Source organism: Narcine bancroftii, unplaced genomic scaffold, assembly GCF_036971445.1.
Source record: "Narcine bancroftii isolate sNarBan1 unplaced genomic scaffold, sNarBan1.hap1 Scaffold_117, whole genome shotgun sequence".
NCBI lineage: Eukaryota > Metazoa > Chordata > Chondrichthyes > Torpediniformes > Narcinidae > Narcine > Narcine bancroftii.
In genome coordinates, this window is record NW_027211852.1 from 847,622 (window position 1) to 919,710 (window position 72,089).

Below are 72,089 nucleotides of genomic sequence, written 5' to 3' on the forward strand. Positions count from 1 at the left end.
AAGGAAACTCCTCAGGCTGTGAGCTGCTGACGAGTGCAGTTGAGGGATTCACGGGACTGCAGGAGACTGGCTCAAGACTGGCCGAAGGGGATCCAGGGATCTGAAGCAGGATGAGAGAGGGGGCCGAGGTCCCTGAAGGGTTCCTCATCATGATGGGGGCTCAGATCTGGAGCTCAAGCTGCTGATGGTTTGGACTAGATTCTGTGTGGTAACAGGGGCTATGGGAGGGTTGGAGCCAAATTGACGGACGCTCAGTGACTCTGGGAAGGTCTCATTTGCTTCTCTTTCTCTGACTGTAAAGAGGTGCTTCAAGCAATTTCTGCCAATGTCAAATCTGTCTGCCCTACAGCAGACGAAAAACAAATTTTGTGTTATGTTGCACTGTCTTTATTACATGGCAATAAATTGAATCTTAACTCTTGGAAATGTGAGAGAGATCTGACTCTTTCGTTTGTCCACACAGAGAGTGGTGCTGCCTGGAATGCATTGCCGAGGGTGGTGATCGAGGCTGGGACAACCGGGATATTGAAGACTCATTGACAGGCAGATGGATGTAAGGATAATAAAGGGTGATGGGTGTAAGGTGGGGAGGGGTTAGATTGTTAAGGAGTAGGTTTACGTCGGTCAGCACAACATCGTGGACTGAACGGCTGGTCTGTGCTGGAATGTTCTGTGTTCAATGCTGTTGAGCAAATAAGGAGGGTTCCAACAGTCCCAATCAGGATGGTGATAAAGATGGGGATAGATGTGGCTTTGGTGAGGGCCCCTGCTTCAGCTCCAACTCTTCCCAACAAAGCCTGTGCACCGTGTACATGGCTCAATGTCCGTGGGACCTTCTCTCGTGGTCTTGTATTTCCTTGTGACAGGAAAGGAGGGGACTTGAGCTCTGCTTCCCTGTTCTCTCCCAACAACTGATCCTAATTCTCCTCATATTTTTGCTGAATCATTACAATTAAACCCAGTTTGAATTTCCAGACTTTACTGTGGCATTCCCTGAAAAAAATTATTTCCCGCCACTCAGATCTTTTCACAGAGTCATAAAGTTTCCCAGCGTAGAAACAGGCCCTTTGGGCCAACTACAGATTGACTGTCAGAGTTCAGTGCATGACGTCACATTCAACCCTGAGATTCTTGTTCCTGTAGGCGAGGCAGAGTTACCACTTCTTGGTCATGCCAAAAAGAACCAACTCAACCTACGCAGGGAAACAAATAAAGAACAATTGGGAACAAATGGTGCCATATAGATTCCGATTTATTGACAAGTACACACATATAAAACTCAGAGATTCATTTTTCCTCTGGACAGACACAATTACAACTGATTGGCGGTCTAAAAAACTGTACACAACATATACATGTAAACACATGAAGAACTGTAAACAAAGTGTACAATACATTGGAAAACAATCGCTAAAGTCTAAACATAAGAGTCCTTAAATGAGTCCCAAGCCAACTACCCAGAGCCGACGTAACCCCACTACCCAGAGCCACCTTAACCCCCACTACCCAGAGCCACCGTAAGCCCACTACCCAGAGGCGCCGTAACCCCACTACCCAGAGCCAGCGTAACCCCACTGCCCAGAGCCACCGTAAAACAACTACCCAGAGCCACAATAATCCCACTACCCAGAGCTACCGTAACCCCCACGACCCAGAGCCACCGAAACTCCACTACCAAGTGCCACCGTTACCCCACGACCCAGAGCCACCGTAAACCCACTACCCAGACCCTCCGTAACCCCACTACACAGAGCAGCCGTGACCCCACTAATCACAGCCGCCGTAGCCCCACCACCCAGAGGTGCCGTAACACCACCACCCAGAGGCACCTTAACCCCACGACCCAGAGCCGCCGCAACCCCACCACCCAGAGCCGCCGTAACCCCACTAACCACAGCAGCCATAACCCCACTACCTAGAGCCGCCGTAACTCCACTAATCAGAGCCGCCGTAACCCCACTACCCAGAGCCACCATAACCCCACCACCCAGAGCCGCGGTTACCCCACGACCCAGAGACACCGTAACCGCACGTCCATGAGCCGCAGTAACCCCACTATACAGAGTCGCCGTAACTCCACTACACAGAGCCGCGGTTACCCCACCACCCAGAGCCGCCGTAATCCCACTGTCCAGAGCCACCGTAACACCACTATCCAGAGACGCCGTAACCCCACCATCCAGAGCCGCAGTAACACCACGACCCAGAGCCACCTTAACCCCATGACCAAGTGCCACTGTAACCCCACTATCCAAAGCTACCATAACCCAACTACCCAGAGCCGCCGTAACCCCACTACCCAGAGCCTCCGTAAACCCACAATCGATAGCCACAGTAACCTCACCACCCAGAGCCACCGTAACCCCACTACCCATAGCCACCCTAAACCCCACTACCCAGGGCCAATGTAACACCACTACCCAGAGCCACCGTAACCCCCACTACTCAGAGCCACCATAACCCAACTACCCAGAGTCACCATAACCTGACTACCCAGAGCCATCATAAGTACAGTACCCAGAGCAACCTTAATCCCACTACCCAGAGCCACTGTAAACCCATGACCCAGAGCCACCATAATCCAACGACTCAGAGCCACCGTAACACCCACGACCCAGAGCCACCGTAACTACACTACCGAATGCCACCGTAACCCCATGACCCAGAACAACCGTAACCCCACCACCTCTTTCTTTCTTTGGCTTGGCTTCGCGGACGAAGATTTATGGAGGGGGTAAAAAGTCCACGTCAGCTGCAGGCTCGTTTGTGGCTGACCAGTCCGATGCGGGACAGGCAGACACGATTGCAGCGGTTGCAAGGGAAAATTGGTTGGTTGGGGTTGGGTGTTGGGTTTTTCCTCCTTTGCCTTTTGTCAGTGAGGTGGGCTCTGCGGTCTTCTTCAAAGGAGGCTGCTGCCCGCCAAACTGTGAGGCGCCAAGATGCACGGTTTGAGGCGTTATCAGCCCACTGGCGGTGGTCAATGTGGCAGGCACCAAGAGATTTCTTTAGGCAGTCCTTGTACCTTTTCTTTGGTGCACCTCTGTCACGGTGGCCAGTGGAGAGCTCGCCATATAATACGATCTTGGGAAGGCGATGGTCCTCCATTCTGGAGACGTGACCCATCCAGCGCAGCTGGATCTTCAGCAGCGTGGACTCGATGCTGTCGACCTCTGCCATCTCGAGTACCTCGACGTTAGGGGTGTGAGCGCTCCAATGGATGTTGAGGATGGAGCGGAGACAACGCTGGTGGAAGCGTTCTAGGAGCCGTAGGTGGTGCCGGTAGAGGACCCATGATTCGGAGCCGAACAGGAGTGTGGGTATGACAACGGCTCTGTATACGCTTATCTTTGTGAGGTTTTTCAGTTGGTTGTTTTTCCAGACTCTTTTGTGTAGTCTTCCAAAGGCGCTATTTGCCTTGGCGAGTCTGTTGTCTATCTCATTGTCGATCCTTGCATCTGATGAAATGGTGCAGCCGAGATAGGTAAACTGGTTGACCGTTTTGAGTTTTGTGTGCCCGATGGAGATGTGGGGGGGCTGGTAGTCATGGTGGGGAGCTGGCTGATGGAGGACCTCAGTTTTCTTCAGGCTGACTTCCAGGCCAAACATTTTGGCAGTTTCCGCAAAGCAGGACGTCAAGCGCTGAAGAGCTGGCTCTGAATGGGCAACTAAAGCGGCATCATCTGCAAAGAGTAGTTCACGGACAAGTTTCTCTTGTGTCTTGGTGTGAGCTTGCAGGCGCCTCAGATTGAAGAGACTGCCATCCGTGCGGTACCGGATGTAAACAGCGTCTTCATTGTTGGGGTCTTTCATGGCTTGGTTCAGCATCATGCTGAAGAAGATTGAAAAGAGGGTTGGTGCGAGAACACAGCCTTGCTTCACGCCATTGTTAATGGAGAAGGGTTCAGAGAGCTCATTGCTGTATCTGACCCGACCTTGTTGGTTTTCGTGCAGTTGGATAATCATGTTGAGGAACTTTGGGGGACCATAACCCCACTAGCCAGAGCTGCCGTAACCCCACCGCCCAGAGGCGCAGTAACGCCACCACCCTGAGGCGCTGTAACCCCACCACAAAGAAATGCCGTAACCCCACCATCCAGAGCCGCCGTAGGCCCACCACCAAGAGCTGCCGTAACCCCACGACGCAGAGCCTCCGTAACCGCATGAGCCAGAGCTGCCGTAACCCCACTATCCAGAACCGACGTAACACCACTACCAAGAGACGCCGTAACCCCACTACCCAGAAACGCCCTAACCACACCACGCAGAGTCACCGTAACCCCTACTTCCCAGAGTGACCGTAATCGCACTACCCAGAGCCACCGTAACCCCACTACCCAGAATCACCATATCCCCATTACCCAGAATCACCATAACCCCACTACACAGTGCCACCGTAACCCCCACTATCAAGAGCCACCGTAACACCACTACCCAGAGCCACCGTAACTCCACTACCTAGAGCCACCGTTACCCCACTAACCAGACCCACTGTAACACCACTACCCAGAGCCACCATAAACCCACCCAGAGCCACCATAATCCCACTACCCAGAGCTACTGTAACCCCCACGACCCAGAGCCACCGTAACTCAACTACCGAGTGCCACCGTTATCCCACGACCCACAGCCACGGTAAACCCACTACCCAGACGCTCCGTAACCCCACGACACTGAGCCGCCGTGACCCCACTAATCACAGCCGCCGTAGCCCCACCACCCAGAGGTGCCGTAACACCACCACCCAGAGGCGCCGTTACCCCACGAGCGAGCCGCCGCAACCCCACCACCCAGAGCCGCCTTAACCCCACTAACCAGAGCAGCCGTAACCCCACTACCTAGAGCCGCCGTAACCCCACTAATCAGAGCTGCCGTAGCCCCACTACCCAGAGCCGCCATTACCCCACGACCCAGAGACACTGTAACCCCATGACACAGAGCCGCCGTGACCCCACTAATCACAGCCGCCGTAGCCCCACCACCCAGAGGTGCCGTAACACCACCACCCAGAGGCGCCATAACCCCATCACACAGAGGCGCCGTAACCTCACCACCAAGAGCCGCGGTAAACCCACCATCCAGAGCCGCCGTAGCCCCAACACCAAGAGCTGCCGTAACCCCACGACGCAGAGCCTCCGTAACCGCATGACCCAGATCTGCCGTAACTGCACTATCCAGAACCGCCTAACTCCACTACTAAGAAATGCTGTAACCCCACTACCCAAACCAACGTAACCCCACTACCCAGAGCCGCCGTAACCCAACCAGCCAGAGGCACCGTAACACCACTACCTAAAGCCACCGTAATCCCCACTACCCAGAACCAGTGTAACCCCACTACCCAGAATCACCGTAACCCCACGAACCTGAGCCACCGTAACCTCACTACCCAGAGACAACATAACCCCACTAACCAAAGTCACCGTAAAACCACTACCCAGAGCTGCTATAACTCGGTAAACCCAGTAGCCAGAGCCGCCGTAAACCCACTAGCCAGAGCTGGCGTAACCACTCTACCCAGAGCCGCCGTAACCCCACGACCCAGAGCCACCGTAACCCCCAAACCCAGAGTCACCGTAACCCCAGTACCCAGAGCCACTGTAACTCCACGACACAGAGCCACCATAATCCCACGACCCAGAAACACTGTAACCCCCACGAACTAGAGCCACTGTAACCCCACTACCGAGTCCCACCGTATGGCGCCTCTGGGTCGTGGGTTTATGGTGGCTCTGGGTAGTGGGAGTTACGGTTACTCTGGGTTGTGTGGTTACGGTGGTTCAGGGTAGTGGAGTTACGGTAGTTTTGGGTAGTGGGGTTACGGTGGCTCTGGGCAGTGGGGTTATGGTGGCTATGGGTAGTGGGGTGAAGGCGGAACTGGGTAGTGGAGTTACGGCGGCTCTGGGTAGTGGGGTTAAGGCGGCTCTGGGTAGTGGGGTTACAGCGGCTCTGGGTAGTTGGGTTACGGCGGCTCTGTTTCATGGGGTTTCGGTGGCTCTGGTTAGTGGGGTTACGGTGGCTCTGGGTAGTGGGGTTACGGCGGCGCTGGGTAGTGGCTTTACGCGGCTCTGGGTAGTGGGGTTACAGCGGATGTGGGTAGTGGGTTTACGCTGGCTCTGGGTAGTGTGGTTACGGCGGCACTGGCTAGTGGGGTTACGGCGGCTCTGGATAGTGGGGTTACGGTGGCTCTGAGTAGTGAGGTTACAGCGGATGTGGGTAGTGTGTTTACGCTAGCTCTGGGTAGTGGGTTTACGGTGGCTCTGGTTTGTGGGGTTACAGCGGCTCTGGGTAGTGGGGTTACGGCGGCTTTGGGTAGTGGGGTACGGCAGCACTGGCTATTGGGGTAACGGCGGCTCTGGGTAGTGGTGTCACGGTGGCTCTGGGTAGTGGGGTTACAGCGGATGTGGGTAGTGGGTTTACGCTGGCTCTGGGTAGTGGGGTTACGGCGGCACTGGCTAGTGGGTGTACGGTGGCTCTGGGTCGTGGGTTTACGGCGGTTCTGGTTTGAGGGGTTATGGCGGCTCTGGGTTGAGGAATTATGGCAGCGTGGGGTCGTGGGGTTATGGTGGCTCTGGGTAGTGGGGCTTACGGTGACTCTGGGTAGTGGGCGTTACAGTCGCTCTGGGAAGTGGGGTTACGGCGGCTCTGGGTCGTGGGCCACCGAAAACCCACTACCCATGCCAACGTAACCCCACTACCCAGAATCACCATAACCCCGCTACCCAGAGCTGTCGTAACACCACTACCCAGAGCCGCCGTAACCCCACGACCCTGAGCCACCGTAACCTCACTACCCAGAGCCAACATAACCCCACTACCCAGAGCCACCGTAAAACCACTACCCAGAGCCGCTGTAACTCCGTAAAGTCACGAGCCAGAGCCGCCGTAAATCCACTATCCAGAGCTGCCGTAACCTCTCTACCCAGAGCCACCGTAACCCCACTACCCAGAGCCGCCATAACCCCACTACCTAGAGCCGCCGTAACTCCACTACCCAGAGCCGTCGTAACCCCACTACCCAGAGATGCCTTAACCTCACTACCCAGAGCCACCGTAACCCCACTACCCAGAGCGTACGTAACCCCACTACCTAGAGCCGCCATAATCCCAATACCCAGAGCCACCGTAACCCCACTACCCAGAGCCACCGTAACCCCACTACCCAGAGCCGCCATAACCCCAATACCCAGAGCTGCCGTAACCCCAATACCCAGAGCCGACGTACCCCACTACCCAGAGCCGCCTTATCCCCACTACCCAGAGCCACCGTAACTCCATTACACAGAGCCATCGTAACCCCTACTTCCCAGAGCCACAGTAATCCCACTACCCAGAGCCACCGTAACCCCACTACCCAAAGCCTCCGTAACCCCCACTACCCAGAGCCAACGTAACCCCACTACTCAGAGCCACTTTATCCCGATTACCCAGAATCACAGTAATCCCACTACCCAGAGCCACCATAACCCCGACTTCCCAGAGCCACTGTAACCCCTACTTCCCAGAGCCACCGTAATCCCACTACCCAGAGCCACCGTTACCCCACTACCCAGAGCCGCCGTAACCACACTACCAAGAGCCGCCATAACCCAACTACCCAGAGTCACCGTAACCCCACTACCCAGAGCCGCCGTAACCACACTACCCAGTGCCGCCGTAACCCCACTACCCAGTGCCGCGTAACCGCACGATCCAGACCTGCCATAACCCCAGGACCCTGAGCCGTCTTAACCCCACGAACCAGAGCCGCCATAACACCACTACCCAGAGCCGCCGAAACCCCACCTCCCAGATTCGCCATAACCCCACTGCCCAGAGCTGCCGTAACCCCACTAACCAGAGCCGACGTACCCCACTACCCAGAGCCGCCTTATCCACACTACCCAGAGCCACCGTGACTCTACTACCCAGAGCCACCGTAACTCCATTACACAGAGACGCCGTAACCCCACTACCCAGAGCCACCGAATCCCCACTACCCAGAGCCATCGTAACCCCTACTTCCCAGAGCCACAGTAATCCCACTACCCAGAGCCACGGTAACACCACTACCCAGAGCCACCGTAACCCCACTACCCAAAGCCTCCGTAACCCCCACTACCCAGAGCCACCGTAACCCCACTACTCAGAGCCACTGTATCCCGATTACCCAGAATCACAGTAATCCCACTACACAGAGCCACTGTAACGCCACGACTCAGAGCCGCCGTAACCCCACGACCCAGAGCCACGGTAACCGCCACTACCCAGAGCCACCGTAACCCCCACTACCCAGACCCACCATAACCCAACTACGCAGGGTCAGCGTAACCTGACTACCCATATCCACCGTAACTACACTACCCAGTGCTGCCGTAACCGCACGATCCAGACCTGCCATAACCCCAGAACCCTGAGTCGCCGTAACCCCACGAACCAGAGCCGCCGTACCACCACGAGCCAGAGCTGCCGAAACCCCACCTTCCAGATTCGCTGTAACCCCACTACCCAGAGCTGCCGTAACCCCACTACCCAGAGCCGCCATAACCGCATTAATCAGAGCCGCCGTAACCCCACTACCCACAGGCACTTTAACCACACAATCCAGAGCCGCCGTAACCCCACGACCCAAAGCCGCCGTAACCCCACTACCCAGAGACACCATAACCCCACTACCCAGAGCCACCATAACCCCACCATCCAGAGCCGCCGTAACCGCTGTAAAAAGACCACCCACTCACCGTATCCCCACTACCCAGAATCACCGTAACCCCACTAACCAGAGCCATCGTAACAACACTACCCAGAGCCACCGTAACCCCCACTACCCAGATCCACCGTAACCCCACCATCCAGAGCTGCCGTAACACCACCACCCAGAGCCACCGTAACCCCACTACCCAGAGCCACCGTAACCCCCACTACCCAGACCCACCATAACCCAACTACGCAGGGTCAGCGTAACCCGACTACCCAGATCCACCGTAACCCCCACTACCCAGATCCACCGTAACGGCACCACCCAGATCCACTGTAATCCCACAACCCAGAACCACCGTAACCCCCACGACCCAGAGCCATCATAACTCCCACTACCCAGAGTCACCGTAACCCCACTACCCAGATCCACCGTAACTCCCACTACCCAGAGTCACTGTAACCCCACTACATAGAGCCACCGTAAACACAGAACCCAGAACCACCGTTACGCCACGACCTTCAGCCACCATAACCCCAACTACACAGAACCAGCGTAACCCCACTACCTAGAATCACCGTAACCCCACGACCCTGAGCCACCGTAACCTCACTACCCAGAGCCAACATAACCCCACTACTCAGAACCACCGTAAAAGCACTACCCAGAGCCGCTATCACTCCGTAAACCCACTACACAGAGCCGCCGTAACCCCACGAACCAGAGACGCCGTAAATCCACTAGCCTGAGCTGCCGTAACCTCTCTACACAGAGACTCCGTAACCCCACTACCTAGAGCCGCCAGAACCCCACTACCCAGACCCGCCTTAACCCCACTACCCAGAGACGCCGTAACCCCACTACCCAGAGCCGCCATAACCCCACGACCCAAAGCCGCCGTAACCCCACGACCCAGAGTCGCCGTAAACGCACTATCCAGAGCTGCCGTAACCCCACTACCCAGAGACACCGTACCCCCACTACCCAGAGCCACCGTAACTCCACTACCCAGAGCCGTCGTAAACCCACTACCCAGAGATGCCTTAACCTCACTACCAAGAGCCAACATACCCCACATCCAGAGCCACCGTAAAACAACTACCCAGGGCCGCTGTAACTCCGTAAACCCACAAGCCAGAGCCGCCGTAAATCCACTAGCCAGAGCTGCAGTAACCTCTCTACCCAGAGACGCCATAACCCCACTACACAGAGCCAACGTATCCCCACTACCTAGAGCCGCCATAACCGCACTACCCAGAGCCGCCTTAACCCCACTACCCAGACCCGCCGTAACCCCAAAACCCAGAGCCGCCATAACCCCACTACCCAGAGCCGCCATAACCCCAATACCCTGAGCTTGCATAACCCCAATACCCAGAGCCGACATACCCCACTACCCAGAGCCGCCTTAACCCCACTACCCAGAGCCACTGTGACTCTACTACCCAGAGCCACCGTAACTCCACTACACAGAGACGCCGTAACCCCTACTTCCCAGAGCCACAGTAATCCCACTACCCAGAGCCACCATAACCCCACTACCCAGAACCATTTGATCCCCATTACTCAGAATCACCGTAACCCCACTACCCAGAGCCAACGTAACCCCACTACCCAGAGCCACTGTATCCCGATTACCCAGAATCACAGTAATCCCACTACATAGAGCCACTATAACCCCACAACCCAGAGCCGCCGTAACCCCAAAACCCAGAGCCGCCATAAACCCACTACCCAAAGCCGCCATAACCCCAATACCCTGAGCTGGCGTAACCCCAATACCCAGAGCCGACATACCCCACTACCCAGAGACGCCTTAACCCCACTACCCAGAGCCACTGTGACTCTACCACCCAGAGCCACCGTAACTCCACTACACAGAGACGCCGTAACCCCACTACCCAGAGCCAACGAACCCCCACTACCCAGAGCCACTTGATCCCCATTACCCAGAATCACCGTAACCCCACTACCCAGAGCCACGGTAAGACTACTACCCAGTGCCACCGTAACCCCACTACCCAAAGCCTCCGTAACCCCCACTACCCAGAGCCACCGTAACCCCACTACCCAGAGCCACTGTATCCCGATTACCCAGAATCACAGTAATCCCACTACTCAGAGCCACTGTAACCCCACAACCCAGAGCCGCCGTAACCCCAAGACCCAGAGCCGCCGTAACCCCAAGACCCAGAGCCGCCGTAACACCACGACCCAGAGCCACGGTAACCACCACGACCCACAGCCACCGTAACCCCCACTTCCCAGAGCTACCGTAACCCCTACTTCCCAGAGCCACCGTAATTCCACCAGCCAGAGCCACCGTAACCCCACTACCCAGAGCCGCCATAACCCCACGAACCAGAGCCGCCATAACCCCACTACCCACAGACACTTTAACCACAAAATCCAGAGCCGCCGTAACCCCACAACCCAGAGCCGCCATAACCCCATGAACCAGAGCCGCCGTAACCCCACGACCCAGAGCCGCGGTAACCCCACGACCCAGAGACGCCGTAATGCACTATCGTGAGCCACCGTAACCCCACTACCCAGACACACCGTAACCCCACTATCCAGAGCCACCGTAACACCACTACCCAGAGCCACCGTTAACCTCACCAGAGTCGCCGTATCACCACCATCCAGAGCCGCCATAACCGCCGTATCCTGACTACCCAGTAGCCGTATCCCCACTATCCAGAATCACCTTAACCCCACTACCCAGAGCCACCGTAACATCACTACCCAGAGCCACAGTAACCCCCACTACCCCGAGCCACCGTAACGCCACCAATCAGAGCCACTGTAACCCCACCAGCCAGAGGCGCCGAAAAAACCCACCATCCAGAGCTGCCGTAACACCACCACCCAGAGCCACCGTAACTCCACAACCAAGAGCCGCCGTAACCCCACGACCGAGAGCCTCCGTAACCCCACTACCCAGAGCCACTGTAACCCCACTACCCAGAATCACCGTAACCACCTAACCAGAGCCACCGTAACGCCACTACCCAGAGCCACCGTAACCCCCAATACCCAGAGACACCGTAACCCCACTACCCAGAGCCGACGTAACCTAACTACCCAGGGTCAGCGTAACCTGACTACCCAGAGCCACTGTAACCACACGACCCAGAGCCACCATAATCCCTCAACCCAGAACCACCGTAACCCCCATGAACCAGAGCCACCGTAAAAGCACGAGCCAGAGCGGATGTAACCCCACCACCCAGAGCCACCGTAACTCCCACTACCCAGAGTCTCCGTAACCCCACTACCCAGAGGAACCACAACCCCACTACACATTGCCACCATATCTCTCACTACCCAGAGCTGCCGTAACCCCACTACCCAGAGCCACCGTAACCCCACTACCCAGAGCCGCCGTAACCCCACTACCCAGAGCCGTCTTAACCCCACTACCCAGAGCCACCGTAACCCCACTACCCAGTGCTGCCGTAACCGCACAATCCAGACCTGCCATAACCCCCACATCCTGAGCCGCCGTAACCACACGAACAAGAGCCGCTGTACCACCACGAGCCAGAGCTGCCGAAACCCCACCTCCCAGAGTCGCCGTAACCCCACTACCCAGAGGAGCCGTAACCCCACTACCCAGAGCCACCATAACCGCATTAATCAGAGCCGCCGTAACCCCACTACCCACAGGCACTTTAACCACACAATCCAGAGCCGCCGTAACCCACGACCCAGAGTCGCCATAACCGCACTATCCAGAGCTGCCGTAACCCCACTACCCAGATACACCGTAACCCCACTACCCAGAGCCACCGTAACCCCACCACCCAGAGTCGCCGTAACACCACCACTCAGAGCCGCCGTAACCGCCGTAAAAAGACCACCCAGTCGCCGTAACCCCACTACCCAGAATCACCGTAACCCCACTACCCAGATCCACCGTAACGCCACCACCCAGAGCTACCGTAACCCCACCACCCAGAGGCGCCGTAACCCCACCATCCAGAGCTGCCGTAACACCACCACCCAGAGCCACCGTAACCCCACTACCCAGAGCCACCGTAAACCCCACTACCCAGAGCCACCGTCAGCCCACTACCCAGACCCACCATAACCCAACTACGCAGGGTCAGCGTAATCCGACTACCCAGACCCACCGTAACCCCACTACCCAGAGCCACCGTAACCCCACTACCCATTCCCACCGTAACCCCACTACCCAGAGCCACCGTAAACCTACTACCCAGATCCACCATAACCACACTATACAGAGCTACCGTAACCCCACTACATAGAGCCACCATAACCCCCACTACCCAGAGCCACCATAAACACAAAACCCAGAGCCACCGTTACGCTACGACCTTCAGCCACCGTAAACCCCACTACACAGAACCAGTGTAAACCCACTACCCAGAGCCACCGTAACCCCACTACCCAGAATCACCGTTATTCCACTACCCAGAGCCACCGTAACATCACTACCCAGAGCCACTGTAACCCCCACTACCCAGAGCCGCCGTAACGCCACTACCCAAAGCCTCCGTAACCCACACTACGCAGAGCCACCGTAACCCCACTGCCCAGAGCCACAGTAATCCCACTACCCAGAGCCACGGTAACACCACTACCCAGAGCCACCGTAACCCCACTACCCAAAGCCTCCGTAACCCACACTACGCAGAGCCACCGCAACCCCACTACCCAGAGCCACTGTATCCCGATTACCAGGAATCACAGTAATCCCACTACACAGAGCTACTGTAACCCCACGACCCAGAGCCGCCGCAACCCCACGACCCAGAGCCACGTTAACCGCCACTACCCACAGCCACCGTAACGCCTACATCCCAGAGCCAACGTAACCCCTACTTCCCAGAGCCACCATAATCCCACTACCCAGAGCCACCGTTACCCCACTACCCAGAGCCACCGTAACCTCACTACCCAGAGACAACATAACCCCACTAACCAGATCCGACATAAACCCACTAGCCAGAGCTGCCGTAACCACTCTACCCAGAGCCGCCGTAACCCCACGACCCAGAGCCAGCGTAACCCCCAAACCCAGAGTCACCGTAACCCCACTACCCAGAGCCACCGTAACCCCACTACCGAGTCCCACCGTATGGCGCCTCTGGGTCGTGGGTTTATGGTGGCTCTGGGTAGTGCAGTTACGGTGGTTTTGGGTACTGGGGTTACGGTGGCTCTGGGTAGTGGGGTTATGGTGGCTCTGGGTGGTGGGGTAAAGGCGGAACTGGGTAGTGGAGTTACGGCGGCTCTGGGTACTGAGGTTACGGCGGCTCTGGGTAGTGGGGTTACGGCAGCTCTGGGTAGTTGGTTTACGCCGGCTCTGGGTAGTGGGGTTATGGGGGCTCTGGGTAGTGGGATTACGGCGGCTCTGGGTCGTGGGGTTATGGCAGATCTGGGCCGTGTGGTTATGGCGGCTCTGTTTCATGGGGTTACGGTGGCTCTGGTTAGTGGGGTTACGGTGGCTCTGGGTAGTGGGGTTACGGCGGCTCTGGGTAGTGTGGTTACGGCGGCTCTGGGTAGTGGGGTTACGGCGGCTCTGGGTAGTGGGGTTACGGCGGCGCTGGGTAGGTGGTTTACGGCGGCTCTGGTTAGTGGGGTTACGATGGTTCTGGGTAGTGGGGTTACGGCGACTCTGAGTAGTGGGGTTACGGCAGCTCTGGGTAGTGGGGTTACGGCGGCTCTGGGTAGTGGGGTTACGGTGGCTCTGGGTAGTGGGGTTACGGCGGCTCTGGGTAGTGGGGTTACGGCGGCGCTGGGTAGTGGGGTTACGGCGGCTCTGGGTAGTGGGGTTACGGCGGCGCTGGGTAGTGGGGTTACGGCGGCTCTGGGTAGTGGGGTTATGGCGGCTCTGGGTTGTGGGGTTACGGCGGCTCTGGGTAGTGGGGTTACGGCGGCTCTGGGAAGTGGGGTTACGGTGGCTCTGGGTAGTGAGGTTACAGCGGATGTGGGTAGTGTGTTTACGTTGGCTCTGGGTAGTGGGAATACGGCGGCTCTGGGAAGTGGGGTTACGGCTGCACCGGCTAGTGGGGTAACGGCGGCTCTGGGTAGTGGCGTTACGGTGGCTCTGGGAAGTGGGGTTACAGCGGATGTGGGTAGTGGGTTTACGCTGGCTCTGGGTAGTGGGGTTACGGCGGCACTGGCTAGTGGGTGTACGGCGGCTCTGGGTCGTGGGTTTACAGCGGCTCTGGTTCGAGGGGTTATGGCGGCTCTGGGTCGAGGTGTTACGGCAGCATGGGGTCGTGGGGTTATGGTGGCTCTGGGTACTGGGGTTATGGCGGCTCTGGCTCGTGGGGTTATGGCGGATCTGGTCCGTGTGTTTACAGCAGCTCTGTTTCATGGGGTTACGGTGGCTCTGGTTAGTGGGGTTACGGCGGCTCTGGGTAGTGGGGTTACAGCGGTTCTGGGTAGTGGGGTTACGGTGGCTCTGGGTAGTAGAGTCACGGTGGCTCTGGGTAGTGGGGTTAATGCGGCTCAGGGTAGTGGGGTACGTCGGCTCTGGGTATTGGGGTTACGGCAGCTCAAGATGCTGGGGTTATGGCGGCTCTGGGTAGTGGGGTATGCGGCTCTGGGTCGTGGGTTTATGGTGGCTCTGGGTAGTGCAGTTACGGTGGTTTTGGGTACTGGGGTTACGGTGGCTCTGGGTAGTGGGGTTATGGTGGCTCTGGGTGGTGGGGTAAAGGCGGAACTGGGTAGTGGAGTTACGGCGGCTCTGGGTACTGAGGTTACGGCGGCTCTGGGTAGTGGGGTTACGGCAGCTCTGGGTAGTTGGTTTACGCCGGCTCTGGGTAGTGGGGTTATGGGGGCTCTGGGTAGTGGGATTACGGCGGCTCTGGGTCGTGGGGTTATGGCAGATCTGGGCCGTGTGGTTATGGCGGCTCTGTTTCATGGGGTTACGGTGGCTCTGGTTAGTGGGGTTACGGTGGCTCTGGGTAGTGGGGTTACGGCGGCTCTGGGTAGTGTGGTTACGGCGGCTCTGGGTAGTGGGGTTACGGCGGCTCTGGGTAGTGGGGTTACGGCGGCGCTGGGTAGGTGGTTTACGGCGGCTCTGGTTAGTGGGGTTACGATGGTTCTGGGTAGTGGGGTTACGGCGACTCTGAGTAGTGGGGTTACGGCAGCTCTGGGTAGTGGGGTTACGGCGGCTCTGGGTAGTGGGGTTACGGTGGCTCTGGGTAGTGGGGTTACGGCGGCTCTGGGTAGTGGGGTTACGGAGGCGCTGGGTAGTGGGGTTACGGCGGCTCTGGGTAGTGGGGTTACGGCGGCGCTGGGTAGTGGGGTTACGGCGGCTCTGGGTAGTGGGGTTACGGCGGCTCTGGGTTGTGGGGTTACGGCGGCTCTGGGTAGTGGGGTTACGGCGGCTCTGGGAAGTGGGGTTACGGTGGCTCTGGGTAGTGAGGTTACAGCGGATGTGGGTAGTGTGTTTACGTTGGCTCTGGGTAGTGGGAATACGGCGGCTCTGGGAAGTGGGGTTACGGCTGCACCGGCTAGTGGGGTAACGGCGGCTCTGGGTAGTGGCGTTACGGTGGCTCTGGGAAGTGGGGTTACAGCGGATGTGGGTAGTGGGTTTACGCTGGCTCTGGGTAGTGGGGTTACGGCGGCACTGGCTAGTGGGTGTACGGCGGCTCTGGGTCGTGGGTTTACAGCGGCTCTGGTTCGAGGGGTTATGGCGGCTCTGGGTCGAGGTATTACGGCAGCATGGGGTCGTGGGGTTATGGTGGCTCTGGGTACTGGGGTTATGGCGGCTCTGGCTCGTGGGGTTATGGCGGATCTGGTCCGTGTGTTTACAGCAGCTCTGTTTCATGGGGTTACGGTGGCTCTGGTTAGTGGGGTTACGGCGGCTCTGGGTAGTGGGGTTACAGCGGTTCTGGGTAGTGGGGTTACGGTGGCTCTGGGTAGTAGAGTCACGGTGGCTCTGGGTAGTGGGGTTAATGCGGCTCAGGGTAGTGGGGTACGTCGGCTCTGGGTATTGGGGTTACGGCAGCTCAAGATGCTGGGGTTATGGCGGCTCTGGGTAGTGGGGTTATGCGGCTCTGGGTAGTGGGGTTACGGTGGCTCTGGGTAGTAGTCACGGTGGCTCTGGGTAGTGGGGTTATGGCGGCTCTAGGTAGTGGGGTTACGTTGGCTCTGGGTAGTGGGGTTACGGTGGCTCTGGGTAGTGAGGTTTAGGCATCTCTGGGTAGTGGAGTTACGACGGCTCTGGCTAGTGGAGTTACGGCGGCTCTGGATAGTGGGGTTACGGCGTCTCTGGGTAGAGAGTTTACGGCAGCTCTGGCTAGTGGGTTTACGGCGGCTCAGGCTTGTGGGTTTACGGAGTTACAGCGGCCCTGGGTAGTGGTTTTACGGTGGCTCTGGATGTGGGGTTACGGCAGCTCTGGATAGTGCCGTTACGGCGACTCTGGGTCGTGGGTTACTGCGGCTTTGGGTCGTGGGGTTACGGCGGCTCTGGATTGTGTTGTTAAAGTGCCTGTGGGTAGTGGGGTTACGGCGGGTCTGATTAATGCGGTTATGGCGGCTCTGGGTAGTGAGGTTACGGCAGCTCTGGGTAGTGGGGTTACGGCGACACTGGGAGGTGGGGTTTCAGCAGCTCTGGCTCGTGGTGGTACGGCGGCTCTGGTTCGTGGGGTTACGGCGGCTCTGGGTAGTGGGGTTACGGTGGCTCTGGGTCGTGGGATTAAGGTAGCTGTGGGAAGTAGGGGTTACGGTGGCTGTGGGAAGTAGGGGTTATGGTGGCTATGGTTAGTGGTGGTTACCGTGGCTCTGGGTCGTGGGGTTACAGGAGCTCTGTGTAGTGGGATTACTGTGATTCTGGGTAATCGGGATACAGTGGTTCTGGGTAGTGGGGTTACGGTGGCTCTGGGTAGTGGGGGTTACGGAGGTTTTGGGTAGTGGGGTTACGGTGGCTCTGGGTAGTAGTTTTACCGTGGCTCTGGGTAGTGTGGTTACGGTGATTCTGGGTAATGGGGATCAAGTGGCTCTGGGAAGTAGGGGTTACGGTGGCTCTGGGTAGTGGAGTTACGGTGGCTCTGGGTAGTAGAGTCAGGGTGGCTCTGGGTAGTGGGGTTAAGGCGGCTCTGGGTATTGGGGTTATGGCGTCACTGGGTAGTGTGGTTACGGCGGCTCTGGGTAGTGGGGTTACGGTGACTCTGGGTAGTTGTGTTATGGCGGCTCTTGGTAGTGTGGTTGCGGCGGCTCTGTGTAGTGTGGTTACGGTGGCTCTGGGTAGTGGAATTACGGTGGCTCTGGGAAGTAGGGGTTACGGTGGCTCTGGGTAGAGAGGTTACGGCAGTTCTGGCAAGTGGATTTACGGCGGCTCTGGCTAGTGACGTTATGGAGTTACAGCGGCTCTGGGTAGTGGTTTTACGGTGGCTCTGGGTTGTGGGGTTATGTTGGCTCTGGGTAGTGAGGTTACGGTGGCTCAGTGTCGTGGGGTTACGGCGGCTCTGGGTATGGCGTTACGGCAGCTCTGGGTAGTGGGGTTATGGTGATTCTGGGTAGTGGGGTTACGCTTGCATGGGTAGTAGGGTTTCGGTGGCCCACGACCCAGAGCCGCCGTAACCCCATTTCCCAGAGCGACCGTAACCCCCACTACCCAGAGCCACCGTAAGCCTCACTACCCAGAGCGACCATAACCCCACGACCCCACGCTGCCGTAACACATCGACCCAGAGCCGCCATAACCCCTCGAAGCAGATCCGCCGTAACACCTCGACCCAGAGCCGCCGTAACTCCACTACCCAGAGCCACCGTAACTCCATTACACAGAGACGCCGTAACCCCACTACCCAGAGCCGCCATAACTCCACTACCCAGAGCCGTCGTAACCCCACTACCCAGAGATGCCTTAACCTCACTACCCAGAGCGAACGTAACCCCACTACCTAGAGCCGCCATAATCCCAATACCCAGAGCCACCTTAACCCCACTACCCAGAGCCGCCGTAACCCCACTACCCAGAGCCGCCATAACCCCACTACCCAGAGCCGCCATAACCCCACTACCCAGACCTGCCTTAACCCCAATACCCAGAGCCGACGTACCCCACTACACAGAGCCGCCTTAACCCCACTACCCAGAGCCACCGTGACTCTACTACCCAGAGCCACCGTAACTCCATTACACAGAGACGCCGTAACCCCACTACCCAGAGCCACCGAACCCCCACTACCCAGAGCCACCGTAACCCCTACTTCCCAGAGCCACAGTAATCCCACTACCCAGAGCCACGGTAACACCACTACCCAGAGCCACCGTAACACCACTACCCAAAGCCTCCGTAGACCCCACTACGCAGAGCCACCGTAACCCCACTACCCAGAGCCACTGTATCCCGATTACCCAGAATCACAGTAATCCCACTACACAGAGCCACTGTAACCCCACGACCCAGAGCCGCCGTAACCCCACGACCCAGAGCCACGTTAACCGCCACTACCCACAGACACCGTAACCCCTACATCCCAGAGCCAACGTAACCCCTACTTCCCAGAGCCACCGTAATTCCACTACCCAGAGCCACCGTTACCCCACTACCCAGAGCCGCCGTAACCACACTACCAAGAGCCGCCATAACCCAACTACCCAGAGTCACCGTAACCCCACTACCCAGAGCCGCCGTAACCACACTACCCAGTGCCGCCGTAAACCCCACTACCCAGAGCCGCGTAACCGCACGATCCAGACCTGACATAACCCCAGCACCCTGAGCCGTCGTAAACCCACGAACCAGAGCCGCCATAACACCACTACCCAGTGCCGCCGAAACCCCACCTCCCAGATTCGCCATAACCCCACTGCCCAGAGCTGCCGTAACACCACTACCCAGAGCCGCCGTAACCCCACGACCCTGAGCCACCGTAACCTCACTACCCAGAGCCAACATAACCCCACTACACAGAGCCACCGTAAAACCACTACCCAGAGCCGCTGTAATCCCACTACCTAGAGCCGCTGTAACTCCACTACCCAGAGCCACCGTAACTCCATTACACAGAGACGCCGTAACCCCACTACCCAGAGCCGCCGTAACTCCACTACCCAGAGCCGTCGTAACCCCACTACCCAGAGATGCCTTAACCTCACTACCCAGAGCTGCCGTAACCCCACTACCCAGAGCCGCCATAACCCCACTACCCAGAGCCGCCATAACCCCACTACCCAGACCTGCCTTAACCCCAATACCCAGAGCCGACATACCTCACTACACAGTGCCGCCTTAACCCCACTACCCAGAGCCACCGTGACTCTACTACCCAGAGCCACCGTAACTCCATTACACAGAGACGCCGTAACCCCACTACCCAGAGCCACCGAACCCCCACTACGCAGAGCCACTGTATCCCGATTACCCAGAATCACAGTAATCCCACTACACAGAGCCACTGTAACCCCACGACCCAGAGCCGCCGTAACCCCACAACCCAGAGCCACGTTAACCGCCACTACTCACAGACACCGTAACCCCTACATCCCAGAGCCACCGTAATTCCACTAACCAGAGCCACCGTTACCCCACTACCCAGAGCCGCCGTAACCACACTACCAAGTGCAGCCATAACCCAACTACCCAGAGTCACCGTAACCCCACTACCCTGAGCCGTCGTAACCCCACTACCCAGAGCCACTGTATCCCGATTACCCAGAATCACAGTAATCCCACTACACAGAGCCACTGTAACCCCACGACCCAGAGCCGCCGTAACCCCACGACCCAGAGCCACGTTAACCGCCACTACCCACAGACACCGTAACCCCTACATCCCAGAGCCACCGTAATTCCACTACCCAGAGCCACCGTTACCCCACTACCCAGAGCCGCCGTAACCACACTACCAAGTGCAGCCATAACCCATCTACCCAGAGTCACCGTAACCACACTACCCTGAGCCGTCGTAAACCCACGAACCAGAGCCGCCATAACACCACTACCCAGTGCCGCCGAAACCCCACCTCCCAGATTCGCCATAACCCCACTGCCCAGAGCTGCCGTAACACCACTACCCAGAGCCGCTGTAACCGCATTAATCAGAGCCACCGTAACCCCACTACACACAGGCACTTTAACCACAAAATACAGAGCCGTCGTAACCCTACGCCCCAGAGCCGCTGTAACCCCACGACCCAGAGTCGCCGTAACCGTACTATCCAGAGCCGCCGTAACCCCACTACCCAGACACACCGTAACCCCACTACCCAGAGCCACCGTTAACCTCACCACCCAGAGTCGCCGTAACACCACCATCCAGAGCCGCCATAACCGCCGTATCATGACCACCCAGTCGCCGTATCCCCACTACCCAGAATCACCGTAACCCCACTACCCAGAACCACCGTAACATCACTACCCAGAGCCACTGTAACCCCCACTTCCCAGAGCCACCGTAACCCCACCACCCAGAGGCGCCGAAAAAACCCACGATCCAGAGCTGCCGTAACACCACCGCCCAGAGCCGCCGTAACTCCACAACCAGCAGCCGCCGTAACCCCAAGACCGAGAGACTCCGTAACCCCACTAACCAGAGCCACGATAACCCCACTACCCAGAATCACCGTAACCACCTAACCAGAGCCACCGTAACCACCTAAAGAGAGCCACCGTAACCCCACTACCCAGAGCCACCGTAACCCCCACTACCCAGAGACACCGTAAACCCACTACCCAGAGCCACCGTAACCTAACTACCCAGGGTCAGCGTAACCCGACTACCCAGATCAACCGTAACCCCACTACCCAAAGCCACCATAACCCCACTACGCAGAGCCACTGTAACCCCATGACCCAGAGCCACCATAATCCCCACGAACCAGAGCCACCGTAAATGCACTTGCCAGAGCGGATGTAACCCCACCACCCAGAGCCACCGTAACTCCCACTACCCAGAGTCTCTGTAATCCCACTACCCAGAGCCACCATAACCCCTCTACCCATTGCCACCATATCTCTCACTACCCAGATCTGCAGTAACCCCACTACCCATGAGCCACCGTAACCACACTACCCAGAGCAACCGTAACACGACTAACCAGAGCCACCGTGAACCCCACCACCCAGAGTCACCGTAACACCACTACCCAGAGCCGACATAACCCCACTACCCAGAGCCGCCATAACCCCAATACCCAGAGCTGCCGTAATCCCAATACTCAGAGCCGCCATAACCCCACTACCCAGAGCCGTCTTAACACCACTACCCAGAGCCACTGTAACCCCACCACCCAGTGCTGCCGTAACCACATGATCCAGACCTGCCATAACCCCAGCACCCTGAGCCGCCGTAACCCTACGAACCAGAGCCGCATTACCACCACGAGCCAGAGCTGCCGAAACCCCACCTCCCAGAGTCGCCGTAACCCCACTACCCAGAGCTGCCACAACCCCACTACCCAGAGCCGCCATAACCGCATTAATCCAGAGCCGCCGTAAACCCACGACCTAAAGCCGCCGTAAACCCACGACCCAGAGTCGCCGTAACTGCACTATCCAGAGCTGCCGTAGCCCCACTACCCAGAGACACCGTACCCCAACTACCCAGAGCCACCGTAACTCCACTACCCAGAGCCGTCGTAAACCCACTACCCAGAGATGCCTTAAACTCACTACCCAGAGCCAACATACCCCACATCCAGAGCCACCGTAAAACAACAACCCAGGGCAGCTGTAACTCTGTAAACCCACAAGCCAGAGCCGCCGTAAATCCACTAGCCAGAGCTGCAGTAACCCCACTACCCAGAGACGACGTAACCCCACTACCCAGAGCCGCCGTAACTCCACTACCCAGAGCCGTCGTAACCCCACTACCCAGAGCCACCGTAACTCCACTACCAAGAGCCAACTTAACCCCACTACCTAGAGCCGCCATAACCCCACTACCCAGAGCCGCCTTAACCCCACTACCCAGACCCGCCGTAACCCCACAAACCAGAGCCGCCATAACCCCACTACACAGAGCCGCCATAACCCCAATACCCTGAGCTGGCGTAACCCCAATACCCAGAGCCGACATACCCCACTACCCAGAGCCGACTTAACCCCACTACCCAGAGCCACTGTGACTCTACTACCCAGAGCCACCGTAACTCCACTACACAGAGACGCCGTAAACCCACTACCCAGAGCCTCCAAACCCCCACTACCCAGAGCCACCGTAACCCCTACTTCCCAGAGCCACCATAACCCCACTACCCAGAACCACTTGATCCCCAGTACCCAGAATCAACGTAACCCCACTACCCAGAGCCATGGTAACACCACTACCCAGAGCCACCGTAACCCCACTACCCAGAGCCACTGTATCCCGATTACCCAGAATCACAGTAATCCCACTACACAGAGCCGCCGTAACCCCACGACCCAGAGCCACGATAACCACCACGACCCACAGCCACCGTAACCCCCACTTCCCAGAGCCACCGTAAACCCTACTTCCCAGAGCCACTGTAATTCCACCAGCCAGAGCGACCGTAACCCCACAACCCAGAGCCGCCATAACCCCACGAACCAGAGCCGCCGTAACCCCACGACCCAGAGACGCCGTAACGGCACTATCCTGAGCCGCCGTAACCCCACTACCCAGACACACCGTAACCCCACTATACAGAGCCACCGTAACAACACTACCCAGAGCCACCGTTAACCTCACCAACCAGAGTCGCCGTAACACCACCATCCAGAGCCGCCATAACCGCCGTATCCTGACAACCCAGTCGCCGTATCCCCACTATCCAGAATCACCTTACCCCACTACCCAGAGCCACCGTAACATCACTAGCCAGAGCCACGGTAACCCCCACTACCCAGAGCCGCCGTAACGCCACCAATCAGAGCCACTGTAAACCCACCACCCAGAGGCGCCGAAAAAACCCACCATCCAGAGCTGCCGTAACACCACCACCAAGAGCTGCCGTAACCCCACGACCGAGAGCCTCCGTAACCCCACTACCCAGAGCCACCGTAACCCCACTACCCAGAATCACCGTAACCACGTAACCAGAGCCACCGTAACCCCACTACCCAGAGCCACCGTAACCCCCACTACCCAGAGACACCGTAACCCCACTACCCAGAGCCAACGTAACCTAACTACCCAGGGTCAGCGTAACCTGACTACCCAGATCCACCGTAACCCCACTACCCAGACCCGCCTTAACCCCACTACCCAGAGACGCCGTAACCCCACTACACAGAGCCGCCATAACCCCACTACCCAGAGCCGCCGTAAACCCAATACCCAGAGCTGCCGTAACCCCACTACCCAGAGCCTCCGTACCCCACTACACAGAGCCGCCAAACCCCACTACCCAGAGCCAACTTAACCCCACTACCTAGTGCCGCCATAACCCCACTACCCAGAGCCGCCTTAACCCCACTACCCAGACCCGCCGTAACCCCACAAACCAGAGCCGCCATAACCCCACTACACAGAGCCGCCATAACCCCAATACCCTGAGCTGGCGTAACCCCAATACCCAGAGCCGACATACCCCACTACCCAGAGCCGACTTAACCCCACTACCCAGAGCCACTGTGACTCTACTACCCAGAGCCACCGTAACTCCACTACACAGAGACGCCGTAAACCCACTACCCAGAGCCACCAAACCCCCACTACTCAGAGCCACCGTAACCACTACTTCCCAGAGCCACCATAACCCCACTACCCAGAACCACTTGATCCCCAGTACCCAGAATCAACGTAACCCCACTACCCAGAGCCATGGTAACACCACTACCCAGAGCCACCGTAACCCCACTACCCAGAGCCACTGTATCCCGATTACCCAGAATCACAGTAATCCCACTACACAGAGCCACTGTAACCCCACGACCCAGATCCGCCGTAACCCCAAGACCCAGAGCCGCCATAACCCCACGAACCAGAGCCGCCATAACCCCACTACCCACAGGCACTTTAACCACAAAATCCAGAGCCGCCGTAACCCCACAACCCAGAGCCGCCATAACCCCACGAACCAGAGCCGCCATAACACCACTACCCAGAGCCGCCATAACCGCATTAATCAGAGCCACCGTAAACCCACTACACACAGGCACTTTAACCACAAAATCCAGAGCCGCCGTAACCCCACGACCCAGAGACGCCGTAACGGCACTATCCTGAGCCGCCGTAACCCCACTACCCAGACACACCGTAACCCCACTATACAGAGCCACCGTTAACCTCACCAACCAGAGTCGCCGTAACACCACCATCCAGAGCCGCCATAACCGCCGTATCCTGACCACCCAGTCGCCGTATCCCCACTATCCAGAATCACCTTACCCCACTACCCAGAGCCACCGTAACATCACTACCCAGAGCCACGGTAACCCCCACTACCCAGAGCCGCCGTAACGCCACCAATCAGAGCCACTGTAACCCCACCACCCAGAGGCGCCGAAAAAACCCACCATCCAGAGCTGCCGTAACACCACCACCCAGAGCCACCGTAACTCCACAACCAAGAGCTGCCGTAACCCCACGACCGAGAGCCTCCGTAACCCCACTACCCAGAGCCACCGTAACCCCACTACCCAGAATCACCGTAACCACCTAACCAGAGCCACCGTAACCCCACTACCCAGAGCCACCGTAACCCCCACTACCCAGAGACACCGTAACCCCACTACCCAGAGCCAACGTAACCTAACTACCCAGGGTCAGCGTAACCTGACTACCCAGATCCACCGTAACCCCACTACCCAGACCCGCCTTAACCCCACTACCCAGAGACGCCGTAACCCCACTACACAGAGCCGCCATAACCCCACTACCCAGAGCCACCGTGACTCTACTACCCAGAGCCACCGTAACTCCATTACACAGAGACGCCGTAACCCCACTACCCAGAGCCACCGAACCCCCACTACCCAGAGCCACCGTAACCCCTACTTCCCAGAGCCACAGTAATCCCACTACCCAGAGCCACGGTAACACCACTACCCAGAGCCACCGTAACACCACTACCCAAAGCCTCCGTAGACCCCACTACGCAGAGCCACCGTAACCCCACTACCCAGAGCCACTGTATCCCGATTACCCAGAATCACAGTAATCCCACTACACAGAGCCACTGTAACCCCACGACCCAGAGCCGCCGTAACCCCACGACCCAGAGCCACGTTAACCGCCACTACCCACAGACACCGTAACCCCTACATCCCAGAGCCAACGTAACCCCTACTTCCCAGAGCCACCGTAATTCCACTACCCAGAGCCACCGTTACCCCACTACCCAGAGCCGCCGTAACCACACTACCAAGAGCCGCCATAACCCAACTACCCAGAGTCACCGTAACCCCACTACCCAGAGCCGCCGTAACCACACTACCCAGTGCCGCCGTAAACCCCACTACCCAGAGCCGCGTAACCGCACGATCCAGACCTGACATAACCCCAGCACCCTGAGCCGTCGTAAACCCACGAACCAGAGCCGCCATAACACCACTACCCAGTGCCGCCGAAACCCCACCTCCCAGATTCGCCATAACCCCACTGCCCAGAGCTGCCGTAACACCACTACCCAGAGCCGCCGTAACCCCACGACCCTGAGCCACCGTAACCTCACTACCCAGAGCCAACATAACCCCACTACACAGAGCCACCGTAAAACCACTACCCAGAGCCGCTGTAATCCCACTACCTAGAGCCGCTGTAACTCCACTACCCAGAGCCACCGTAACTCCATTACACAGAGACGCCGTAACCCCACTACCCAGAGCCGCCGTAACTCCACTACCCAGAGCCGTCGTAACCCCACTACCCAGAGATGCCTTAACCTCACTACCCAGAGCTGCCGTAACCCCACTACCCAGAGCCGCCATAACCCCACTACCCAGAGCCGCCATAACCCCACTACCCAGACCTGCCTTAACCCCAATACCCAGAGCCGACATACCTCACTACACAGTGCCGCCTTAACCCCACTACCCAGAGCCACCGTGACTCTACTACCCAGAGCCACCGTAACTCCATTACACAGAGACGCCGTAACCCCACTACCCAGAGCCACCGAACCCCCACTACGCAGAGCCACTGTATCCCGATTACCCAGAATCACAGTAATCCCACTACACAGAGCCACTGTAACCCCACGACCCAGAGCCGCCGTAACCCCACAACCCAGAGCCACGTTAACCGCCACTACTCACAGACACCGTAACCCCTACATCCCAGAGCCACCGTAATTCCACTAACCAGAGCCACCGTTACCCCACTACCCAGAGCCGCCGTAACCACACTACCAAGTGCAGCCATAACCCAACTACCCAGAGTCACCGTAACCCCACTACCCTGAGCCGTCGTAACCCCACTACCCAGAGCCACTGTATCCCGATTACCCAGAATCACAGTAATCCCACTACACAGAGCCACTGTAACCCCACGACCCAGAGCCGCCGTAACCCCACGACCCAGAGCCACGTTAACCGCCACTACCCACAGACACCGTAACCCCTACATCCCAGAGCCACCGTAATTCCACTACCCAGAGCCACCGTTACCCCACTACCCAGAGCCGCCGTAACCACACTACCAAGTGCAGCCATAACCCATCTACCCAGAGTCACCGTAACCACACTACCCTGAGCCGTCGTAAACCCACGAACCAGAGCCGCCATAACACCACTACCCAGTGCCGCCGAAACCCCACCTCCCAGATTCGCCATAACCCCACTGCCCAGAGCTGCCGTAACACCACTACCCAGAGCCGCTGTAACCGCATTAATCAGAGCCACCGTAACCCCACTACACACAGGCACTTTAACCACAAAATACAGAGCCGTCGTAACCCTACGCCCCAGAGCCGCTGTAACCCCACGACCCAGAGTCGCCGTAACCGTACTATCCAGAGCCGCCGTAACCCCACTACCCAGACACACCGTAACCCCACTACCCAGAGCCACCGTTAACCTCACCACCCAGAGTCGCCGTAACACCACCATCCAGAGCCGCCATAACCGCCGTATCATGACCACCCAGTCGCCGTATCCCCACTACCCAGAATCACCGTAACCCCACTACCCAGAACCACCGTAACATCACTACCCAGAGCCACTGTAACCCCCACTTCCCAGAGCCACCGTAACCCCACCACCCAGAGGCGCCGAAAAAACCCACGATCCAGAGCTGCCGTAACACCACCGCCCAGAGCCGCCGTAATCCACAACCAGCAGCCGCCGTAACCCCAAGACCGAGAGACTCCGTAACCCCACTAACCAGAGCCACGATAACCCCACTACCCAGAATCACCGTAACCACCTAACCAGAGCCACCGTAACCACCTAAAGAGAGCCACCGTAACCCCACTACCCAGAGCCACCGTAACCCCCACTACCCAGAGACACCGTAAACCCACTACCCAGAGCCACCGTAACCTAACTACCCAGGGTCAGCGTAACCCGACTACCCAGATCAACCGTAACCCCACTACCCAAAGCCACCATAACCCCACTACGCAGAGCCACTGTAACCCCACGACCCAGAGCCACCATAATCCCCACGAACCAGAGCCACCGTAAATGCACTTGCCAGAGCGGATGTAACCCCACCACCCAGAGCCACCGTAACTCCCACTACCCAGAGTCTCTGTAATCCCACTACCCAGAGCCACCATAACCCCTCTACCCATTGCCACCATATCTCTCACTACCCAGATCTGCAGTAACCCCACTACCCATGAGCCACCGTAACCACACTACCCAGAGCAACCGTAACACGACTAACCAGAGCCACCGTGAACCCCACCACCCAGAGTCACCGTAACACCACTACCCAGAGCCGACATAACCCCACTACCCAGAGCCGCCATAACCCCAATACCCAGAGCTGCCGTAATCCCAATACTCAGAGCCGCCATAACCCCACTACCCAGAGCCGTCTTAACACCACTACCCAGAGCCACTGTAACCCCACCACCCAGTGCTGCCGTAACCACATGATCCAGACCTGCCATAACCCCAGCACCCTGAGCCGCCGTAACCCTACGAACCAGAGCCGCATTACCACCACGAGCCAGAGCTGCCGAAACCCCACCTCCCAGAGTCGCCGTAACCCCACTACCCAGAGCTGCCACAACCCCACTACCCAGAGCCGCCATAACCGCATTAATCCAGAGCCGCCGTAAACCCACGACCTAAAGCCGCCGTAAACCCACGACCCAGAGTCGCCGTAACTGCACTATCCAGAGCTGCCGTAGCCCCACTACCCAGAGACACCGTACCCCAACTACCCAGAGCCACCGTAACTCCACTACCCAGAGCCGTCGTAAACCCACTACCCAGAGATGCCTTAAACTCACTACCCAGAGCCAACATACCCCACATCCAGAGCCACCGTAAAACAACAACCCAGGGCAGCTGTAACTCTGTAAACCCACAAGCCAGAGCCGCCGTAAATCCACTAGCCAGAGCTGCAGTAACCCCACTACCCAGAGACGACGTAACCCCACTACCCAGAGCCGCCGTAACTCCACTACCCAGAGCCGTCGTAACCCCACTACCCAGAGCCACCGTAACTCCACTACCAAGAGCCAACTTAACCCCACTACCTAGAGCCGCCATAACCCCACTACCCAGAGCCGCCTTAACCCCACTACCCAGACCCGCCGTAACCCCACAAACCAGAGCCGCCATAACCCCACTACACAGAGCCGCCATAACCCCAATACCCTGAGCTGGCGTAACCCCAATACCCAGAGCCGACATACCCCACTACCCAGAGCCGACTTAACCCCACTACCCAGAGCCACTGTGACTCTACTACCCAGAGCCACCGTAACTCCACTACACAGAGACGCCGTAAACCCACTACCCAGAGCCACCAAACCCCCACTACCCAGAGCCACCGTAACCCCTACTTCCCAGAGCCACCATAACCCCACTACCCAGAACCACTTGATCCCCAGTACCCAGAATCAACGTAACCCCACTACCCAGAGCCATGGTAACACCACTACCCAGAGCCACCGTAACCCCACTACCCAGAGCCACTGTATCCCGATTACCCAGAATCACAGTAATCCCACTACACAGAGCCGCCGTAACCCCACGACCCAGAGCCACGATAACCACCACGACCCACAGCCACCGTAACCCCCACTTCCCAGAGCCACCGTAAACCCTACTTCCCAGAGCCACTGTAATTCCACCAGCCAGAGCGACCGTAACCCCACAACCCAGAGCCGCCATAACCCCACGAACCAGAGCCGCCGTAACCCCACGACCCAGAGACGCCGTAACGGCACTATCCTGAGCCGCCGTAACCCCACTACCCAGACACACCGTAACCCCACTATACAGAGCCACCGTAACAACACTACCCAGAGCCACCGTTAACCTCACCAACCAGAGTCGCCGTAACACCACCATCCAGAGCCGCCATAACCGCCGTATCCTGACAACCCAGTCGCCGTATCCCCACTATCCAGAATCACCTTACCCCACTACCCAGAGCCACCGTAACATCACTAGCCAGAGCCACGGTAACCCCCACTACCCAGAGCCGCCGTAACGCCACCAATCAGAGCCACTGTAAACCCACCACCCAGAGGCGCCGAAAAAACCCACCATCCAGAGCTGCCGTAACACCACCACCAAGAGCTGCCGTAACCCCACGACCGAGAGCCTCCGTAACCCCACTACCCAGAGCCACCGTAACCCCACTACCCAGAATCACCGTAACCACGTAACCAGAGCCACCGTAACCCCACTACCCAGAGCCACCGTAACCCCCACTACCCAGAGACACCGTAACCCCACTACCCAGAGCCAACGTAACCTAACTACCCAGGGTCAGCGTAACCTGACTACCCAGATCCACCGTAACCCCACTACCCAGACCCGCCTTAACCCCACTACCCAGAGACGCCGTAACCCCACTACACAGAGCCGCCATAACCCCACTACCCAGAGCCGCCGTAAACCCAATACCCAGAGCTGCCGTAACCCCACTACCCAGAGCCTCCGTACCCCACTACACAGAGCCGCCAAACCCCACTACCCAGAGCCAACTTAACCCCACTACCTAGTGCCGCCATAACCCCACTACCCAGAGCCGCCTTAACCCCACTACACAGAGCCGCCATAACCCCAATACCCTGAGCTGGCGTAACCCCAATACCCAGAGCCGACATACCCCACTACCCAGAGCCGACTTAACCCCACTACCCAGAGCCACTGTGACTCTACTACCCAGAGCCACCGTAACTCCACTACACAGAGACGCCGTAAACCCACTACCCAGAGCCACCAAACCCCCACTACTCAGAGCCACCGTAACCACTACTTCCCAGAGCCACCATAACCCCACTACCCAGAACCACTTGATCCCCAGTACCCAGAATCAACGTAACCCCACTACCCAGAGCCATGGTAACACCACTACCCAGAGCCACCGTAACCCCACTACCCAGAGCCACTGTATCCCGATTACCCAGAATCACAGTAATCCCACTACACAGAGCCACTGTAACCCCACGACCCAGATCCGCCGTAACCCCAAGACCCAGAGCCGCCATAACCCCACGAACCAGAGCCGCCATAACCCCACTACCCACAGGCACTTTAACCACAAAATCCAGAGCCGCCGTAACCCCACAACCCAGAGCCGCCATAACCCCACGAACCAGAGCCGCCATAACACCACTACCCAGAGCCGCCATAACCGCATTAATCAGAGCCACCGTAAACCCACTACACACAGGCACTTTAACCACAAAATCCAGAGCCGCCGTAACCCCACGACCCAGAGACGCCGTAACGGCACTATCCTGAGCCGCCGTAACCCCACTACCCAGACACACCGTAACCCCACTATACAGAGCCACCGTTAACCTCACCAACCAGAGTCGCCGTAACACCACCATCCAGAGCCGCCATAACCGCCGTATCCTGACCACCCAGTCGCCGTATCCCCACTATCCAGAATCACCTTACCCCACTACCCAGAGCCACCGTAACATCACTACCCAGAGCCACGGTAACCCCCACTACCCAGAGCCGCCGTAACGCCACCAATCAGAGCCACTGTAACCCCACCACCCAGAGGCGCCGAAAAAACCCACCATCCAGAGCTGCCGTAACACCACCACCCAGAGCCACCGTAACTCCACAACCAAGAGCTGCCGTAACCCCACGACCGAGAGCCTCCGTAACCCCACTACCCAGAGCCACCGTAACCCCACTACCCAGAATCACCGTAACCACCTAACCAGAGCCACCGTAACCCCACTACCCAGAGCCACCGTAACCCCCACTACCCAGAGACACCGTAACCCCACTACCCAGAGCCAACGTAACCTAACTACCCAGGGTCAGCGTAACCTGACTACCCAGATCCACCGTAACCCCACTACCCAGACCCGCCTTAACCCCACTACCCAGAGACGCCGTAACCCCACTACACAGAGCCGCCATAACCCCACTACCCAGAGCCGCCGTAAACCCAATACCCAGAGCTGCCGTAAACCCACTACCCAGAGCCTCCGTACCCCACTACACAGAGCCGCCAAACCCCACTACCCAGAGCCACCATAACTCTACAACCCAGAGCCACCGTAACTCCACTACACAAGGCCGCCGTAACCCAACTACGCAGGGTCAGCGTAACCTGACTACCCACATCCACCGTAACCCCACTACCCAGAGCCACCATAACCCCACTACCCAGAGCCACTGTAACTCCCACTACCCAGAGTCACCGTAACCGCACTACCCATTGCCACCGTAACTCTCACTACCCAGAGTCACCGTAAGCCCCACTATCCATAGCCAGCGTAACTCTCACTACCCAGAGTCACCGTAAGCCCCACTATCCATAGCCAGCGTAACCCCACTACCCTGAGCCACCGTAACCCTACTACCCAGAGCCACCATAATCCCACGACCAAGAGCCACCGTAACCCCACTACACAGAGCCACCGTAACTCCACTATCCAGAGCCATCGTAAACCCACTTGCCAGAGCCACCATAACCCCTCCTAGTAGGCCTTTCTAGTTGGGACGTGCCTTTGTTTTTGATAATTTGAATACAGCTTAAATGTACTTATAAATACCACTGCTACTATTATTCTACGTTCTAAAAAATTCCAAATTCTGAAAGTGACTGGTCCACAGGATGTCGGATAAACGATTGAGCACCTGGAGACAGAAAGAAGAAAGAGTTAGAGAAGAGAAATCAAACTATTGTATAAACACAATATCGTAACAGTCAAATGACAACAAGGTCGTAAAAACATCAACAATTATAACATATGGCGAATTGTAAAAAGTAACAAAATTATATAATACGACAAATTCTATCCTCTCCCCTTCTGAGCCACCGTAACACGACTACCCAGAGCCACCATAACCTCACGACCCAGAGCCACCATAACCCCACGACCCAGAGCCACCATAACCCCACGACCCAGAGCTGCCGTAATCCCAATACCCAGAGCCGCCATAACCCCACTACCCAGAGCCGTCTTAACCCCACTACCCAGAGCCACCGTAACCCCACTCCCCAGTGCTGCCGTAACCATATGATCCAGACCTGCCATTACCCCAGCACCCTGAGCCGCCGTAACCCTACGAACCCGAGCCACTTTACCACCACGAGCCAGAGCTGCCGAAACCCCACCTCCCAGAGTCTCCGTAACCCCACTACCCAGAGCCGCCTTAACCCCACAACCCAGAGACACCGTAACCCCACAACCCAGAGCCGCCATAGCCCCACTACCCAGAGCCGCCATAACCCCAATACCCTGAGCTGGCATAACCCCAATACCCAGAGCCGACATACCCCACTACACAGTGCCGCCTTAACCCCACTACCCAGAGCCACTGTGACTCTACTACCCAGAGCCACCGTAACTCCACTACACAGAGACGCCGTAAACCCACTACCCAGAGCCACCGAACCCCCACTACACAGAGCCACCGTAACCCCTACTTCCCAGAGCCACTGTATCCCGATTACCCAGAATCACAGTAATCCCACTACACAGATCCACTGTAACCCCACGACCCAGAGCCGCCGTAACCCCAAGACCCAGAGCCGCCATAACCCCACGACCCAGAGCCACAGTAACCACCACGACCCACAGCCACCGTAACCCCCACTTCCCAGAGCCACCGTAACCCCTACTTCCCAGAGCCACCGTAATTCCACCTGCCAGAGCCACAGTAACCCCACTACCCAGAGCTGCCATAACCCCACGAACCAGAGCCGCCATAACCCCACTACCCACAGGCACTTTAACCACAAAATCCAGAGCCGCCGTAACCCCACATCCCAAAGCCGCCATAACCCCACGAACCAGAGCCGCCATAACACCACTACCCAGAGCCGCCATAACCGCATTAATGAGAGCCACCGTAACTCCCACAACCCAGTCACTGTAACCCCACTACCCACTGCCACCGTAACTCACTACCCAGAGTCACCGTAAGCCCCACTATCCATAGCCAGCGTAACCCCACTACCCAGAGCCACCATAATCCCACGACCCAGAGCCACCGTAACCCCTACTACCCAGAGCCACCGTAAACCCACTACCCAGAGCCACCGTAACCCCACTACGCAGGGTCAGCGTAACCCGACTACCCAGATCCACCGTAACCCCACTACCCAGAGCCACCATAATCCCACTACCCAGAGCCACCATAATCCCACGAACCAGAACCACCGTAACCCCCACGACCCAGAACCACCATAAAACCACCACCCAGAGCCGATGTAACTCCCAATACCCAGAGTCACCGTAACCCCACTACCCATTGCCACCGTAACTCTCACTACCCAGAGTCACCGTAAGCCCCACTATCCATAGCCACCGTAACTCCATTATCCAGATCCATCGTAACCCCACTACCCAGAGCCACCGTAACCCTACTACACAGAGCCACCATAATCCCACGACCCAGAGCCACCATAACTCCACTATCCAGAGCCACCGTAACCCCAGCCTGTGTAGAGGCCTTTCTAGTTGGGACGTGCCTTTGTTTTTGATAATTTGAACACAGCTTAAATGTACTTATAAATACCACTGCTACTATTATTCTACGTTCTAAAAAATTCCAAATTCTGAAAGTGACTGGTCCACAGGATGTCGGATAAACGATTGAGCACCTGGAGACAGAAAGAAGAAAGAGTTAGAGAAGAGAAATCAAACTATTGTATAAACACAATATCGTAACAGTCAAATGACAACAAGGTCGTAAAAACATCAACAATTATAACATATGGCGAATTGTAAAAAGTAACAAAATTATATAATACGACAAATTCTATCCTCTCCCCTTCTGAGCCACCGTAACACGACTACCCAGAGCCACCATAACCTCACGACCCAGAGCCACCATAACCCCACGACCCAGAGCCACCATAACCCCACGACCCAGAGCTGCCGTAATCCCAATACCCAGAGCCGCCATAACCCCACTACCCAGAGCCGTCTTAACCCCACTACCCAGAGCCACCGTAACCCCACTCCCCAGTGCTGCCGTAACCATATGATCCAGACCTGCCATTACCCCAGCACCCTGAGCCGCCGTAACCCTACGAACCCGAGCCACTTTACCACCACGAGCCAGAGCTGCCGAAACCCCACCTCCCAGAGTCTCCGTAACCCCACTACCCAGAGCCGCCTTAACCCCACAACCCAGAGACACCGTAAACCCACTACCCAGAGCCGCCATAACCGCATTAATCCAGAGCCGCCGTAACCCCACGACCCAAAGCCGCCGTAACCCCACGACCCAGAGTCGCCGTAACTGCACTATCCAGAGCTGCCGTAACCCCACTAGCAAGAGACACCGTACCCCCACTACCCAGAGCCACCGTAACTCCACTACCCAGAGTCGTCGTAAACCCACTACCCAGAGATGCCTTAACCTCACTACCCAGAGCCAACATACCCCACATCCAGAGCCACCGTAAAACAACTACCCAGGGCGGCTGTAACTCCATAAACCCACAAGCCAGAGCCGCCGTAAATCCACTAGCCAGAGCTGCAGTAACCTCGCTACCCAGAGACGCCATAACCCCACTAGCCAGAGCCGACATAACCCCACTACCCAGAGCCGCCGTAACTCCACTACCCAGAGCCGTCGTAACCCCACTAACCAGAGCCGCCGTAACCCCACTACCCAGAGCCAACGTAACCCCACTACCTAGAGCCGCCTTAAACCCACTACCCAGACCCGCCGTAACCCCACAACCCAGAGCCGCCATAGCCCCACTACCCAGAGCCGCCATAACCCCAATACCCTGAGCTGGCATAACCCCAATACCCAGAGCCGACATACCCCACTACACAGTGCCGCCTTAACCCCACTACCCAGAGCCACTGTGACTCTACTACCCAGAGCCACCGTAACTCCACTACACAGAGACGCCGTAAACCCACTACCCAGAGCCACCGAACCCCCACTACCCAGAGCCACCGTAACCCCTACTTCCCAGAGCCACTGTATCCCGATTACCCAGAATCACAGTAATCCCACTACACAGATCCACTGTAACCCCACGACCCAGAGCCGCCGTAACCCCAAGACCCAGAGCCGCCATAACCCCACGACCCAGAGCCACAGTAACCACCACGACCCACAGCCACCGTAACCCCCACTTCCCAGAGCCACCGTAACCCCTACTTCCCAGAGCCACCGTAATTCCACCTGCCAGAGCCACAGTAACCCCACTACCCAGAGCTGCCATAACCCCACGAACCAGAGCCGCCATAACCGCACTACCCACAGGCACTTTAACCACAAAATACAGAGCCGCCGTAACCCCACATCCCAAAGCCGCCATAACCCCACGAACCAGAGCCGCCATAACACCACTACCCAGAGCCGCTATAACCGCATTAATGAGAGCCACCGTAACTCCCACAACCCAGTCACCGTAACCCCACTACCCACTGCCACCGTAACTCACTACCCAGAGTCACCGTAAGCCCCACTATCCATAGCCAGCGTAACCCCACTACCCAGAGCCACCATAATCCCACGACCCAGAGCCACCGTAACCCCACTACACAGAGCCACCGTAACCCCTACTACCCAGAGCCACCGTAAACCCACTACCCAGAGCCACCGTAACCCCACTACGCAGGATCAGCGTAACCCGACTACCCAGATCCACCGTAACCCCACTACCCAGAGCCACCATAATCCCACTACCCAGAGCCACTGTAACCCCACGACCCAGAGCGACCATAATCCCACGAACCAGAACCACCGTAACCCCCACGACCCAGAACCACCGTAAAACCACCACCCAGAGCCGATGTAACTCCCAATACCCAGAGTCACCATAACCCCACTACCCATTGCCACCGTAACTCTCACTACCCAGAGTCACCGTAAGCCCCACTATCCATAGCCACCGTAACTCCATTATCCAGATCCATCGTAACCCCACTACCCAGAGCCACCGTAACCCTACTACACAGAGCCACCATAATCCCACGACCCAGAGCCACCATAACTCCACTATCCAGAGCCACCGTAACCCCAGCCTGTGTAGAGGCCTTTCTAGTTGGGACGTGCCTTTGTTTTTGATAATTTGAACACAGCTTAAATGTACTTATAAATACCACTGCTACTATTATTGTACGTTCTAAAAAATTCCAAATTCTGAAAGTGACTGGTCCACAGGATGTCGGATAAACGATTGAGCACCTGGAGACAGAAAGAATAAAGAGTTAGAGAAGAGAAATCAAACTATTATATAAACACAATATCGTAACAGTCAAATTACAACAAGGTCGTAAAAACATCAACAATTATAACATATGGCGAATTGTAAAAAGTAACAAAATTATATAATACGATAAATTCTATCCTCTCCCCTTCTGAGCCACCGTAACCCGACTACCCAGAGCCATCATAACCTCACGACCCAGAGCCACCATAACTCCACTACACAGAGCTGACGTAATCCCACCACCCAGAGGCGCCATAACCCCATCACACAGAGGCGCCGTAACCTCACCACCAAGAGCCGCGGTAAACCCACCATCCAGAGCCGCCGTAGCCCCAACACCAAGAGCTGCCCTAACCCCACGACGCAGAGCCTCCGTAACCGCACGACCCAGATCTGCCGTAACCGCACTATCCAGAACCGCCTAACCCCACTACTAAGAACTGCCGTAACCCCACTACCCAGAGCCACCGTAAAAACACTACGCTGAGCCAGCGTAAACCCACTACCCACATCCGCTGTAACCCCACAACCCAGAGCCGCCGTAACCCCACTACCCAGAGCCACCGCAACCCCACTACTCAGAGCCACCGTAACCCCACTACCCAGAACCGTCGTAACCCCACTACCCAGAGCCGCTGTAACCGCACTAACCAGAGCCGCCGTAACACCAGTACCCAAAGCCGCTGTTACCCCACTACCCAGAGCCACCGTAACCCCACTAACCAGAGCCGCAGTAACACCAGTACCCAGAGCAGCTGTAACCCCACTACCCAGAGCCACCGTAACCCCACTAACCAGAGCCATCGTAACCCCACTAACCAGAGCCACCGTAACCCCATGAAACAGAGCCGCCGTAAACACACGGCCCAGATCCGCCGTAACCCTTCGAGCCAGAGCCGCCGTAACCCCACTACCCAGAGCCACAATAACCCCACGACAGCACGCTGCCGTAACACCTCGACCCAGAGCCGCCATAACCCTCGAACCAGAGCCGCCGTAAACCCACGACCCAGAGCGGCCGTACACCCACTAGCCAGTGCCGCCGTAACCCCACTACCCAGAGCCAGCGTAAACCCACTACCCACATCCGCTGTAACCCCACTACCCAGAGCCAGCATGACACCACAACCCAGAGCCGCCGTTACCCCACTAGCCAGTGCCGCCGTAACCCCACCTCCCAGAGCCGCAGTAACCCCACTACCTAGAGCCGCTATAACCCCATGACCCAGAGCCACCATAACCCCACGACCCAGAGCCAACATAACTCCACTACACAGAGCTGCCGTAACCCCACCACCCAGAGGCGCCATAACCCCATCACACAGAGGCGCCGTAACCTCACCACCAAGAGCCGCGGTAAACCCACCATCCAGAGCCGCCGTAGCCCCAACACCAAGAGCTGCCGTAACCCCACGACGCAGAGCCTCCGTAACCGCACGACCCAGATCTGCCGTAACCACACTATCCAGAACCGCCTAACCCCACTACTAAGAACCGCCGTAACCCCACTACCCAAACCTCCGTAACCCCACTACCCAGAGCCGCCGTAACCCAACCACCCAGAGCTACCGTAACCCCACTACCTAGAGCCACCGTAACCCCCACTACCCAGAGCCACCGTAACCACACTACCCAGAGGCACCGTAACACCACTACCTAAAGCCACCGTAACCCCCACTACCCAGAACCAGTGTAACCCCACTACCCAGAATCACCGTAACCCCATGACCCTGAGCCACCGTAACCTCACTACCCAGAGGCAACATAACCTCACTAACCAGAGCCACCGTAAAACCACTACCCAGAGCTGCTATAACTCCGTAAACCCAGTAGCCAGAGCCGCCGTAAACCCACTATCCAGAGCTGCCGTAACCACTCTACCCAGAGCCGCCGTAACCCCACGACCCAGAGCCACCGTAACCCCCAAACCCAGAGTCACCGTAACCCCACTACCCAGAGCCACTGTAACTCCACTACCCAGAGCCACCGTAACCCCTCAACCCAGAGTCACCGTAACTCCCACTACCCAGAGCCACCATAAACCCACGACCCAGAGGCGCCATACGGTGGGACTCGGTAGTGGGGTTACGGTGGCTCTAGTTCGTGGGGGTTACGGTGCTTCTGGGTCGTGGGATTATAGTGGCTCTGTGTCGTGGAGTTACAGTGGCTCTGGATAGTGGGGTTACGGTGACTCTGGGTTTGGGGGTTACGGTGGCTCTGGGTCGTGGGGTTACGGCGGCTCTGGATAGAGTGGTTACGGCAGCTCTGGCTAGTGGGTTTACGGCGGCTCTGGCTACTGGGTTTACGGAGTTATAGCAGCTCTGGGTAGTGGTTTTACGGAGACTCTGGTTAGTGGGGTTATGTTGTCTCTGGGTAGTGAGGTTACGGTGGCTCAGGGTCGTGGGGTTACGGTGATTCTGGGTAGTGGGGTTACACTGGTTCTGGGTAGTGGGGGTTACGGTGGCTTTAGGTAGTGGTGTTACGGTGCCTCTGGGTAGTGTGGTTACGGTGGCTCTGGGTAGTGGGGGTTACGGTGCCTCAAGGTAGTGGGGTTACGGTAGCTCTGGGTGGCTGGGTTACGGCGGCTCTGGGTAGTGGGGTTACGGAGGTTTGGGTAGTGGGGTTACGGCGGTTCTTAGTAGTGGGGTTAGGCGGTTCTGGATAGTGCGGTTACGGCAGATCTGGGTCGTGCGGTTACGGAGGCTCTGCGTCGTGGGGTTAGGGCAGCTCTTGGTGTTGGGGCTACGGCGGCTCAGGATGGTGGGTTTACCGCGGCTCTTGGTGGTGAGGTTACGGCACCTCTGTGTGATGGGGTTATGGCGCCTCTGGGTGGTGGGATTACGTCAGCTCTGTGTAGTGGAGTTATGGTGGCTCTGGGTCGTGAGGTTATGATGGCTCTGGGTAGTCGGGTTACGGTGGCTCAGAAGGGGAGAGGATAGAATTTATCGTATTATATAATTTTGTTACTTTTTACAATTCGCCATATGTTATAATTGTTGATGTTTTTACGACCTTGTTGTCATTTGACTGTTACGATATTGTGTTTATATAATAGTTTGATTTCTCTTCTCTAACTCTTTATTCTTTCTGTCTCCAGGTGCTCAATCGTTTATCCGACATCCTGTGGACCAGTCACTTTCAGAATTTGGAATTTTTTAGAACGTAGAATAATAGTAGCAGTGGTATTTATAAGTACATTTAAGCTGTGTTCAAATTATCAAAAACAAAGGCACGTCCCAACTAGAAAGGCCTCTACACAGGCTGGGGTTACGGTGGCTCTGGATAGTGGAGTTATGGTGGCTCTGGGTCGTGGGATTATGGTGGCTCTGTGTAGTAGGGTTACGGTGGCTCTGGGTAGTGGGGTTACGATGGATCTGGATAATGGAGTTACGGTGGCTATGGATAGTGGGGCTTACGGTGACTCTGGGTAGTGAGAGTTACGGTGGCAATGGGTAGTGGGGTTACGGTGACTCTGGGTATTGGGAGTTACATCGGCTCTGGGTGGTGGTTTTATGGTGGTTCTGGGTCGTGGGGGTTACGGTGGTTCTGGTTCGTGGGATTATGGTGGCTCTGGGTCGTGGGGTTACAGTGGCTCTGGGTAGTGGGATTATGGTGGCTCTGGGTAGTGGGGTTACGGTGGATCTGGGTAGTCGGGTTACGCTGACCCTGCGTAGTGGGGTTACGGTGGCTCTGGGTAGTGGGTTTACGGTGGCTCTGGGTAGTAGGGGTTACGGTGGCTCTGGGTCGTGGGATTATGGTGGCTCTGGGTAGTGGGGTTACGCTGGCTATGGATAGTGGGGCTTACGGTGACTCTGGGTAGTGAGTTACGGTGGCAGTGGGTAGTGGGGTTACAGTGACTGGGTTGTGGGAGTTACGGTGGCTCTCATTAATGCGGTTATGGCGGCTCTGGGTAGTGGTGTTATGGCGGCTCTGGTTCGTGGGGTTATGGCGGCTTTGGGATGTGGGGTTACGGCGGCTCTGGATTTTGTGGTTAAAGTGCCTGTGGGTAGTGGGGTTATGGCGGCTCTGGTTCGTGGGGTTATGGCAGCTCTGGGTAGTGGGGTTACTGTGGCTCTGGCAGGTGGAATTACGGTGGCTCTGGGAAGTAGGGGTTACGGTGGCTCTGGGAAGTGGGGGTTACGGTGGCTGTGGGTCGTGGTGGTTACTGTGGCTCTGGGTCGTGGGGTTATGGCGGCTCTGGGTCTTGGGGTTACGGCGGCTCTGGGTCGTGGGGTTACAGTGGATCTGTGTAGTGGGATTACTGTGATTCTGGGTAATCGGGATACAGTGGCTCTGGGAAGTAGGGGTTACGGTGGCTCTGTGTAGTGGGGGTTCGGTGGCTCTGGGTAGTGGGTTTACGGCGTCTCTGTGTAGTGGAGTTACGGTGGCTCTGGGTAGTAGAGTCACAGTGGCTCTGGGTAGTGGGGTTAAGGCGGCACTGTGTAGTGGGGTATGTCGGCTCTGGGTATTGGGGTTATGCCAGCTCAGGGTATTGGGGTTATGGCGGCTCTGGGTAGTGGGGCTATGGCGGCTCTGGGTTGTGGGGTTACGGCGGGTCTGGGTAGTGGGGTTAAGGCGGCTCTGGGTAGTGGGGTTATGGCGGCTCTAGGTAGTGGGGTTACGTTGGCTATGGGTAGTGGGGTTACGGCGGCTCTGGTTAGTGGGGTTACGACGGCTCTGGGTAGTGGAGTTACGGCGGCTCTGGGTAGTGGGGTTATGTCGGCTCTGGGTAGTGGGGTTATGGCGTCTCTGGGTAGCGAGGTTACTGCAGCTCTGGCTAGTGGATTTACGGCGGCTCTGGCTTGTGGGTTTATGGAGTTACAGCCGCCCTGGGTAGTTGTTTTACGGTGGCTCTGGATGTGGGGTATGTTGGCTCTGGGTAGTGAGGTTAAGGCATCTCTGGGTAGTGGGTTTACGACGACTCTGGGTAGTGGAGTTACGGTGGCTCTGGGTAGTGGGGGTATGGTGTCTCTTGCTAGTGGGGTTACGGCAGCTCTGGATAGTGCAGTTACGGCGACTCTGGGTCGTGGGGTTACGGCGGCTTTGGGTCGTGGGGTTACGGCGGCTCTGGATTAATGCGGTTATGGCGGCTCTGGGTAGTGGGTTTACGGTGTCTCTGGGTAGTGGGGTTAAGGCGGCTCTGGGTAGTGGGGTTACGGAGACTCTGGGAGGTGGGGTTTCGGCAGCTCTGGCTCGTGGTGGTAAAGTGGCTCGGGTTCGTAGGGTTACGGCGGCTCAGGGTGCTGGGGTAATGGCAGGTCTGGATCATATGGTTACGGCAGCACTGGGTAGTGGGGTTACGGTGGCTCTGGGTAGTGGGGTTAAGACGGCTCTGGGTAGTGGGGTTATGGCGGCTCTGGGTATTGGGATTACGGCAGCTCTGGGTCGTGGGGTTATGGTGGCTCTGGGTCGTGGGGTTATGGTGGCTCTGGGTCGTGAGGTTATGGTGGCTCTGGGTAGTCGTGTTACGGTGGCTCAGAAGGGGAGAGGATAGAATTTGTCGTATTATATAATTTTGTTACTTTTTACAATTCGCCATATGTTATAATTGTTGATGTTTTTACGACCTTGTTGTCATTTGACTGTTACGATATTGTGTTTATACAATAGTTTGATTTCTCTTCTCTAACTCTTTCTTCTTTCTGTCTCCAGGTGCTCAATCGTTTATCCGACATCCTGTGGACCAGTCACTTTCAGAATTTGGAATTTTTTAGAACGTAGAATAATAGTAGCAGTGGTATTTATAAGTACATTTAAGCTGTGTTCAAATTATCAAAAACAAAGGCACGTCCCAACTAGAAAGGCCTATTAGGAGGGGTTATGGTGGCTCTGGCAAGTGGGTTTACGATGGCTCTGGATAGTGGAGTTACGGTGGCTCTGTGTAGTGGGGTTACGGTGGCTCTGGGTCGTGGGATTATGGTGGCTCTGGGTAGTAGGGTTACGGTGGCTCAGGGTAGTGGGGTTACGCTGGCTATGGATAGTGGGGCTTACGGTGACTCTGGGTAGTGAGAGTTACGCTGGCTATGGATAGTGGGGCTTACGGTGACTCTGGGTAGTGAGAGTTACGGTGGCAATGGGTAGTGCGGTTACGGTGACTCTGGGTAGTGGGAGTTACAGTGGCTCTGGGTAGTGGGGTTATGGTGGCTCTGGGTAGTGGGGTTACGGTGGATGTGGGTAGTCAGGTTACGCTGACCCTGCGTAGTTGGGTTACGGCGGCCTTGTGTAGTGGAGTTACGGTGGCTCTGGGTTGTAGAGTTATGGTGGCTCTGGGTAGTGGGGTTTGGCGGCTCTGTGTAGTGGGGTACGGAGGCTCTGGTTAGTGGGGTTACGGCAGCTCTGGGTATTGGGTTTACGGCGGCTCTGGGTAGTGGGGTTATGGCGGCTCTGTGTAGTGGGGTTACGGCGTCTCTGGGTAGTGGGGTTAAGGCGGGTCTGGGTAGTGGGGTTACGGTGGATCTGGGTAGTCAGGTTACGCTGACCCTGGGTAGTTAGGTTACGTTGGCTCTGGGTAGTGGGGTTACGGTGTCTCTGGGTAGTGGGGGTTACGGTGGCTCTGGGTAGTGGGGTTACAGTGGCTCTGGTTAGGTGGTTACGGTGATTCTGCGTAGTGGGGTTACGGTGGCTCTGGGTAGTGGGGTTACGGAGGCTCTCGGTCGTGGGGTTACGGCAGCTCTTGGTTGTGGAGTTACGGTGGCTCTGGGTGGTGGTGTTACGGCAGCTCTGGATGGTGGGTTTTTTCGGCGCCTCTGGGTGGTGGGGTTACAGTGGCTCTGATTGGTGGCGTTATGGCGGCTCTGGGTAGTGGGGGTTACCGTGGCTCTGGGTAGTGATGTTACGGTGGCTCTGGGTAGTGGGGTAAGGTGATTCTGGATAGTGGGGATACGGCGACTGGGTGGTCAGGATACGGCGGTTATGGCGGCTCTGGATGGTGGTGTTACGGCGACTCTGGTTGGTGAGGTTAACGGTGGCTCTGGGTAGTGTTGTTACGGTGGCTCTGTATAGTGGGGTTACGGTTTGTCTGGGTAGTGGGGTTACGGCGGCTCAGGATAGTGCCGTTACGGCGTCTCTGGGTCGTGGGGTTACGGCGGCTCTGGTTCGTGGGGTTATGGCGGCTCTGGGTTGTGGGGTTACGGCGGCTCTGGATTTTGTGGTTAAAGTGCCTGTGGGTAGTGGGGTTATGGCGGCTCTGGTTCGTGGGGTTATGGCGGCTCTGGGTCGTGGGGTTACGGTCGCTCTGGCTGGTGGAATTACAGTGGCTCTGGGAAGTAGGGTTTACGGTGGCTCTGGGAAGTGGGGGTTACGGTGGCTGTGGGTCGTGGTGGTTATCGTGGCTCTGGGTCGTGGGGTTACGGCGGCTCTGGGTCTTGGGGTTACGGCGGATCTGGGTCGTGGGGTTACAGTGGCTCTGTGTAGTGGGATTACTGTGATTCTGGGTAATCGGGATACAGTGGCTCTGGGTAGTGGGGTTACGGTGGCTCTGGGTAGTGGTGTTACCATGGCTCTGGGTAGTGGGGTTACGTTGATTCTGGGTACTGGGGATCAAGTGGTTCTGGGTAGTGGGGTTATGGTGGCTCTGGGAAGTAGGGGTTACGGTGGCTCTGGGTAGTGGGGGTTTGGTGGCTCTGGGTAGTGGGTTTACGGCGTCTCTGTGTAGTGGAGTTACAGTGGCTCTGGGTAGTAGAGTCACAGTGGCTCTGGGTAGTGGGGTTAAGTCGGCTCTGGGTAGTGGGGTATGTCGGCTCTGGGTATTGGGGTTACGCCAGCTCAGGGTATTGGGGTTATGGCGGCTCTGTGTAGTGGGGTTATGGCGGCTCTGGTTTGTGGGGTTACGGCGGGTCTGGGTAGTGGGGTTAAGGCGGCTCTGGGTAGTGGGGTTATGGCGGCTCTAGGTAGTGGGGTTACGTTGACTCTGGGTAGTGGGGTTACGACGGCTCTGGGTAGTGGAGTTACGGCGGCTCTGGGTAGTGGGGTTACGTCGTCTCTGGGTAGTGGGGTTATGGCGTCTCTGGGTAGAGAGGTTACTGCAGCTCTGGCTAGTGGATTTACGGCGGCTCTGGCTTGTGGGTTTACAGAGTTACAGCTGCCCTGGGTTGTTGTTTTACGGTGGCTCTGGATGTGGGGTATGTTGGCTCTGGGTAGTGAGTTTAAGGCATCTCTGGGTAGTGGGTTTGCGACGGCTCTGGGTAGTGGAGTTACGGTGGCTCTGGGTAGTTGGGGTACGGTGTCTCTGGGTAGTGGGGTTACGGCAGCTCTGGATAGTGCAGTTACGGCGACTCTGGGTCGTGGGTTTACGGCGGCTTTGGGTCGTGGGGTTACGGCGGCTCTGGATTAATGCGGTTATGGCGGCTCTGGGTAGTGGGGTTGTGGCAGCTCTGGGTAGTGGGGTTACGGCGACTCTGGGAGGTGGGGTTTCGGCAGCTCTGGCTCGTGGTGGTAATGCGGCTCTGGTTCGTAGGGTTACGGCGGCTCAGGGTGCTGGGGTTATGGCAGGTCTGGATCATGTGGTTACGGCAGCACTGGGTGGTGGGGTTACAGTGGCTCTGGGTAGTGGTGTTAAGACGGCTCTGGGTAGTGGGGTTATGGCGGCTCTGAGTATTGGGATTACGGCAGCTCTGGGTATTGGGGTTATGGCGGCTCTGGGTAGTGGGGTTATGTCGGCTCTGGGTAGTGGTGTTACGGTGACTCTGGGTGGTGGGGTTCACGGTGGCTCTGGTTAGTCGTGTTACGGTTGCTCTGGGTAGTGTGGTTACGGTGGCTCATGGGTAGTGGGGTTACTGCAGATCTGGGTAGTGAGAGATATGGTGGCAATGGGTAGAGGGGTTATGGTGGCTCTGGGTAGTGGGGTTACAGAGACTCTGGGTAGTGGGAGTTACGGTGGCTCTGGGTGGTGGGGTTACATCCGCTCTGGCAAGTGCATTTACGGTGGCTCTGGTTCGTGGGGATTATGGTGGCTCTGGGTCGTGGGGTTACAGTGGCTCTGCGTAGTGGGGTTATGGTGGCTTTGGGTAGTGGGGTTACGGTTGATCTGGGTAGTCGGGTTACGCTGACCCTGGGTAGTTAGGTTTCGGTGGCTCTGGGTAGTGGGTTTACGGTGTCTCTGGGTAGTGGGGGTTACGGTGGCTCTGGGTAGTGGGGTTACGGTGGCTCTGGTTAGGTGGTTACGGTGGCTCTGGTTAGGTGGTTACGGTGATTCTGGGTAGTGGGGTTATCGTGGCTCTGGTTAGTGGGGTTACGGAGTCTCTCGGTCTTGGGGTTACGGCGGCTGCTGGTTGTAGAGTTACGGAGGCTCTGGGCGGTGGTGTTACGGCAGCTCTGGATCGTGGGTTTTTTCGGCGCCTCTGGGTGGTGGGGTTACGGTGGCTCTGGGAAGTGGGGGTTACAGTGGCTCTGGGTAGTGATGTTACGGTGGTTCTGGGTAGTGGGGTTACGGTGATTCTGGGTAGTGGGGATACGGCGACTGGGTGGTCATGATACGGCGGTTATGGCGGCTCTGGATGGTGGTGTTACGGCGACTCTGGGTGGTGAGGTTAACGGTGGCTCTGGGTAGTGGGGTTACGGTGTGTCTGGGTAGTGGGGTTACGGCGGCTCTGGATAGTACGGTTACGGCGACTCTGGGTCGTGGGGTTACAGCGGCTCTGGGGCGTAGGGTTACGACGGCTCTGTATTTTATGGTTAAAGTGCCTGTGTGTAGTGGGGTTACGGTGGCTCTGATTAATGCGGTTACGGCGGCTCTGGGTAGTGGTGTTACGGCAGCTCTGGGCAGTGGGGTTATGGCAAATGTGGGAGGTGGGGTTTCGGCGGCACTGGGTAGTGGTGTTATGGCGGCTCTGGTTCGTTGGTTTACGACGGCCCAGGTTAGTGTGGTTACGGTGACTCTGGGTAGTTGGGTTATGGCTGCACTTGGTAGTGTGGTTACGGCGGCTCTGGGTAGTGGGGTAACGGTGGCTCTGGGTAGTGGAATTACGGTGGCTCTGGGATGTAGGGGTTACGGTGTCTGTGGGTAGTGGCGGTTAACGTGGCTCTGGGTCGTGGGGTTACGGCGGCTCTGGGTCGTGGGGTTACAGTGGCTCTGTGTAGTGGGATTACTGTGATTCTGGGTAATCGGGATACAGTGGCTCTGGGTAGTGGGGTTACGACGGCTCAGGGTAGTGGGGTTACGGTGACTTTGGGTAGTTGGGTTATGGCTGCACTTGGTAGTGTGGTTACGGCGGCTCTGGGTAGTGGGGTAACGGTGGCTCTGGTTAGTGGAATTACGGTGGCTCTGGGATGTAGGGGTTACGGTGTCTGTGGGTAGTGGCGGTTAACGTGGCTCTGGGTTGTGGGGTTACGGCGGCTCTGGGTCGTGGGGTTACAGTGGCTCTGTGTAGTGGGATTACTGTGATTCTGGGTAATCGGGATACAGTGGCTCTGCGTAGTGGGGGCTACGGAGGCTTTGGGTAGTGGGATTACTGTGGCTCTGGGAAGTAGGGGTTACGGTGGCTCTGGGTAGTGGGGGTTCGGTGGCTCTGGGTAGTGGGGTTACGGCGTCTCTGTGTAATGGAGTTACGGTGGCTCTGGGTAGTAGAGTCACGGAGGCTCTGGGTAGTGGGGTTATGGTGGCTCTGGGTCATGGGGTTACAGCGGCTCTAGGTAGTGGGGTTACTGCGGCTCTGGGAGGTGGGGTTACGGCGGCACTGGCTAGTGGGGTAACGGCGGCTCTGGGTTGTGGTGTCATGCTGGCTCTGGGTAGTGGGGTTACAGCGGATGTGGGTAGTGGGTTTACGCTGGCTCTGGGTAGTGGGGTTACGGCGGCACTGGCTAGTGGGTGTACGGCCGCTCTGGGTCGTGGGTTTACGGCGGCTCTGGTTCGAGGGTTATGGCGGCTCTGGGTCGAGGTGTTACGGCAGCGTGGGGTCGTGGGGTTATGGTCGCTCTGGGTAGTGAGGCTTACGGTGGCTCTGGGTAGTGGGGGTTACGGTCGCTCTGGGAAATGGGGTTACGGCGGCTCTGGGTCGTGGGCCACCGAAACCCTACTACCCATGCAAGCGTAACCCCACTACCCAGAATCACCATAACCCCACTACCCAGAGCTGCCGTAACGCCATACCCAGAGCCACCATAACCCCACGACACTGAGCCACCGTAACCTCACTACCCAGAGCCAACATAACCCCACAACCCAGAGCCACCGTAAAACCACTACCCAGAGCCGCTGTAACTCCATAACGTCACTAGCCAGAGCCGCCATAAATCCACTAGCCAGAACTGCCGTAACCTCTCTACCCAGAGCCACCGTAACCCCTACTTCGCAGAGCCACCGTAATCCCACTACCCATAGCCACCGTAACCACACTACACAGAGCCGCCGTAACCACACTACCAAGAGCCGCCATAACACAACTACCCAGAGTCACCGTAACCCCACTACCCAGAGCCGCCGTAACCACACTACCCAGTGACGCCATAACCCCAATACCCAGTGCCGCGCAACCGCACGATCCAGACCTGCCATAACCCCAGCACCCTGAGCCGCAGTAACCCCACAAACCAGAGCCGCCATAACAACACTACCCAGAGCCGCTGTATCTCCATAACGTCACTAGCCAGAGCCGCCGTAAATCCACTAGCCAGAGCTGCCGTAACCTCTCTACCTAGAGCCACCGTAACCCCACTACCCATAGCCGCCGTAACCCCACTACCTAGAGCCGCCATAACTCCACTACCCAGAGCCACCGTAACCCCACTACCCAGAGCCAACGTAACCCCACTACCTGGAACCGCCATAACCCCAATACACAGAGCTGCCGTAACCCCAATACCCAGAGCCGCCTTAACCCCACTACCCAGAGCCACCGTGACTCTACTACCCAGAGCCACCGTAACCCCTACTTCCCAGAGCCACAGTAATCCCACTACCCAGAGCCACTTGATCCCAATTACCCAGAATCACCATAACACCACTACCCAGAGCCACGGTAAGACTACTACCCAGAGCCACCGTAACCCCACTACACAGAGCCACTGTATCCCGATTACCCAGAATCACAGTAATCCTACTACACAGAGCCACTGTAACCCCACGACTCAGAGCCGCCGTATCCCCACGAACCAGAGACACGGTAACCGCCATTAACTATCGCCACCGTAACCCCTACTTCCCAGAGCCACCGTAATCCCACTACCCAGAGCCACCGTAACCCCACTACCGAGAGCTGCCGTAACCCCAATACCCAGAGCCGACTTAACCCCACTACCCAGAGCCACCGTAACCACACTACCCAGAACCGCCATAACCCCAATACACAGAGCTGCCGTAACCCCAATACCCAGAGCCGCCTTAACCCCACTACCCAGAGCCACCGTAACCACACTACCCAGAACCGCCATAACCCCAATACACAGAGCTGCCGTAACCCCAATACCCAGAGCCGCCATAACCCCAGTATCTTGAGCTGCCGTAACCCCAATACCCAGAGCCGACGTACCCCACTACCCTGAGCCGCATTAACCCCACTACCCAGAGCCACCGTGACTCTACTACCCAGAGCCACCGTAACCCCACTACCCAGAGCCGCCGTAACCCCACTACCCAGAGCCGCCATAACCCCACTACCCAGAGCAGCCATAACCCCAATACACAGAGCCGCCTCAACCCCACTACCCAGAGCCGCCGTAACCCCACTACCCAGAGCCGCATAACCCCACTACCCAGAGCCGCCATAACCCCATATCTTGAGCTGCCGTAACCCCAATACCCAGAGCCGACGTACCCCACTACCCTGAGCCGCATTAACCCCACTACCCAGAGCCACCGTGACTCTACTACCCAGAGCCACCGTAACCCCACTACCCAGAGCCGCCGTAACCCCACTACCCAGAGCCGCCATAACCCCACTACCCAGAGCCGCCATAACCCCAATACACAGAGCTGCCGTAACCCCAATACCCAGAGCCGCCTTAACCCCACTACCCAGAGCCACCGTGACTACTACCCAGAGCCACCGTAACTCCACTACACAGAGACGCCGTAACCCCACTACCCAGAGTCACCGTAACCCTTACTTCCCAGAGCCACAGTAATCTCACTACCCAGACCCACCATAACCCCACTACCCAGAACCACTTGATCCCCATTACCCAGAATCACCGTAACCCCACTACCCAGAGCCACGGTAAGACTACTACACAGAGTCACCGTAACCCCACTACCCAAAGCCTCCGTAACCCCCACTACCCAGAGACGCCGTAACCCCACTACCCAGCGCCGCCGTAACCCCACTACCCAGAGCCGCCTTAACCCCACTACCCAGAGCCGTCGTAACCCCACTACCCAGAGATTTCTTAACCTCACTACCCAGAGCCACCGTAACCCCACTACCCAGAGCCACCGTAACCCCACTACCTAGAGCCGCCATAACCCCACGACTCAGAGCCGCCGTACCACCACGAGCCAGAGCTGCCGAAACACCCCCTCCCAGAGTCGCCGTAACCCCACTACCCAGAGCTGCCGTAACCCCACTACCCAGAGCCGCCATAACTGCATTAATCAGAGCCGCCGTAACCCCACTACCCACAGGCACTTTAACAACACAATCCAGAGCCGCCGTAACCCCACGACCCAAAGCCGCCGTAACCCCACGACCCAGAGTCGCCGTAAACGCACTATCCAGAGCTGCCGTAACCCCACATCCAGAGCCACCGTAAAACCACTACCCAGGGCCGCTGTAACTCCGTAAACCCACAGGCCTGAGCTGCCGTAAATCCACTAGCAGGAGCTGCCGTAACCTCACTACCCAGAGCCGCCGTAACTCCACTAGCCAGAGCCGTCGTAACCCCATACCCAGAGATGCCTTAACCTCACTACCCAGAGCCACCGTAACCCCACTACCCAGAGCCACCGTAACCCCACTACCTAGAGCCGCCATAACCCCACTACCCAGAGCCGGCTTAACCCCACTACCCAGAGCTGCCGTAACCCCACTACCCAGAGCCGCCATATCCCCAATACCTTGAGCTGCTGTAACCCCAATACCCAGAGCCGACGTACCCCACTACCCTGAGCCGCATTAACCCCACTACCCAGAGCCACCGTGACTCTACTACCCAGAGCCACCGTAACTCCACTACACAGAGATGCCGTAAACCCACTACCAGGAACAACTTGATCCCCATTACCCAGAATCACCGTAACCCCATTACCCAGAGCCACGGTAACAGCACTACCCAGAGGCACCGTAACCCCACTACCCAGAGCCACTGTATCTTGATTACCCAGAATCACAGTAATCCCACGACACAGAGCCACTGTAACCACACGATCCCGAGCCGCCGTAACCCCAAGACCCAGAGCCGCCGTAACCCCACGACACAGAACCACGGTAACCCCCACTACCCACAGCCACCGTAACCCCCACTACCCACAGCCACCGTAACCCCCACTTCCCAGACCCACCATAACCCCACTACCCAGAGCCGCCGTATCCACACTACCAAGAGCCGCCATAATCCAACTACCCAGAGTCACCATAACCCCACTACCCAGAGCAGCCGTAACCACACTACCCAGTGCCGCCGTAACCGCACTAACCAGTGCTGCGTAACCGCACGATCCAGACCTGCCATAACCCCAGCACCCTGAGCCGCTGTAACCCCACGAACCAGAGCCGCCATAACACCACGACCCAGAGCCGCCGAAACCCAACCTCCCAGATTCGCCATAACCCCACTACCCAGAGCTGCCGTAACCCCACTACCCAGAGCCGCCATAACCGCATTAATCAGAGCCGCCGTAACCCCACTACACACAGGCACTTTAACAACAAAATCCAGAGCCGCCGTAACCCCACGACCCAGAGCCGCTGTAACCCCACGACCCAGAGTCTCCGTAACCGCACTATCCAGAGCCGCCGTAACCCCACTACCCAGACACACCGTAACCCCACTACCCAGAGCCACCGTAACACCACTACCCAGAGCCACCGTTAACCTCACCACCCAGAGTAGCCGTAACACCACCATCCAGAGCCGCCATAACCGCCGTATCCTGACCACCCAGTCGCCGTATCCCCACTACCCAGAATCACCGTAACCCCACTACCCAGAGCCACCATAACATCACTACCCAGAGCCACTGTAACCCCCACTACCCAGAGCCGCCGTAACGCCACCAATCAGAGCCACCTTAACCCCACCACCCAGAGGCGCCGAAAAAAAACACCATCCAGAGCTGCCGTAACACCACCATCCAGAGCCGCCATAACCGCCGTATCCTGACCACCCAGTCGCCGTATCCCCACTACCCAGAATCACCGTAACCCCACTACCCAGAGCCACCGTAACATCACTACCCAGAGCCACTGTAACCCCCACTACCCAGAGCCGCCGTAACGCCACCAATCAGAGCCACCTTAACCCCACCACCCAGAGGCGCTGAAAAAAACCACCATCCAGAGCTGCCGTAACACCACCACCCAGAGCCACCGTAACTCCACAACCAAGAGCCGCCGTAACCCCACGACCGACAGCCTCTGTAACCCCACTACCCAGAGCCACCGTAACCGCACTAACCAGTGCTGCGTAACCGCACGATCCAGACCTGCCATAACCCCAGCACCCAGAGCTGCCGTAACCCCACTACCCAGAGCCGCCATAACCGCATTAATCAGAGCCGCCGTAACCCCACTACACACAGGCACTTTAACAACAAAATCCAGAGCCGCCGTAACCCCACGACCCAGAGCCGCTGTAACCCCACGACCCAGAGTCGCCGTAACCGCACTATCCAGAGCCGCCGTAACCCCACTACCCAGACACACCGTAACCCCACTACCCAGAGCCACCGTAACACCACTACCCAGAGCCACCGTTAACCTCACCACCCAGAGTAGCCGTAACACCACCATCCAGAGCCGCCATAACCGCCGTATCCTGACCACCCAGTCGCCGTATCCCCACTACCCAGAATCACCGTAACCCCACTACCCAGAGCCACCATAACATCACTACCCAGAGCCACTGTAACCCCCACTACACAGAGCCGCCGTAACGCCACCAATCAGAGCCACCTTAACCCCACCACCCAGAGGCGCCGAAAAAAAACACCATCCAGAGCTGCCGTAACACCACCATCCAGAGCCGCCATAACCGCCGTATCCTGACCACCCAGTCGCCGTATCCCCACTACCCAGAATCACCGTAACCCCACTACCCAGAGCCACCGTAACATCACTACCCAGAGCCACTGTAACCCCCACTACCCAGAGCCGCCGTAACGCCACCAATCAGAGCCACCTTAACCCCACCACCCAGAGGCGCTGAAAAAAACCACCATCCAGAGCTGCCGTAACACCACCACCCAGAGCCACCGTAACTCCACAACCAAGAGCCGCCGTAACCCCACGACCGACAGCCTCTGTAACCCCACTACCCAGAGCCACCGTAACCTAAGTACCCAGGGTCAGCGTAACCTGACTACCCAGATCCACCGTAACTCCACGACCCAGAGCCACCATAATCCCACAACCCAGAACCAACGTAACCCCCACGACCCAGAGCCACCGTAAAAGCACAAGCCAGAGCGGATGTAACCCCACCACCCAGAGCCACCGTAACTCCCACTACCCAGAGTCTCCGTAACCCCACTACCCAGAGCCACCATAACCCCACTACCCATTGCCACCATATCACTCACTACCCAGAGCCGCCGTAACCCAACTACCCAGAGCCACCGTAACCCCACTACCCAGAGCCGCCGTAACCTCACTAACCAGAGCCGCCTTAATCCCACTACCCAGAGCCACCGTAACCCCACTACCCAGTGCTGCCGTAACCGCACGATCCAGACCTGCCATAACCCCAGCACCCTGAGCCGCCGTAACCCCACGAACCAGTGCAGCCATACCACCACGAGCCAGAGCTACCGAACCCCACCTACCAGAGTCGCCGTAACCCCACTACCCAGAGCCACCATAACCACATTAATCAGAGCCGCCGTAACCCCACTACCCACAGGCACTTTAACCACACAATCCAGAGCCGCCGTAACCCCACGACCCAAAGCCGCTGTAAACCCACGACCCAGAGTCGCCGTAACCGCACTATCCAGAGCTGCCGTAACCCCACTACCCAGAGACACCGTAACCCCACTACCCATAGCCACCGTAACACCACTACCCAGAGCCACCGTTAACCCCACCACCCAGAGTCGCCGTAGTACCACCATTCAGAGCCGCCATAACCGCCGTAAAAAGACCACCCAGTCACCGTATCCCCACTACCCAGAATCACCGTAAACCCACTACCCAGAGCCATCGTAACAACACTACCCAGAGCCACCGTAACCCCCACTACCCAGATCCACCGTAACGCCACCACCCAGAGCCACCGTAACGCCACCACCCAGAGGCGCCGTAACCCCACCATCCAGAGCTGCCGTAACACCACCACCCAGAGCCACCGTAACCCCACTACCCAGAGCCACCGTAACCCCCACTACCCAGAGCCGCCGTAAGCCCACTACCCAGACCCACCATAACCCAACTACGCAGGGTCAGTGTAACCCGACTACCCAGATCCACCGTAACCCCCACTACCCAGATCCACCGTAATGGCTCCACCCAGAGCCACTGTAACCCCACTACCCAGAGCCACCGTAACTCCCACTACCCAGTCACCGTAACCCCACTACCCAGAGCCACCGTAACCCCACTACCCATTCCCACCATATCTCTCACTACCCAGTCACCGTAACCCCCACTATCCATAGCCACCATAACCCCACTACCCAGAGCCACCGTAAACACACAACCCAGAGCCACCGTTACGCCACGACCTTCAGCCACCGTAACCCCCACTACACAGAACCAGCGTAACTCCACTACCTAGAATCACTGAAACCCCATGACCCTGAGCTACCGTAACCTCATTACCCAGAGCCAACATAACCCCACGACACAGAATCACTGCAAAACCATTACCCAGAGCCGCTATCACTCCGTAAACCCACTACCCAGAGCCGCCGTAACCCCACCAACCAGAGACGCTGTAACATCACGAGCCAGAGCTGCCGAAACCACACCTCCCAGAGTCGCCGTAAACCCACCTCCCAGAGCCGCCATAACCGCATTAATCAGAGCCGCCGTAACCCCACTAAACACAGGCATTTTAACCACAAAATCCAGACCCACTGTAACCCCACTACCCAGAGCCACCGTAAGCCCCACTACCCAGATCCACCGTAACCCCACTACACAGAGCCACCGTAACCCCCACTACCCAGATCCACCGTAACCCCACTACCCAGAGCCACCGTAACCCAACTACGCAGGGACAGCATAAACCGACTACCCAGATCCACCGTAACCCACGACCCAGAGCCACCATAACCCCACAACCCAGTGCCACTGTAATCCCACGACCCAGAACCACCGTAACCCCAACCACCCAGAACCACCGTAACCCCACTACACAGAGCCACCGTAACCCCCACTACCCAGAGCCACCGTAAGCCCACTACACAGACCCACCATAACCCAACTACGGAGGGTCAGCGTAACCTGACTACCCAGATCCACTGTAACCCCCACTACCCAGATCCACCGTAACGGCACCACCCAGTGCCACTGTAATCCCACGACCCAGAACCATCGTAACCCCCACGACCCAGAGCCATCGTAAATCCCACTACCCAGAGTCACCGTAACCCCACTACCCAGAGCCACCGTAACTCCCACTACCCAGAGTCACCGTAACCCCACTACCCAGAGCCACCATAACCCCACTACCCATTCCCACCATATCTCTCATTACCCAGAGTCACCGTAACCCCCACTATCCATAGCCACCATAACCCCACTACCCAGAGCCACCGTAACCCTACTACCCAGAGCCACCATAACCACACTACACAGAGCTACCGTAACCTCACTACATAGAGCCACCGTAACCCTCACAAACCCGAGCCACCGTAAACACACAACCCAGAGCCACCGTTACGCCACGACCTTCAGCCACCGTAACCCCCACTACACAGAACCAGCGTAACCCCACTACCTCGAATCACCGTAACCCCACGACCCTGAGCTACCATAACCTCATTACCCAGAGCCAACATAACCCCACTACCCAGAACCACTGTACAACCACTACCCAGAGCCGCTATCACTCCGTAAACCCACTACCCAGAGCCGCCGTAACCCCACGAACCAGTGACGCCGTAACGCCACGAGCCAGAGCTGCCAAAACCCCACCTCCCAGAGTCGCCGTAACCCCACCTCCCAGAGCTGCCGTAACCCCACTACCCAGAGCCGCCATAACCGCATTAATCAGAGCCGCCGTAACCCCACTAACCACAGGCACTTTAACCACAAAATCCAGAGCCGCCGTAACCCCATCACCCAGAGCCGCCGTAACCTCACGACCCAGAGTTTCCGTAACCGCACCATCCAGAGCCACCGTAACCCCACTACCCAGAGCCACCGTAACCCCCACTACCCAGAGCCTCCGTAACCCCACTACCCAGAGCCACCGTAACCCAACTACGCAGGGCCAGCGTAACCCGACTACCCAGATCCACCGTAACCCACTACCCAGAGCCACCATAACCCCACTACCCAGAGCCACCGTAACCCTACTACCCAGAGCCGCTGTAACTCCGTAACGCCACTAGCCAGATCCGCCGTAAATCCACTAGCCAGAGCTGCCGTAACCTCTCTACACAGAGACACCGTAATCCCACTACCAAGAGCCGCCGTAACCCCACTACCCAGAGCCGCCGTAACTTCACTACCCAGAGCCACCGTAACCCCACTACCCAGAGCCAACGTAACCCCACTACCTGGAACCACCATAACCCCAGTATCTTGAGCTGCCGTAACCCCAATACCCAGAGCCGACGTACCCCACTACCCTGAGCCGCATTAACCCCACTACCCAGAGCCACCGTGACTCTACTACCCAGAGCCACCGTAACCCCACTACCCAGAGCCGCCGTAACCCCACTACCCAGAGCCGCCATAACCCCACTACCCAGAGCAGCCATAACCCCAATACACAGAGCCGCCTCAACCCCACTACCCAGAGCCGCCGTAACCCCACTACCCAGAGCCGCATAACCCCACTACCCAGAGCCGCCATAACCCCATACCTTGAGCTGCCATAACCCCAATACCCAGAGCCGACGTACCCCACTACCCTGAGCCGCATTAACCCCACTACCCAGAGCCACCGTGACTCTACTACCCAGAGCCACCGTAACCCCACTACCCAGAGCCGCCGTAACCCCACTACCCAGAGCCGCCATAACCCCACTACCCAGAGCCGCCATAACCCCAATACACAGAGCTGCCGTAACCACACTACCCAGAGCCACCGTGACTACTACCCAGAGCCACCGTAACTCCACTACACAGAGACGCCGTAACCCCACTACCCAGAGTCACCGTAACCCCACTACCCAGAACCACTTGATCCCCATTACCCAGAATCACCGTAACCCCACTACCCAGAGCCACGGTAAGACTACTACACAGAGTCACCGTAACCCCACTACCCAAAGCCTCCGTAACCCCCACTACCCAGAGCCACCGTAACCCCACTACCCAGAGCCACTGTAACCCGATTACCCAGAATCACAGTAATCCCACTACCCAGAGACGCCGTAACCCCACTACCCAGCGCCGCCGTAACCCCACTACCCAGAGCCGCCTTAACCTCACTACCCAGAGCCACCGTAACCCCACTACCCAGAGCCACCGTAACCCCACTACCTAGAGCCGCCATAACCACACGACTCAGAGCCGCCGTACCACCACGAGCCAGAGCTGCCGAAACACCCCCTCCCAGAGTCGCCGTAACCCCACTACCCAGAGCTGCCGTAACCCCACTACCCAGAGCCGCCATAACTGCATTAATCAGAGCCGCCGTAACCCCACTACCCACAGGCACTTTAACAACACAATCCAGAGCCGCCGTAACCCCACGACCCAAAGCCGCCGTAACCCCACGACCCAGAGTCGCCGTAAACGCACTATCCAGAGCTGCCGTAACCCCACATCCAGAGCCACCGTAAAACCACTACCCAGGGCCGCTGTAACTCCGTAAACCCACAGGCCTGAGCTGCCGTAAATCCACTAGCAGGAGCTGCCGTAACCTCACTACCCAGAGCCGCCGTAACTCCACTAGCCAGAGCCGTCGTAACCCCATACCCAGAGATGCCTTAACCTCACTACCCAGAGCCACCGTAACCCCACTACCCAGAGCCACCGTAACCCCACTACCTAGAGCCGCCATAACCCCACTACCCAGAGCCAGCTTAACCCCACTACCCAGAGCTGCCGTAACCCCACTACCCAGAGCCGCCATATCCCCAATACCTTGAGCTGCTGTAACCCCAATACCCAGAGCCGACGTACCCCACTACCCTGAGCCGCATTAACCCCACTACCCAGAGCCACCGTGACTCTACTACCCAGAGCCACCGTAACTCCACTACACAGAGATGCCGTAAACCCACTACCAGGAACAACTTGATCCCCATTACCCAGAATCACCGTAACCCCATTACCCAGAGCCACGGTAACAGCACTACCCAGAGGCACCGTAACCCCACTACCCAGAGCCACTGTATCTTGATTACCCAGAATCACAGTAATCCCACGACACAGAGCCACTGTAACCACACGATCCCGAGCCGCCGTAACCCCAAGACCCAGAGCCGCCGTAACCCCACGACACAGAACCACGGTAACCCCCACTACCCACAGCCACCGTAACCCCCACTACCCACAGCCACCGTAACCCCCACTTCCCAGACCCACCATAACCCCACTACCCAGAGCCGCCGTATCCACACTACCAAGAGCCGCCATAATCCAACTACCCAGAGTCACCATAACCCCACTACCCAGAGCAGCCGTAACCACACTACCCAGTGCCGCCGTAACCGCACTAACCAGTGCTGCGTAACCGCACGATCCAGACCTGCCATAACCCCAGCACCCTGAGCCGCTGTAACCCCACGAACCAGAGCCGCCATAACACCACGACCCAGAGCCGCCGAAACCCAACCTCCCAGATTCGCCATAACCCCACTACCCAGAGCTGCCGTATCCCCACTACCCAGAGCCGCCATAACCGCATTAATCAGAGCCGCCGTAACCCCACTACACACAGGCACTTTAACAACAAAATCCAGAGCCGCCGTAACCCCACGACCCAGAGCCGCTGTAACCCCACGACCCAGAGTCTCCGTAACCGCACTGTCCAGAGCCGCCGTAACCCCACTACCCAGACACACCGTAACCCCACTACCCAGAGCCACCGTAACACCACTACCCAGAGCCACCGTTAACCTCACCACCCAGAGTAGCCGTAACACCACCATCCAGAGCCGCCATAACCGCCGTATCCTGACCACCCAGTCGCCGTATCCCCACTACCCAGAATCACCGTAACCCCACTACCCAGAGCCACCATAACATCACTACCCAGAGCCACTGTAACCCCCACTACCCAGAGCCGCCGTAACGCCACCAATCAGAGCCACCTTAACCCCACCACCCAGAGGCGCCGAAAAAAAACACCATCCAGAGCTGCCGTAACACCACCATCCAGAGCCGCCATAACCGCCGTATCCTGACCACCCAGTCGCCGTATCCCCACTACCCAGAATCACCGTAACCCCACTACCCAGAGCCACCGTAACATCACTACCCAGAGCCACTGTAACCCCCACTACCCAGAGCCGCCGTAACGCCACCAATCAGAGCCACCTTAACCCCACCACCCAGAGGCGCTGAAAAAAACCACCATCCAGAGCTGCCGTAACACCACCACCCAGAGCCACCGTAACTCCACAACCAAGAGCCGCCGTAACCCCACGACCGACAGCCTCTGTAACCCCACTACCCAGAGCCACCGTAACCGCACTAACCAGTGCTGCGTAACCGCACGATCCAGACCTGCCATAACCCCAGCACCCAGAGCTGCCGTAACCCCACTACCCAGAGCCGCCATAAGCGCATTAATCAGAGCCGCCGTAACCCCACTACACACAGGCACTTTAACAACAAAATCCAGAGCCGCCGTAACCCCACGACCCAGAGCCGCTGTAACCCCACGACCCAGAGTCGCCGTAACCGCACTATCCAGAGCCGCCGTAACCCCACTACCCAGACACACCGTAACCCCACTACCCAGAGCCACCGTAACACCACTACCCAGAGCCACCGTTAACCTCACCACCCAGAGTAGCCGTAACACCACCATCCAGAGCCGCCATAACCGCCGTATCCTGACCACCCAGTCGCCGTATCCCCACTACCCAGAATCACCGTAACCCCACTACCCAGAGCCACCATAACATCACTACCCAGAGCCACTGTAACCCCCACTACCCAGAGCCGCCGTAACGCCACCAATCAGAGCCACCTTAACCCCACCACCCAGAGGCGCCGAAAAAAAACACCATCCAGAGCTGCCGTAACACCACCATCCAGAGCCGCCATAACCGCCGTATCCTGACCACCCAGTCGCCGTATCCCCACTACCCAGAATCACCGAAACCCCACTACCCAGAGCCACCGTAACATCACTACCCAGAGCCACTGTAACCCCCAGTACCCAGAGCCGCCGTAACGCCACCAATCAGAGCCACCTTAACCCCACCACCCAGAGGCGCTGAAAAAAACCACCATCCAGAGCTGCCGTAACACCACCACCCAGAGCCACCGTAACTCCACAACCAAGAGCCGCCGTAACCCCACGACCGACAGCCTCTGTAACCCCACTACCCAGAGCCACCGTAACCTAAGTACCCAGGGTCAGCGTAACCTGACTACCCAGATCCACCGTAACTCCACGACCCAGAGCCACCATAATCCCACAACCCAGAACCAACGTAACCCCCACGACCCAGAGCCACCGTAAAACCACAAGCCAGAGCGGATGTAACCCCACCACCCAGAGCCACCGTAACTCCCACTGCCCAGATTCTCCGTAACCCCACTACCCAGAGCCACCATAACCCCACTACCCATTGCCACCATATCACTCACTACCCAGAGCCGCCGTAACCCAACTACCCAGAGCCACCGTAACCCCACTACCCAGAGCCGCCGTAACCTCACTAACCAGAGCCGCCTTAATCCCACTACCCAGAGCCACCGTAACCCCACTACCCAGTGCTGCCGTAACCGCACGATCCAGACCTGCCATAACCCCAGCACCCTGAGCCGCCGTAACCCCACGAACCAGTGCAGCCATACCACCACGAGCCAGAGCTACCGAAACCCCACCTCCCAGAGTCGCCGTAACCCCACTACCCAGAGCTGCCGTAACCCCACTACCCAGAGCCACCATAACCACATTAATCAGAGCCGCCGTAACCCCACTACCCACAGGCACTTTAACCACACAATCCAGAGCCGCCGTAACCCCACGACCCAAAGCCGCTGTAAACCCACGACCCAGAGTCGCCGTAACCGCACTATCCAGAGCTGCCGTAACCCCACTACCCAGAGACACCGTAACCCCACTACCCATAGCCACCGTAACACCACTACCCAGAGCCACCGTTAACCCCACCACCCAGAGTCGCCGTAGTACCACCATTCAGAGCCGCCATAACCGCCGTAAAAAGACCACCCAGTCACCGTATCCCCACTACCCAGAATCACCGTAAACCCACTACCCAGAGCCATCGTAACAACACTACCCAGAGCCACCGTAACCCCCACTACCCAGATCCACCGTAACGCCACCACCCAGAGCCACCGTAACGCCACCACCCAGAGGCGCCGTAACCCCACCATCCAGAGGTGCCGTAACACCACCACCCAGAGCCACCGTAACCCCACTACCCAGAGCCACCGTAACCCCCACTACCCAGAGCCGCCGTAAGCCCACTACCCAGACCCACCATAACCCAACTACGCAGGGTCAGTGTAACCCGACTACCCAGATCCACCGTAACCCCCACTACCCAGATCCACCGTAATGGCTCCACCCAGAGCCACTGTAACCCCACTACCCAGAGCCACCGTAACTCCCACTACCCAGTCACCGTAACCCCACTACCCAGAGCCACCATAACCCCACTACCCATTCCCACCATATCTCTCACTACCCAGTCACCGTAACCCCCACTATCCATAGCCACCATAACCCCACTACCCAGAGCCACCGTAAACACACAACCCAGAGCCACCGTTACGCCACGACCTTCAGCCACCGTAACCCCCACTACACAGAACCAGCGTAACTCCACTACCTAGAATCACTGAAACCCCATGACCCTGAGTTACCGTAACCTCATTACCCAGAGCCAACATAACCCCACGACACAGAATCACTGCAAAACCATTACCCAGAGCCGCTATCACTCCGTAAACCCACTACCCAGAGCCGCCGTAACCCCACCAACCAGAGACGCTGTAACATCACGAGCCAGAGCTGCCGAAACCACACCTCCCAGAGTCGCCGTAAACCCACCTCCCAGAGCCGCCATAACCGCATTAATCAGAGCCGCCGTAACCCCACTAAACACAGGCATTTTAACCACAAAATCCAGACCCACTGTAACCCCACTACCCAGAGCCACCGTAAGCCCCACTACCCAGATCCACCGTAACCCCACTACACAGAGCCACCGTAACCCCCACTACCCAGATCCACCGTAACCCCACTACCCAGAGCCACCGTAACCCAACTACGCAGGGACAGCATAAACCGACTACCCAGATCCACCATAACCCACGACCCAGAGCCACCATAACCCCACTACCCAGTGCCACTGTAATCCCACGACCCAGAACCACCGTAACCCCCACCACCCAGAACCACCGTAACCCCACTACACAGAGCCACCGTAACCCCCACTACCCAGAGCCACCGTAAGCCCACTACACAGACCCACCATAACCCAACTACGCAGGGTCAGCGTAACCTGACTACCCAGATCCACTGTAACCCCCACTACCCAGATCCACCGTAACGGCACCACCCAGTGCCACTGTAATCCCACGACCCAGAACCACCGTAACCCCCACGACCCAGAGCCACCGTAAAACCACTACCCAGAGCCGATGTAACCCCACTACCCAGAGCCACCGTTACCCCCACTACCTAGAGTCACCGTAACCCCACTATCCATAGCCAGCGTAACCCCACTACCCTAAGCCACCGTAACCCTACTACCCAGAGCCACCATAATCCCACGACCCAGAGCCACCGTAACCCCACTACACAGAGCCAACATAACCCCTCCCAGTGTAGAGGCCTTTCTAGTTGGGACGTGCCTTTGTTTTTGATAATTTGAACACAGCTTAAATGTACTTATAAATACCACTGCTACTATTATTCTACGTTCTAAAAAATTCCAAATTCTGAAAGTGACTGGTCCACAGGATGTCGGATAAACGATTGAGCACCTGGAGACAGAAAGAATAAAGAGTTAGAGAAGAGAAATCAAACTATTATATAAACACAATATCGTAACAGTCAAATGACAACAAGGTCGTAAAAACATCAACAATTATAACATATGGCGAATTGTAAAAAGTAACAAAATTATATAATACGACAAATTCTATCCTCTCCCCTTCTGAGCCACCGTAACCCGACTACCCAGAGCCACCATAACCTCACGACCCAGAGCCACCATAACTCCACGACACAGAGCTGCCGTAACCCCACCACCCAGAGGCGCCATAACCCCATCACACAGAGGCGCCGTAACCTCACCACCAAGAGCCGCGGTAAACCCACCATCCAGAGCCGCCGTAGCCCTAACACCAAGAGCTGCCCTAACCCCACGACGCAGAGCCTCCGTAACCGCACGACCCAGATCTGCCGTAACCACACTATCCAGAACCGCCTAACCCCACTACTAAGAACCGCCGTAACCCCACTACCCAAACCTCCGTAACCCCACTACCCAGAGCCGCTGTAACCCAACCACCCAGAGCTACCGTAACCCCAATACCTTGAGGCACCGTAACCCCACTACCCAGAGCCACCGTAACCACACTACCCAGAGGCACCGTGACACCACTACCTAAAGCCACCGTAACCCCCACTACCCAGAACCAGTGTAACCCCACAACCCAGAATCACCGTAACCCCACGACCCTGAGCCACAGTAACCTCACTACCCAGAGACAACATAACCACACTAACCAGAGCCACCGTAAAACCACTACCCAGAGCTGCTATAACTCCGTAAACCCAATAGCCAGAGCCGCCGTAAACCCACTAGCCAGAGCTGCCGTAACCACTCTATCCAGAGCCGCCGTAGCCCCACGACCCAGAGCCACCGTAACCCACTACCCAGAGCCACCATAACCCCACTACCCAGAACCACTGTACAACCACTACCCAGAGCCGCTATCACTCCGTAAACCCACTACCCAGAGCCGCCGTAACCCCACGAACCAGTGACGCCGTAACGCCACGAGCCAGAGCTGCCAAAACCCCACCTCCCAGAGTCGCCGTAACCCCACCTCCCAGAGCTGCCGTAACCCCACTACCCAGAGCCGCCATAACCGCATTAATCAGAGCCGCCGTAACCCCACTAACCACAGGCACTTTAACCACAAAATCCAGAGCCGCCGTAACCCCATCACCCAGAGCCGCCGTAACCTCACGACCCAGAGTTTCCGTAACCGCACCATCCAGAGCCACCGTAACCCCACTACCCAGAGCCACCGTAACCCCCACTACCCAGAGCCTCCGTAACCCCACTACCCAGAGCCACCGTAACCCAACTACGCAGGGCCAGCGTAACCCGACTACCCAGATCCACCGTAACCCACTACCCAGAGCCACCATAACCCCACTACCCAGAGCCACCGTAACCCTACTACCCAGAGCCGCTGTAACTCCGTAACGCCACTAGCCAGATCCGCCGTAAATCCACTAGCCAGAGCTGCCGTAACCTCTCTACACAGAGACACCGTAATCCCACTACCAAGAGCCGCCGTAACCCCACTACCCAGAGCCGCCGTAACTCCACTACCCAGAGCCGTCGTAACCCCACTACCCAGAGATGCCTTAACTTCACTACCCAGAGCCACCGTAACCCCACTACCCAGAGCCAATGTAACCCCACTACCTAGAGCCGCCAGAACCCCACTACCCAGAGCCGCCTTAACCACACTACCCAGAGCCGCTGTAACCCCACTACCCAGAGCCGCCGTAAGCCCAATACCCAGAGCTGTCGTAACCCCAATACCCAGAGCCGCTGTACCCCACTACCCAGAGCCGCCTTAACCCCACTACCCAGAGCCACCGTAACTCTACAACGCAGAGCCACCGTAACTCCACTACACAAGTCCGCCGTAACCCCACTACCCAGAGCCTCCGTAACCCCACTACCCAAAGCCACCGTAACCCCACTACCCAGAATCACCGTAACCCCACTAACCAGAGCCTCCGAAGCCCCACTACCCACAGCCAACGTAACCCAACTATGCAGGGTCAGCGTAACCCGACTACCCAGATCCACCGTAACCCCACTACCCAGAGCCACCATAACCCCACTACTCAGAGCCACTGTAAACCCACGACCCAGAGCCACCATAATCCCATGACCCAGAACCACCGTAACCCCCACGACCCAGAGCCACCGTAAAACCACTACCCAGAGCCGATGTAACCCCACTACCCAGAGCCACCGTTACCCCCACTACCTAGAGTCACCGTAACCCCACTATCCATAGCCAGCGTAACCCCACTACCCTAAGCCACCGTAACCCTACTACCCAGAGCCACCATAATCCCACGACCCAGAGCCACCGTAACCCCACTACACAGAGCCAACATAACCCCTCCCAGTGTAGAGGCCTTTCTAGTTGGGACGTGCCTTTGTTTTTGATAATTTGAACACAGCTTAAATGTACTTATAAATACCACTGCTACTATTATTCTACGTTCTAAAAAATTCCAAATTCTGAAAGTGACTGGTCCACAGGATGTCGGATAAACGATTGAGCACCTGGAGACAGAAAGAATAAAGAGTTAGAGAAGAGAAATCAAACTATTATATAAACACAATATCGTAACAGTCAAATGACAACAAGGTCGTAAAAACATCAACAATTATAACATATGGCGAATTGTAAAAAGTAACAAAATTATATAATACGACAAATTCTATCCTCTCCCCTTCTGAGCCACCGTAACCCGACTACCCAGAGCCACCATAACCTCACGACCCAGAGCCACCATAACTCCACGACACAGAGCTGCCGTAACCCCACCACCCAGAGGCGCCATAACCCCATCACACAGAGGCGCCGTAACCTCACCACCAAGAGCCGCGGTAAACCCACCATCCAGAGCCGCCGTAGCCCTAACACCAAGAGCTGCCCTAACCCCACGACGCAGAGCCTCCGTAACCGCACGACCCAGATCTGCCGTAACCACACTATCCAGAACCGCCTAACCCCACTACTAAGAACCGCCGTAACCCCACTACCCAAACCTCCGTAACCCCACTACCCAGAGCCGCTGTAACCCAACCACCCAGAGCTACCGTAACCCCAATACCTTGAGGCACCGTAACCCCACTACCCAGAGCCACCGTAACCACACTACCCAGAGGCACCGTGACACCACTACCTAAAGCCACCGTAACCCCCACTACCCAGAACCAGTGTAACCCCACAACCCAGAATCACCGTAACCCCACGACCCTGAGCCACAGTAACCTCACTACCCAGAGACAACATAACCACACTAACCAGAGCCACCGTAAAACCACTACCCAGAGCTGCTATAACTCCGTAAACCCAGTAGCCAGAGCCGCCGTAAACCCACTAGCCAGAGCTGCCGTAACCACTCTATCCAGAGCCGCCGTAACCCCACGACCCAGAGCCACCGTAACCCCCAAACCCAGAGTCACCGTAACCCCACTACCCAGAGCCACCGTAACCCCCACTACCCAGAGCCACCGTAACCCCACTACCCAGAGCCACCGTAACCCAACTACGCAGGGTCAGAATAACCCGACTACCCAGATCCACCGTAACCCACTACCCAGAGCCACCATAACCCCACTACCCAGAACCACTGTACAACCACTACCCAGAGCCGCTATCACTCCGTAAACCCACTACCCAGAGCCGCCGTAACCCCACGAACCAGTGACGCCGTAACGCCACGAGCCAGAGCTGCCAAAACCCCACATCCCAGAGTCGCCGTAACGCCACCTCCCAGAGCTGCCGTAACCCCACTACCCAGAGCCGCCATAACCGCATTAATCAGAGCCGCCGTAACCCCACTAACCACAGGCACTTTAACCACAAAATCCAGAGCCGCCGTAACCCCATCACCCAGAGCCGCCGTAACCTCACGACCCAGAGTTTCCGTAACCGCACCATCCAGAGCCACCGTAACCCCACTACCCAGAGCCACCGTAACCCCCACTACCCAGAGCCTCCGTAACCCCACTACCCAGAGCCACCGTAACCCAACTACGCAGGGCCAGCGTAACCCGACTACCCAGATCCACCGTAACCCACTACCCAGAGCCACCATAACCCCACTACCCAGAGCCACCGTAACCCTACTACCCAGAGCCGCTGTAACTCCGTAACGCCACTAGCCAGATCCGCCGTAAATCCACTAGCCAGAGCTGCCGTAACCTCTCTACACAGAGACACCGTAATCCCACTACCAAGAGCCGCCGTAACCCCACTACCCAGAGCCGCCGTAACTCCACTACCCAGAGCCGTCGTAACCCCACTACCCAGAGATGCCTTAACTTCACTACCCAGAGCCACCGTAACCCCACTACCCAGAGCCAATGTAACCCCACTACCTAGAGCCGCCAGAACCCCACTACCCAGAGCCGCCTTAACCACACTACCCAGAGCCGCTGTAACCCCACTACCCAGAGCCGCCGTAAGCCCAATACCCAGAGCTGTCGTAACCCCAATACCCAGAGCCGCTGTACCCCACTACCCAGAGCCGCCTTAACCCCACTACCCAGAGCCACCGTAACTCTACAACGCAGAGCCACCGTAACTCCACTACACAAGTCCGCCGTAACCCCACTACCCAGAGCCTCCGTAACCCCACTACCCAAAGCCACCGTAACCCCACTACCGAGAATCACCGTAACCCCACTAACCAGAGCCTCCGAAGCCCCACTACCCACAGCCAACGTAACCCAACTATGCAGGGTCAGCGTAACCCGACTACCCAGATCCACCGTAACCCCACTACCCAGAGCCACCATAACCCCACTACTCAGAGCCACTGTAAACCCACGACCCAGAGCCACCATAATCCCATGACCCAGAACCACCGTAACCCCCACGACCCAGAGCCACCGTAAAACCACTACCCAGAGCCGATGTAACCCCACTACCCAGAGCCACCGTTACCCCCACTACCTAGAGTCACCGTAACCCCACTATCCATAGCCAGCGTAACCCCACTACCCTAAGCCACCGTAACCCTACTACCCAGAGCCACCATAATCCCACGACCCAGAGCCACCGTAACCCCACTACACAGAGCCAACATAACCCCTCCCAGTGTAGAGGCCTTTCTAGTTGGGACGTGCCTTTGTTTTTGATAATTTGAACACAGCTTAAATGTACTTATAAATACCACTGCTACTATTATTCTACGTTCTAAAAAATTCCAAATTCTGAAAGTGACTGGTCCACAGGATGTCGGATAAACGATTGAGCACCTGGAGACAGAAAGAATAAAGAGTTAGAGAAGAGAAATCAAACTATTATATAAACACAATATCGTAACAGTCAAGTGACAACAAGGTCGTAAAAACATCAACAATTATAACATATGGCGAATTGTAAAAAGTAACAAAATTATATAATACGACAAATTCTATCCTCTCCCCTTCTGAGCCACCGTAACCCGACTACCCAGAGCCACCATAACCTCACGACCCAGAGCCACCATAACTCCACGACACAGAGCTGCCGTAACCCCACCACCCAGAGGCGCCATAACCCCATCACACAGAGGCGCCGTAACCTCACCACCAAGAGCCGCGGTAAACCCACCATCCAGAGCCGCCGTAGCCCTAACACCAAGAGCTGCCCTAACCCCACGACGCAGAGCCTCCGTAACCGCACGACCCAGATCTGCCGTAACCACACTATCCAGAACCGCCTAACCCCACTACTAAGAACCGCCGTAACCCCACTACCCAAACCTCCGTAACCCCACTACCCAGAGCCGCTGTAACCCAACCACCCAGAGCTACCGTAACCCCAATACCTTGAGGCACCGTAACCCCACTACCCAGAGCCACCGTAACCACACTACCCAGAGGCACCGTGACACCACTACCTAAAGCCACCGTAACCCCCACTACCCAGAACCAGTGTAACCCCACAACCCAGAATCACCGTAACCCCACGACCCTGAGCCACAGTAACCTCACTACCCAGAGACAACATAACCCCACTAACCAGAGCCACCGTAAAACCACTACCCAGAGCTGCTATAACTCCGTAAACCCAGTAGCCAGAGCCGCCGTAAACCCACTAGCCAGAGCTGCCGTAACCACTCTATCCAGAGCCGCCGTAACCCCACGACCCAGAGCCACCGTAACCCCCAAACCCAGAGTCACCGTAACCCCACTACCCAGAGCCACCGTAACCCCCACTACCCAGAGCCACCGTAACCCCACTACCCAGAGCCACCGTAACCCAACTACGCAGGGTCAGAATAACCCGACTACCCAGATCCACCGTAACCCACTACCCAGAGCCACCATAACCCCACTACCCAGTGCCACTGTAATCCCACGACCCAGAACCACCGTAACCCCCACCACCCAGAGCCACCGTAACCCCACTACACAGAGCCACCGTAACCCCCACTACCCAGAGCCACCGTAAGCCCACTACACAGACCCACGATAACCCAACTACGCAGGGTCAGCGTAACCTGACTACCCAGATCCACTGTAACCCCCACTACCCAGATCCACCGTAACGGCACCACCCAGTGCCACTGTAATCCCACGACCGAGAACCATCGTAACCCCCACGACCCAGAGCCATCGTAAATCCCACTACCCAGAGTCACCGTAACCCCACTACCCAGAGCCACCGTAACTCCCACTACCCAGAGTCACCGTAACCCCACTACCCTGAACCACCGTAACCCCACTACCCATTCCCACCATATCTCTCATTACCCAGAGTCACCGTAACCCCCACTATCCATAGCCACCATAACCCCACTACCCAGAGCCACCGTAACCCTACTACCCAGAGCCACCATAACCACACTACACAGAGCTACCGTAACCTCACTACATAGAGCCACCGTAACCCTCACAAACCAGAGCCACCGTAAACACACAACCCAGAGCCACCGTTAAGCCACGACCTTCAGCCACCGTAACCCCCACTACACAGAACCACGGTAACCCCCACTACCCACAGCCACCGTAACCCCCACTACCCACAGCCACCGTAACCCCCACTTCCCAGACCCACCATAACCCCACTACCCAGAGCCGCCGTATCCACACTACCAAGAGCCGCCATAATCCAACTACCCAGAGTCACCATAACCCCACTACCCAGAGCAGCCGTAACCACACTACCCAGTGCCGCCGTAACCGCACTAACCAGTGCTGCGTAACCGCACGATCCAGACCTGCCATAACCCCAGCACCCTGAGCCGCTGTAACCCCACGAACCAGAGCCGCCATAACACCACGACCCAGAGCCGCCGAAACCCAACCTCCCAGATTCGCCATAACCCCACTACCCAGAGCTGCCGTATCCCCACTACCCAGAGCCGCCATAACCGCATTAATCAGAGCCGCCGTAACCCCACTACACACAGGCACTTTAACAACAAAATCCAGAGCCGCCGTAACCCCACGACCCAGAGCCGCTGTAACCCCACGACCCAGAGTCTCCGTAACCGCACTGTCCAGAGCCGCCGTAACCCCACTACCCAGACACACCGTAACCCCACTACCCAGAGCCACCGTAACACCACTACCCAGAGCCACCGTTAACCTCACCACCCAGAGTAGCCGTAACACCACCATCCAGAGCCGCCATAACCGCCGTATCCTGACCACCCAGTCGCCGTATCCCCACTACCCAGAATCACCGTAACCCCACTACCCAGAGCCACCATAACATCACTACCCAGAGCCACTGTAACCCCCACTACCCAGAGCCGCCGTAACGCCACCAATCAGAGCCACCTTAACCCCACCACCCAGAGGCGCCGAAAAAAAACACCATCCAGAGCTGCCGTAACACCACCATCCAGAGCCGCCATAACCGCCGTATCCTGACCACCCAGTCGCCGTATCCCCACTACCCAGAATCACCGTAACCCCACTACCCAGAGCCACCGTAACATCACTACCCAGAGCCACTGTAACCCCCACTACCCAGAGCCGCCGTAACGCCACCAATCAGAGCCACCTTAACCCCACCACCCAGAGGCGCTGAAAAAAACCACCATCCAGAGCTGCCGTAACACCACCACCCAGAGCCACCGTAACTCCACAACCAAGAGCCGCCGTAACCCCACGACCGACAGCCTCTGTAACCCCACTACCCAGAGCCACCGTAACCGCACTAACCAGTGCTGCGTAACCGCACGATCCAGACCTGCCATAACCCCAGCACCCAGAGCTGCCGTAACCCCACTACCCAGAGCCGCCATAAGCGCATTAATCAGAGCCGCCGTAACCCCACTACACACAGGCACTTTAACAACAAAAT

At 57.3% G+C, this 72,089-nt stretch overlaps 1 protein-coding gene across 1 annotated transcript; it reads left to right on the forward strand.

The window, feature by feature from the left end:
- Positions 1-16,349: 16,349 nt before the first annotated feature.
- On the forward strand, positions 16,350-41,163 carry LOC138750328 (mucin-5AC-like). Its single transcript, XM_069912407.1, has 17 exons — positions 16,350-16,505; positions 18,305-18,431; positions 20,962-21,161; positions 21,491-21,570; positions 21,686-22,029; positions 23,090-23,239; positions 23,283-23,487; positions 24,825-24,935; positions 27,579-27,689; positions 28,384-28,727; positions 29,788-29,937; positions 29,981-30,185; positions 31,475-31,585; positions 35,566-35,746; positions 36,487-36,588; positions 38,167-38,388; positions 41,140-41,163. The coding sequence occupies exons 1-17, from the start codon at positions 16,350-16,352 to the stop codon at positions 41,161-41,163; spliced, it is 2,823 nt and encodes a 940-aa protein (XP_069768508.1).
- Positions 41,164-72,089: the final 30,926 nt, after the last annotated feature.

Bases quoted from the DNA above. Each gene is read 5' to 3' on its own strand.
- LOC138750328 (XM_069912407.1), top strand. From the start codon at position 16,350: ATGGCGGCTCTGGGTCGAGGTATTACGGCAGCATGGGGTCGTGGGGTT. The intron at 18,432-20,961 runs GTAACTCCATTA...ATGACCACCCAG, and splicing joins CTCCACTACCCAGAGCCACC to TCGCCGTATCCCCACTACCC. The intron at 22,030-23,089 runs GTAACCCCACTA...CACTTCCCAGAG, and splicing joins CCCCACCTCCCAGAGTCGCC to CCACCGTAAACCCTACTTCC.